The sequence below is a fragment of the Myotis myotis genome, unplaced genomic scaffold, assembly GCF_014108235.1.
Source record: "Myotis myotis isolate mMyoMyo1 unplaced genomic scaffold, mMyoMyo1.p scaffold_m19_p_15, whole genome shotgun sequence".
NCBI classification, from domain to species: Eukaryota; Metazoa; Chordata; class Mammalia; order Chiroptera; family Vespertilionidae; genus Myotis; species Myotis myotis.
This window is the reverse complement of record NW_023416319.1, coordinates 34,138,367-34,210,455: the sequence shown is the minus strand read 5'-3', so window position 1 is coordinate 34,210,455 and position 72,089 is coordinate 34,138,367. Positions and strand designations below refer to the sequence as shown.

The window sequence follows — 72,089 nt, the reverse complement described above, 5'->3', positions numbered from 1 at the left end:
TATATTTTCCTTGCTTTTACTCGTTAAACCCAGTCCATAGGATCTTTCGATTATAAACACTCACCGAGGCTGCGGTGCAGTTGGACATGGTTTGGTGGCGGCTGGGGAGTAAAGCAGGGAGAGGCAACCAGGAACACAGATCTGGGACAGCCTGGTCTCTCAACCCGAAACAGCCATTTTTCTCCAGAAGAGCTAACCCCTCCCTAGCGGCCCTGGAAACTAATACAGCAACACCGCCACCTAGAGCCTGTGTCAGAAATAGATGCTTGTGTAAATATGACTGAAAGCAGGCAGAAAGACTGCAGGTTGGTCCCGCATGCCAAAATCCAAGCCTGTGGAGACAGACACAGAGGAGCGGTAGATTGCTGGGAACAGCAACATGGTCCTGACTACCTAACAGGAAACTGAGAAGTGCCAGACAGAACAGTAGAGAAAGGTCTTAATCCAGCCCCCTGGGACACTAAAACTCAGCAGAAGCAAATAACACTTCACTACTTCACTTTTTTATTTGTTATCTTTTACTTAAGAAAGAAAAGGAAAAGAAAAACATTTTTTCTTTATTTTATTTATATTTATTATTATTATTATTATTATTATTATTATTACTAGGGGCCCGGTGCACGAAATTTGTGCACTGGGTAGGGGGAGGGGGGGGAGTGTCCCTCAGCCCAGCCTGCCCCCTCTCACATACTGGGAGCCCTCAGGCGTTGACCCCCATCACCCTCCAATCACAGGATCAGCCCCTTGCCCAGGCCTGACGCCTCTGACAGAGGCGTAGACCCCCATCACCCTCCGATCACCTGATCGGCCCCTTTCCCAGGCCTGACGCCTCCGCCAGAGGTGTCAGGCTTGGACAGGGGACCCCCATCTCCTCCCGATCACTGGCTCTGACCCCCGCCCAGGCCTGAGGCCTCTGGCCCAGGAATCATGCCTGGGCAGGGGACCCCCATCTCCCTCTGATCGCTTGTTCCACCCCCCGCCCAAGCCTGACGCCTCTGACCCAGGCTTCAGGCCTGGGCAAGGGGACCATCATATCCCCCCAATCCCCGGCTCCGCCCCCCACCCAGGCCTGATGCCTCAGCCAGAGGAGTTGACCCTCATCACCCTCCGATCACCAATCACCGGATCGGCCCCTTGACCAGGCCTGAGGCCTCCGGCAGAGGTGTCAGGCCTGGGCAGGGGACCCCCAGCTCCCCGCGGTTGCAGGCTCCACCCCTGCCCAGGCCTAACGCCTCTGGCCTAGGCGTCTGGCCCGGGCAGCGGGGACCCGCAGCTGCAGCGGCCCGCGATGGTGGGCTCCGTTTTAGGCCCAGGCAAGGGACCCCTAGCTCCTGGGACTGCCAGCTTCGACCATGCCCAGCTCCCATCGCTGGCTCCACCCCTACTTCCTGCTATCACCGGCCAGGGCGGAAAAGGCGCCTGATTCTCTTAGCTCCCCCCTGGGTTTCCGATCACTGTCAGTGGCAGGGGGCTTCTTCCAGCTTTCCCTTTCACCTCCCTGCATTGTGCCTACATATGCAAATTAACCGCCATCTTGTTGGCAGTTAACTGCCAATCTTAGTTGGCAGTTAACTGCCAATCTTAGTTGGCAGTTAACTGCCAATCTTAGTTGGCAGTTAACTGCCAATCTTAGTTGGCAGTTAATTTGCATATAGCCCTGATTAGCCAATGAAAAGGGTAGCGCCGTACGCCAATTACCATTTTTCTCTTTTATTAGTGTAGATTTTAACCTTTTATTTTTTGATCAGTACTCCACATTCTATTTTTATTTTTTATCATTATTTTGCTTTATCTCACTTTTTCCTTTTTGCCAAGCTTTTCTTCCTCACCTCTTCCTTTTTCATCCTGTTTCTCTTCTGTTCCTGCTTTAGTTTTTCTCTCTCCTCTCTATTTACTCCTTGTTAAAAATTGATCTTACTCATATATCTAATTTCCTCTCCTCTGCTCCAAGGCCATGCACCCCTCCCTTTTCTCTTTCTTCGCTAGCCAATTTATTTATTTAATTTATTTTTTATGCTTTTGTTTTTCCTCTCCTCGCTTGCTCTCTTCTTCTCCTAATTGCTTAATTAGTTTCACTCATCAAACTCAAGCCTATTTGCTCTCTATTCTCCTTATCCAAAAATAGATGAATACATAGATAAAGAAAAGGGAAGTATTTTTTGACTATTTTGTTTTTTACTTTTCTTCTTATGCACTCATTCTCTTTCTACTTCCTCTATAATAAACAGTAGCTGCTCCCCCATTCATTCAATTCCTTTACCTCACTTTCTGGAAATAAGCTCTGCCTCTTCAGATTCAGTGCCCCCCTTTTTCTCTGGGTATTTGTTGTTTGCATTTTTTCGGTTTATTTGTTTGTTTTGTAGAGTTTTCTCCCCATATATATTTATATTTTTTCCCTTCTCTTTTCTGCTTTTTCTTATCTCTCTTACCTTTTTTCCTTTTCTCAGTATCATTTTTGCACTCTTTTTGCAACCCTAATTCTCTTTTCTCTGGTGGTCACCTTAATTGGGGTTATTGGTGTCATGAGTATATTTGTGTTGTGTTCCCTCTGTGTTATGTCTTCTCGAGTTGTATTATGTGCCTTTCGGTCAATGTGGTAGAGAGTGACCACATAACCAGACACCCTGAGAGGAGCAAAAATGGGAAGACAAAGAAATAGTCCCAATATGAAACAAAAGGAGGAATTACCAGAAAATGAAGTAAACAAAATGGAGGCAAGCAATTTGTCAGAGAAAGAATTTGGACGCTGAAAAGGATGGAAGACAAATTCTACAACATGTATAGGAATCAAGAGGAAATGAAGAAGAACCAAGAAGAAATAAAGAAGGACAAAACTGCAATAAAGAACACAATAGAATGCATCAAGAGTAGACTAGAAGAAGCTGATGACCACATCAGTGAGCTAGAAGACAAGGTAGGAAAAAACACTCAAGCAGAGCAGCAAGAAAAAATGAAAAACAAACAAAAAAAAAACTTAAAAAGCAGAAGGAGATCCTAAGGGACCTTTGGGAAAACATGAAACAAAACATCTGCATGATAGGGTGCCAGAAGGAGAGGAAACCGAGCAAGGAATAGAAAATCTATTTGAAGAAATAATGACAGAAAATTTTCCTGATATTGGGAAGAAAAAACTTGCACAATTCAAGAAGCACACAGAGTCCCAAGCAAGATGAACCCCAAAAGACTGACACCAAGACTAATCATAATTAAATTGGCAAACACCAACAACAAAGTAAGAATCTTAAAGGCTGCGAGAGAGACAGAAAGTTGCCAAAAGGCAGTGGTTCTCAACCTGTGGGTAGTGACCCCTTTGGCGGTTAAACGACCCTTTCACAGGGGTCGCCTAAGACCATCCTGCAAATCAGATATTTACATTACGATTCATAACAGCAATGAAAACAATTTTATTGTTGGGTCACAACATGAGGAACTGTATTTAAAGGGCCAGAAGGTTGAGAACCACTACTATAAGGGATCTCCCATTAGACTATCAATGGATTTCTCAACAGAAACACATCAGGCCAGAAGGAAATGGAATGAAATATACAAAGTGATGCAAAGCAAGGGGCTGAATCCAAGAATACTATACCCAGCAAGGCTATCATTCAAAATTGAAGGTGAAATAAGGAGTTTCTTGACAAAAAAAAGGGCTAAGGGAGTTTATTACCACCAAGCCACCAAGCCACCAATGCAAGAAATGCTAAAGGAACTGCTGTAAAAAAAAAAGAAAGAAATGGGAAGGGAAGAAGGAACACAGGCATAAAGAATAAAAATGGCAACAAACAAGTACCTATTTATATATATATATATAAGTCTAAGTGACTGTTACAACTGAACAACTGGAACGACTGGCCGGTAGCTATGATGCACACTGACCCAGACCTTGCTGCTAGGGCCCGGACAGCCCCGAATCCGGTTCACCATCACCCTGGACCCAGATAGGAAGGAGGAGGGAATCAGATTCCTCATGAAATTGGCCACTGGTTAGCGTGCTGCTGGGGCCCTGAAAGCCCTGAATCTGTTCACCCTCATCCCAGATCCAGACAGGGCAAGACGACCCAATCAGCCCTGATCACAGGCCAGGCCTAGGGACCCTACCCATGCAAGAATTCGTGCACTGGGCCTCGAGTCAATAATAACCTTAAACGTAAATGGACTAAATGCTCCAATTAAAGACATAGGGTAGCTGAATGGATTAGAAAACATGACCCATATATCTGCTGTCTACAAGAGACCCACCTCAGAACAAAGGACTCACACAGACTGACAGTGAAGGGATGGAAAAAAATTTTTTCAGGCAAATGGAAATGAAAAAAAAGCTGGGGTAGCAATACATATATCTGACAAAATAGACCTCAAAGTGAAGGCCATAATAAGAGATAAGGAATGCCACTTCATAATACTAAAGGCAGCAATTCAAAAGAGGATATAACTCTGGTAAATATATATGTACCCAATACAGGAGCACCCAAATACATAAAAAAAACAAAAAACTTCTGGAAGATATCAAGGGTGAGATCGACAGCAGTACAATCAGAGTAGGGGACTTTAAAACCCCACTGATACCAGTGGATAAATCCTCTAAACAAAAAAATCAGCAAAGAAACATCAATCCTAATTAACTCACTAGATCAGAAGGAATTAATTGATATCTTCAGAACATATCAACCCAAAGCTACACAATATACACTCTTCTCAAGTGCACACGGGACATTTTCAAAGATAGACTACAAATTAGGACACAGGCAAAATCGCTTCAAATAAAAGAAGACAGAAATCATATCAAGCATCTTCTCAGATCACAATGGCATAAAATTAGAAATCAACTACAATAAAAACAATGAAAAAATCGAACACTTGGGAGGCTAAATAGCATGCTATTAAACAATGATTGGGTTACCAAAGAGATCAAAGAAGAAATAAAAAGCATCCTGGTAACAAACGACAATGAAAACACAACAATCCAAAATCTAGGGGACACAGTGAAAGCAGTCCTGAGAGGGAAGTTTATAGCTCTACAGGCCGACCTCAAAAAAAAAACAAGAAAAAATGGTAATAAATTATCTAACCCTACAAATCAAAGAATTAGAAAGAGAGCAACAAGAAAAGCCAAGAAGAATCAGAAGGAAGGAAATAATAAAGATCAGAGCAGAAATAAATGACATAGAGACCAAAAAACAGAATACACAAGATCAATAAAACCAAGAGCTGGTTCTTTGAAAGGATAAACAAGATTGATGAACCACCAAGAAACAAAGAGAGAGGATCCAAATAAACAAAATCAGAAATGAAAGAGGTGAAGTAACAACAGACCCCATAGAAATACAAAGGATTGTAAAAAAAATAATAATAATGAACAACTTTACTCCAACAAACTGGACAACCTGGACGAAATGGACATATTCTTAGAAATATACAAGCTTCCAATACTCATTGAGGAAGAATCAAAAAACCTGAACAGACCACTAACTACTGATAAAATTGAAGCAGTAATCAAAAATCTTCCAGCAAACGAAATCCCTGGTCTGGACGGCTTCACAGTGGAGTTTTACCAAACATTCAAAGAAGAACTAAAACTTATCTTCCTCAGACTATTCCAAAAAACTCAAGAGGAAGGCACACGTCCAAGCTCTTTCTATGAAGCCAGCATTACCCTAACCCCAAAACCAGATAAAGACACCACAAATAAAGAATTACAGGCCAATATCCCTGATGAACATGGATGCTAAAATCCTCAACAAAATTCTAGCAAATCGGATCAAGCATTACATCAGAAAGATCATACACCATGTCCAAGTGGGATTTATTCCAGGGATGCAAGGTTAGTACAATATCTGCAAATCAATAAATGTGATACATCACATAAACAAATTGAGAGACAAAAAATGAAACTAGATCACCAACTTACACTACACACAAAAATAAACTCAAAATGGTTAAAGAACTTAAATGTAAGATGGGAAACCATAAAAATCTTAGAAGAATCCATAAGCAGTAAAATATCAAACATAGGTTGTAGCAATATCTTTATTGATACAGCTCCTAGGGTAATGGAAACTAAGGATAAAATAAATAAATGGGACTACATCAAAATAAAAAGCTTCTGCACAGCAAAAGAAACCATCAACAAAACAACAAGAAAGCCCACTGCATGGGAGAACATATTTGCCAATGCTATCTCAGATAAGGGTTTAATCTCCAAAATTCACAGGGAACTCATACAACTAAACAAAAGGAAGATAAGCAATCCAATAAAAAAAAATGGGCAAAGGACCTAAATAGACACTTTTTGAAAGAGGACATATAGAAGGCTGAGAGACATATGAAAACATGCTCAAAGTCACTAATCATCTGAAAGATGCAAATCAAAACAACAAGGAGGTATCATCTCACACCTGTCAGAATGGCTATCATCAGCAAACCAACAAACGACAAGTGCTGGCAAGGATGTGGAGAAAAAGGAACCCTCTTGCACTGCTGGTGGGAATGCAGACTGGTGCAGCCACTGTGGAAAACAGTATGGAGATTCCTCAAAAAATTAAAAATGCAACTCCCATTCAACACAGTAATCCCACTTCTGGGAATATATCCCAAGAAACTAGAAATACCAATTAGAAACGACATACGTACCCCTATATTTATAGCAACACAATTTACAATAGCTAAGATTTGGAAACAGCCTAAATGCCCATCAGCAAATGAGTGGATTAAATCCTGTGGTATATCTACACAATGGAATACTACACTGCTATAAAAAGAAGGAACTTTTACCTTTTGCAATAGCATGGAGGAACCTGGAGAGCATTACGCTAAGTGAAATAAGCCAGTCAGAGAAAGATAAATATCACATGATCTCACTCATATGTGGGATATACTGAACATAAACTAATGAACAAAAATAGATCCAGAGACTAAGAAACACTGAACAGATAGTCCAACCTCAGAGAGAAGGCAGGGGAGAGGGGGAGAAACAGATCAACCAAAGGACTTGTATTAGTGCATATTAGCATAACCAATAGACACAGACACTAGGGCAGTGAGGGCTTGTCCTGGGAAGAGGGGATGGTGGGGTGGGAGGTTAATTGGGGCAAAAGGAGACATGTAATACTTTAAACAATAAAAAAATAAAATAAAAAAACTCATACAACTCAAACCCCCTTCCCCCAAAAAAAACAATGACAACAGATAACCCAATTTAAAAATGTGCAAAGGACCTGAATAAATGTTTTTTCAAAGAAGACATACAAATGGTCAACAGGTACATAAAAAGATGTTCTACATCAATAATCAAAAGGGAATTGCAAATCAAAATCACAGAGATATCACCTAACAGCTGTTAGAATAGTTATTATCAACCAGACAAAAGGTAATAAGTATTGGCAAGGGTGTAGAGAAAATGGAACCCTTGTATACTTTTTGTGGAAATGTAAATTGGTACAATAACTATGGAAAACAATATGGAGGCTCCTCCAAATATTAAAAACATAACAATCTCACTTGTAGGTATATATCCAAAGGAAATGAAAGCAGAATATCAAAGAAATATCTGCACTCCTATGTTAATTGAATCATTATTCCCAGTAGCCAAGACCTGGAAACAACTAAAGTGTCCATCTATGGATGGATGAATAAAGATGTGATAGAGTTAGAGACAGAGACAGAGACCGAGACAGAGATAGAGATAGAGATAGAGATAAAGATACCTATAGATATGTAAGTATATATGTATATATTATTCAGCCATATAAAAGGAGATCCTGCCATTTGTGAGACATGGATGCACCTGACATTATGCTAAGTAAAATAAGTCAGACACAGAAAGACAAATACTGCATGATCTCATTTATATTTAGTATCTAAAAAAACTGAACTCTGTAGAGCCAGAGGGTAGAATGGTGGTTGACAGCAACTGGGAGTGGGGAAATGAATATGATAAATAAGTTTGGAGATCTAATGTATAGCATGGTGATTATAGTTAATAATACTGTACTTTAAATTTGCTAAGAGAATAAATCTTAAATCTCACCACACACGCACACACACACACACACACACACACACACAATAACTAATATGTGAGATGATGGATGTGTTAATTAACTTGGCTGTGATGAGCTTTCACAATGTGTATGTATAGTAAGTCATCACACTGTTATATTAAAAATCTCATTGCAACACCTAAATATATATAATTTTTATTTGTCAATAATACTTCAAAAAACCTAAATCTGGAGGCACAAATATTATTTGGAGAGGTTTTCTCCATTTGAAAAATGAAAACTCCTGACTAATGCCTACCTATTATCAGCCCAGGATATTGTCAATGTATACTCACCTAGCTTCTTCCACAAACTAATGTCACTAAGAATTAAGGTTGTTCAAAGACCCCTGTAAGATTATATAATTAGTCCTCCCAGAACCAGGATCAACTTTCAAACAGGGCTTCTTCCAACACTTCTCTCTCCCTCATAAAAGTTAAGTTGAAGAAGGTTTGGGGATTATGCTAGTTCTCCCTCTACTCCCATCCTCCACATACTGTATTTCTCCTCAACACAGCATCAGAAAATAACATCTCTATGGCAACACTCAGGTTGATCATAAAACAATTTTCAAAACCAATTAGTTAGTGGGATTTTTAAAAAGTACGACATTGCCGCAAATTTATTTTACACAGTTTAAATACATTTACCAAATATTGACTGATTTCACAATTTTACCTATCCATCATCTATATATATAAAAGCCTAAGCGACCAGCCGACTGGTCAGTAGCTATCACACACACTGACCACCAGGGGGCAGATGCTCAATGCAGGAGCTGCCAAGCAACATTGACTTTGCAGAGTGCCCTCTCGCATTGTGGGACCCCTTGGGGGATGTCAGACTGTTGGTTTCAGCCTGGCCTGAGGGACCCCACCGGTGCATGAATCTGTGCACCGGGCCTCTAGTATAATATAATATCCATGTTCCTCTATATTGGTTTCTCCACTCACAATAACACATAATTTGTTCTTTTGTTCCAAATCTAACTATTTTTTGGATTGTATTCCATAATGACTTTTTTCAAATTGTTCAAAATGCTAAAGTAAAAAAGATGCTGGACAAATGGCCTCTGAACATTATGTGGATATCACAGAAGGGATGTACACAGATAAATAAGGAATGAAAAAGGAACAGGGTGTTGGTAGGGGAAGATAGTTGAGAGCCAAGCATCAAAGCTTAGATCCCAGTAATATTGTACCCACTGTAAGGGTATATCATCCAAAACATCTGGTTAAACATTGTGGATGGAACATATGCATTTACACCTAAAACTAATATAAGGTTATATATCAATTATTGCTCAAAATTTTGTAAGAATTACTTAGATTATCTATACTATAAAAGCCTAAGCAACCGTTCGACCGTTAGCTATGATGTGCACTGACCACCAAGGGGCAGACACTCAATGCACAGGCATGGAAACATGGAACAGACTGATGAATCTCAGAGGTGAAGGGGGAGGGGGGAAGCCTGGCCTGCGGGGATTGGGCCAAAACCGGCCCAGTGCACAAATTCATGCACCGGTGGGGTCCCTTGGCCTGGTCCTCAGGGATCAGGCCGAATCCGTGCACCAAGCCTCCAACATCCCCTGAGGGGGTCCCAGATTATGAGAGGGTGCAGGCCAGGCTGAGGGACGCAACCGGTGCACGAATCCATGCACCAGGCCTCTAGTAGTTACTAATACGGTATTATATACTTGAATGTTCCTAAGAGAATTGATCTTAAATGTTCTCACTACAAAAAATGGGGGTAATTGTGTGATATGATGGAAATGTTAGCTAACCTATGGTGGTAATAATTTATATCTATCCTATCTAATAAAAGAGAAACATGCAAATTGATCATAACCCCGACACCCTTCCCATTGGCTAATCAGCAGGATATGCAAATTAACTGCCAACCAAGATGGCGGCTGGCAGCCAGGCTGCTGAAGCGAACAGGAGGCTTGCTTGCTCCAGTGACGGAGGAAGCCAACATTCCCAGCCTGCTGCTGCCGGCCTCTGAGCTGCAGTCTAAGCAACTATGTTGCAATTATAGAAGCTAAACAAACTCCAGAAACCTGCTTTCAGCCAGCCGGGCTTCATCAAGCAGGACTGCAACAGTGTTTCAATTACAGAACCCAAACAAACCAGATACCTGCTTTCAGCAGCCGAGGTCTCAGAGCTGCAGCCAGGCCTCAGAGCTAAAGCCGGCTCTCAGCTTCAGTGACAGCCATAGAAGGTAAATAAATCCCAGAAAAAAAAGAAAAGAAAAAAAGGAGAGGTTGGGAGCTTCAGTCGCCCGCCAGACTGAAAACGGCCCTCAGCCCCTCACCCAGACTGGCCAGGCACCCCAGTGGGGACCCCCACCCTGAAGGGGGTGTGACCAGCTACAAACAGCCATCATCCCCTCATCCAGGCCGGCCAGGCACCCCAGTGGGGACTCCCACCCTGAAGAAACAACATGGCAGCTAATTTGCATACTGAAGGCAGGAGGCAGCAGGCAAGGCTGTCCACATTCTGGGACCCATATCTGTGACCCTGCCGGGCAGGGGGCAGTGCTTGAGGCTGTCTGCTGTCCCGGGACCTGGATCCGTGACCCTTCCCAGAGGGGCGGCAGCTCACACAGGGGCGGATCAGCCAGGGTTGGGCAGGGCAGGATGCCTGGCTTCCGCCCAGCCCCAGTCACTCTGGGCAGGTGAGCAGCGCAGAGAGCCTCTGGACAGGGGAGACAGGCCGGCGGTGACAGCTATGAGTGCACAAAGTGGAGCCTGCAGGCTGAGCTGAAGTAGCGCCTGCAGGCCATCAGCGCCCAGGAGTGGCTGCGCAAGAACTGCCTCCTGGCCCAGAAGGTGCAGGATCGCAGGGACAGCCACCGTGGCGGGCCAGACTGACATCCTCCTGGCCGCATCACGGGGGTTTGCAGATCTGCAAAGCCAGAGGTCTCTGGTGTGCACATCCCCCCCTGGCGTGAAAACATCCCCCAGCACACTGTCACACTCCCACGCCTGCAAGAGTTGCAAACCAAGGCGTATACAAGTTCCCCCCGCCTCTCCACCACACTTCCATCAACCCAGCATGCCTAACACCCCCACAGGATGTGCACACATCCCCTCTGATGCGCTCATGTCCTTTGGAGAGTGTCTGGGTGTTCTGGGTGCTGAGGGTGGGCGCCTGTGAGATGACAGTGAGAGGGAGGAGTGGTGATGCCCTGTTCCCACAGAGGCCAGTGCAGCTATGAGATCACCTCTGGGGGGTTAATGCAGGTGCTGAGGCAGGAACAGATGCAGATAGACACACCTGGTGGGCACGGGCAGCCCTCGCTGAGGTGCCTTCGGTCAGCGTTCAAGATCAAGAACCCAGAGACAGAGAGGAATTCCGTCCTCTCAGTGAAACAGTGGGACAGTCGGGGCGACTGTAGAGGAGGAATGTGCACTTTGGGTGCCAGCACTCATGAGCGAAGGCTACCCTGACTGAGCCTCGCTTGCTTGGGGCCTAGCCTAGCTCACTCCTGCCGGGCAGCAGGTGACAGGACATGCTTTTCCGAATTAATGAGAGAAAATGTTGATTCTCCTGCTGCCCACGAAGGTGGAAAGTGAAGTGGGGAGACATGTGGGAGTGAGCGAGGTTCCCTGTCTGGGGGTTCCAAGTCTGCTGTTGGTTTCTTTCACCGCTGACTAGAGATATACAGGGTGTCCCCCCAAAATGTATACACACTTTGAATACCTACTAATGCCAATGGTTTTAAGCATAAGAAAGAAACAACAACGGAGCTGTTATCTGTTAAAAGTGTGGGCACAAACAGGTAGTTGGACATTCCCTGAGGGGTCTCAGATTGGAGAGGGTGAAGGCCAGACTGAGGGGCCCCTCCCACCCCACCCCAGTGCACGAATTTCATGCACCGGGCTACTAGTATATATATAAAAGGCTAAGTGTCCGTCTGTCTGAGTGGTAGCTATGATGCCCACTGACCACCAGCAGGCAGACATTCAACACAGGAGCTTCCATGACATACACTGGCCATTTAAAAATAAACAGTATCACAGACCTGGCACCAACAAACCAACACTCGGTTTCCCCCAAGTGTGACACCGGCCCTGCCACTACCCCAGAGCAACATCCCACCAAATTGCAGCCAATGCTGCCAAGACCCCATGGCGCAAAATGCAGCCCACAGCCCAGCCCAGCCTGGAAACGGTGGCTGTGGGTGCCAAGTAATGACATCACATAGCAATGCCCGGCTTCCTCTCCCCAGCAACTAGCATCCTTGGAGTTTCTTCAGCCCAGGAACCCAGCTTGCTTTAAAGCCAGGTGCAAACATTTTACAGTTTAACCAAATGTTTGTGAAGCACTTTCCCGTGCCTCATCTCATTTGATTTTCACAGAAGTCCTGGAGTAGGTAGATAGGAGACTCAGTAGAATCCTATTTTCTTTTCATTAGTGAGATGCAAGTAGTGATATTAAAATATTTCTTCTAATTAATTTCCTTTCAATGCACAAGTCCATGCACCTCGACACTAGTATATCTATCAAATTTTACACCTTACATTTACACAAGGTTATATATCATTATGTCTCAATAACACCAGAAAAAAGTTAAGTTTTTGAAGAAAAGAAAAAATATGTTTAGATATGACAAAGTTTGGAAGTAATCTTTTCATCCATAAAATAAAGAAATGGACTAGCTGATCTCTAAGTCTTTCCCAGTTCCTACCACCTATAATCTATAACCTATAACCCGACTCCAAATTCTTTAAAGATGAAAATCCGTATTTTAGAGCCAAGGTCAAAGATGTATGGTTTATGCACTTACCTGGGAAAAGATAATGTATAGAAAAACGTTTTCTATATCAAAATTTTAAAGTTAGCTATTTAGCCAAAAATGCTGCACTTCCTCCAGTTAAACCAAAACCCACCTCCCTGTACTCCTTCATGCACATCTTTCTTTATCATCACATGCAATTGCCAGTGTTCCCAGAGAGGGGGCCATAAACAGGTGACAAAAATGCTCTTGGTAATACTGGCCCACCCTGTCTGCAAACTAAGAGAATTTAAGGATTAAGAAGCCATTTAAGCATAAGTCTCTTATTAGCCAATTTATCCTTGCATTTGCTAATGACTAAAGATAAAAATCTTAATATGTGTGAAGTGTTCTCTGCAACAGAATAAACGTGTATTTCCCAAGAAATCATTATTTTTCAATTTAGCCTTCATATGACCCTAAGACAGCCGTGGGCAAACTACGGCCCGCGGGCTGGATCCGGCCCGTATGAAATGAATAAAACTAAAAAAAAAAAAGACCGTACCCTTTTATGTAATGATGTTTACTTTGAATTTATATTAGTTCACACAAACACTCCATCCATGCTTTTGTTCCGGCCCTCCGGTCCAGTTTAAGAACCCATTGTGGCCCTCGAGTCAAAAAGTTTGCCCACCCCTGACCTAAGAACATGCTAGTCATACATTTTTTGTTCAATAGAAGTAAATTTCCAAACTAAACAATGAATATAAAACTAGGATACCAAGAAACTTATTTTTTTTCTAGTTTCTAGCCTCACTTCCACTCTACTTGTTGCGCTCAGCTGTATCTCCCCTGTGGCATCCAAGGCCCGACTCTACCTGCCACACTCACTCCAACCCCCATCACCACCATCTTTGTATCTTTATTCTCAGATAACCTCTCCTTCCAGGATTATTTCCAACCCTACTGTCCCTACCCCAAACCACTGGGGAAGCACCAAAAATAAATCTTGGGACAAGGACACTAGCCTGGGATAGCTTGTTCAGATGTTTCAGAAATCAGGACAAAAACTGAGAGTTAATTCTGGGCTTCCCCTTGTACTTTACTCAGTACCCTCTCCAAGAAATCCCATGAAACCTGAGGAATCAGGAAACCCAGGAGTAGAGCAGTCGAAATGTAAAATGTAAATAATGACCACATGTTACTTGGACTTGGGGAGATATGAATCTGAAGGTGTGTTTGCAAGATGTTGCATTCACATTAAAGCTGTAACTATAAAATCTGGCAGATCTGAGATTCTTAATGTCTTTAGGAGGCACCTTCTTCTATGGTGAACATTTGCTGTAGATTAAGTGACAGCCTGTAAGTGTTCATGCATACAGCAGAGGGAACGATTTATTACACTGGAAGAACTTAAACCTAGATCAACATATCTGTATGCAAAGCTTACATCAAGAAACAGTTAAAGTCCACAGCAGGGATTGCAAATTCACCTGCCTATAGGAGTCAGGAGGTAACATAAATGACTGGCCACATATCTGCCATGGTGTGAGGAGAACTATAGGGAATAGAGTGAGTAGAGCCTGTCTGTGGGCAGCTACTACTTAACTCCAGACAATTGTCACGCAACACTACACGCCTACTGTTGCCTTATGTTTCACTCGTGAAATGTAAAATTTCCCAGCTTTTAAAATCCTGAAAAGTACAAAGGAAATCTGTAAACTTATACCAACCTAATGGATCACATTATAGGAAGTCATGCAAAATTTTATCTTCCCCAGCCAAACGGCTTGTCAAGAAGGGGGCTTGTCAAGTAGTGGTATCCAGAGATTAAGATTAGATAACCTTCCAGGAGACAGTTCCAATTTTCACTGGAACTTCAAGTGTGAAGTCTGGTTCTTTGCATGCACTTAGCTCTCATCAACTTCAATAGATAGGAGTTAAGAATTTAATGGATCAATTATATCAAGATTTTCAAATGGAGATCCTCTTTTTCTTTGTCCTATATTGAACACATTTAATGATCTTTTGAAATATGGATTTCCTACACAAAGAATATTGAGCTGTTTCTATTTATGAAAATGTTTGTACTATCAGAGGCCAAAAAAAGACTTATGTGATTTAACAGGAGATCATTTCTCTGCGGCATGCATTAAAGCTTTTAACATCAAATTAAGTAAAAGTGTCAGGAGGTATTCTTAAGAGCTTGACTGCTTAGGAAGGGTTTAGGGATATGAGTGCGGAGCCCAGTATTAGGGCATTATTGGTGTTTTTACCTCAGCAAGTGTTTGACCGACACTGTTTCCACAGGATATGATTGTCCAGTCCCTTCATTTATCTCGAATTTTAAAATTAAACTAGCATTTTTATTGGGACACACAGATTAGAGGAGATCATGAAAAGAGAAATGGGTTGGCAAAAGATAAATTTCAAAAACCAAGTAACATCTTAAACTGAATTGTCTTGAAATAACCCAACAGGAAGGTTATAAAAGTTTAAAACATTTTAAGGGTCAAAAGCTCAGAATCCCACAGCATTTTTAATTAGCAAAATTCAGTTTGTAGAAGAAAGCTAAGCTCTCAAGATTAAATCCAGCTGACGTTCCTGACCGTTCCACTAACCAGTCCACCTGACTGAGCCATGGACTCGCTTCCTCTGTAAGACACCTGACTAACATTACAGTGGACAATTACCACTAATAGGTTGCTTTCTAGAATGTGAACACATAATTTTTATATTTCTCTGAGTTCCCTAAGTTTTTCACAAGTCACTTTATGTTAGTATTCTTGCTATTGCAATCACATCATTTAATTAAATATTACACAAACTGATGAAATATGAATGTGGTAAGTTTCAGTTTCTATGTAAACCTAGTTGAATACTTTAGAAAGAATTGATAATGGCAAGTCTGGAAAGAAAATAATTGTGGATAAGATATCTGTGAAAGAGTGGGAAATATTTGTAAAAACCCAGACAGATTCTGCTTTTGGGCTGTTTCACTCTTTAACCTCTAGCTCTGCTTTTGGCAAATTAAAACTAGTAGAAATAATAGACCATGCATTCTGGGTATGGTGTATGCAAGCAAGATTGACTGAGCACTCTAATCAGTGCAGTTACACTGAGAAAAAAAAAAAAAAAGGCCTTGACTTCCTATTGGTGAATAACATGAATATTTAAAATATGTACATATTGTTTTCATGAATCCCTTTTCAATTTACTGACATTTCTCAGCCAATGCCAGTCACATCAAATAATAGGGCTTCTTCTAGGTTCATTTCAAATAAATCTTATGTTCAATATGAACAAGGTAGTACTTCTACCAAAATTTTTGATGTCAGTCAGTAGCCTTTGGGTTTTAAATCCTTATCAAGATATCAATGATCTATTCAGACTAACATGCTAGTGAGGTGATCCACTGCAAAGTTTACATTTCAGTAAACCTAAATCAGGGTAAGACCTATGGAAAATTCTCTACCATGAAGTTGCATTTTTCTCCTTGATCTCATAAAAACTTATATTTTTGTTTCATAATTAAGATAAATAAATGTATCAAATTACTTTATAGTATCTAAAATGAATTATGCTACATTAGTCTTCTAAATTTTGAAAATTGATCATTAGTAATTTTATGTGCCAGACACTGCTAGTAAACATAGACACACTACCTACGTCTATATAGTTATCTTTCACAGCACGCATTTTATACATGAGAAAATTAAGTGCCAGAGATAAATAAGGTTTTCCAGTCATGGTCTGTGATCTGAGGGCAGAGCCAGGACTAGCTGGCTTCTTGAGCTCCAAAGCTGGTGCATGTCACCACAATGCTATCAGGAGTGTCATGGAAAATGTACTTTAATGCTACTCAACTAAAGGTGTCAAGATTCTTTGGACTATCCGGGTTTATTGTTTAAAATTGGTCCATATAATTTTTAAAATCATTGGTTATAATATGCAATTATATCATTTAAAAATACTAAATGCTCCTTCACAAAATATCTTCAGAATAGAAAGGTATACATATACATTACTAATAAGAAAGTACTATAAGGAAATATATAAAGGAAATAATTCTGGGATTTTTAACTCATTCATACAAACATCTATTGTGGGCTTGTACTCAGCACTGAAAATTCAAAGATAACATTGTTATTGCCCTCAAGGATCTTATGGTCTCGGTGAGGAAAAGATAATTAAGAAGTTGTGACATGGTATGATAGCAGTTACAATAGAGATCCATATTAAACACTGTAGAGATATGAGCAATCAACCCAGAGCACCACCTGAAGACTAGCTGAATGGGACTCCTATAACTAAGGATATAAAGAAGGGGCAGAGATGTGAAACAGGCTGGTCCCACAACCACATGTGGCGGCTGAGGACCTTTAGGGATATTTCAGTGGCTGAAGTCCCCACTGAGAAGAGGAGTCCCAGCCCCACACTAGACTCCCTAGCTCAGGGCTCCAGTGCCAGGAAGAGGGATCCCCATGGCAGCGGACTATGAAAATCTGTGGTACTACATAAACCAAAAAGCTTCTTGCACAGCAAAAGAAACAATCGACAAAATAAAAATGCAACCATAGAATGGGAGAAAATATTTGCAACCCACATATAAGGGGTTAATATCCAAAGTCAGATAAGGGGAATAAACATACATAGAAGAGATACAAATGGCCAACAGGTACATGAAAAGATGCTCAACATCACTAATTGTCAGGGAAATATATATATCAAAACCACAAGGAAATATCACCTCACACCTGTTAGAATGGCTATCATCAAATATACAAGAGATAACAAGTGTTGGTGAGGATGTGTAGAAAACGCAACCCTTGTACATTATTGGTGGGAATGTAAATTGGTGCAGCCACTATGGAAACCATTGTGGAGTTTCCTCAAAAATATTCAAAGTAGAACTACCATATGATTCAGCAATTCCACTTCTTGGTAAATAATCCAGAGGAAATTGAAACAGAATATCAAAGAGATATCTGCATTCCATGTTTATTGCAACATTATTCACAAGAAATAGAAACAACCTAAGTGTCCAGTTAAAGGAGATGTGAAATATACATACATACATACATACGTACATACACACATACATAGGAACATTATTCAGGCATGAGGAAAAAATGAAACCCTATCATTTGCAACAACTTTGTTGCAACACAATATATAGCAAACAGTTGTGGGTAGATCTGGGTAGAACTTAAAACAAGAAATGAATATGCATGAATAGCCATCATCAAAACAGGCTTTCATTCTGGGGAACTTGAGGATACTATGCTAAGTGAAATAAATGAGAAAGAGAAAAACACATATCATATGATATTAATTACATGTAGAATCTAAAAAGTCCCAATTCATAGAAATAGAGTTAGAATGGTGGTTACCAGAGACTCAGAGGAGGGGAAAATGGGGAGATGTTAGTTAAAGGGTACAAACTTTCAGTTATTGTTCTCACCACAAAAAAATGTAATTATTGATGTGAAAAAGGTGTTAACTAATCCTAAGATGATAATCATATTAAAATATATAACTATCAATATCAACACATCATACACTTTATTTTTTTCATTTTTTAAAATTTCTTTATTGATTAACTTATTACATTATGTGTCCTTATCCCCGTATTACCCCCCATTCCCCCCCTCATGCCCTCACCCCCCTGTCGTCTGTGTCCATTGGTTAGGCCTATATGCTTGCATATAAGTCCTTTGGTTGATCTCTCCCCCTTACCCCCACCCTCCCCTACCTTCCCTCTGAGGTTTGACAGTCTGATCAATGCTTCTCTGTCTCTGGATCTGTTTTTGTTTATCAGTTTATGTTGTTCATTATATTCCATAAATGAGTGAGATCATGTGATATTTATCTTCCTCTGACTGGCTTATTTCACTTGGCATAATGCTCTCCAGTTCCATCCATGTTGTTGCAAATGGTAAGAACTCCATTTTTACTGCAGCATAATATTCCACTGTGTAGATGTACACTTTAACCTTACATATTTAATGAGATACACAGTGTTTATTGAGATATTACGTCAATAAAGCTTAGAAGAAAAATAAAAAACTGATTAATATGCAAGGCAGTCCTCCCAGAAGGGAATCTTTTGCAATTGATATTACTTACAATTGTTGGCACATGATACTAATAACAAAACGGTGACTTCTGGTCAGTTTTATTTTGTGTTAAACTCTCCATAGACAAGGCATTGGCTTCTGCCTGAACTAAGGTGGCCTGTTCCAATTACCAACTCATAGGGTTTTGAAAATAATGAAGAATATTATTATCGATAATATTGCAAGTTTCATAATAGGTATGGAATTTATAAGAATTCAGTTGTCCATGTTAATATGCAATGTTATATAGGAAAGGGTAATGAGAACTCTCTATGCTATTTTTGTAACTTTCCTGTAAGTCTGAAATTATTTGACAACTAGAGGCCCAGTGCACAAAATTCATGCATGGGTAGGGTCCCTAGTGGCTGCTGGCTGCTGGCTGCTGGCCGGGGCCTTCCTTCATTTTGGTCCCCCGTGTTGGTCAACACATGTCATAGAGAGTGATCAAACTCCCAGTTGGTCGAACTCCCAAGGGGACACTTTGCATATTAGGCTATTATATAGAGAGATAAAATGTTAAAACAGTTATAAGGGTGTGACTGCACCTATAACCCATGTGTGAATCTAAACTGCTGTTACCAGCAATGTGATTTGCAGACAAATGGGACTATTCAAGCAGAGTTTAAATGATGTTCCCCCGGTGGACTGAACAACTGCCCAGTGATACACTGACCCTTGAAAGCTCCCTTTTAGCAGCATTTCTTTCTTTTCATGTAAAAGTTACAGTAGAGATCCATATTAAATACTATAGAGATATGAGCAATCAACCCAGAGCACCACCTGAAGACTAGCTGAATGGAACTCCTATAACTAAGGATATAAAGAAGGGGCAGAGATATGAAACAGGCTGGTCCCACACCCACATGTGGTGGTTGAGGATCTTTAGGGATATTTCAGTGACAGTAAACAGCCAAATCAAACAGGAACTATTTGGCTATTTCAAAGCAGCCTTTTAAAAACTTCTTTGAGTTGCCATTTGTCATCGCCACCAAATCCTGGAGATGCAGGGAGAGAAAACTGTGCTGTCCTCCCTCAGCCCATTCATTCTTTCACACCAGATTAGAAGGTCCATGTGGAATTCTTCTTAGAACTCAAATATCTCTCACAAGAAGGGTAGATGAGCATTTTTTTAACTGAAAATTATATGCTGAATACTGTTTAGCAGTTTCCATTTCCCTTTGAATAGAAGAGCTTTTAAAAAGAAAAATAAGATTTATGTGTTTATTCTACATGCCAAGGCCATCAATATCAGCAAACAAAAAAATAACCACTGAATTTCCTCATTTTCTTCTAACCAAAAAACCACCTTACTAATGAGGAAACAGAAGCTTAGGAAAATGAAGACTCTTGCTAAGAGTCTCTTCTCTTAGACTCAGCATCGTCTATTTAACCTCAGAACACTCATTTCTATCTAACACAACATATAGCCAACAGTTTGGGGTAGATCTGGGTAGAACTTAAAATAAGAAATGAATATGCACAAACAGCCATCATCAAAACAGGCTTTCATTGCTATGAACTACTCTGGGGGAATCTGACCTAAAATCACATAGCCCCACCCAACCATGGGAGAAATACTTTAAACCTCCAATACCAAAGCAGAGCCCCTCTGAGCACACATCATCACTGGATTACAATTCTCTTCACTTACACATGTGCAAAGAAGGGTCTTTCAAATGAAGCAAATACTCCATTAAATACTCAATTAAAGCCATTTCCAGAACATACAAGAATGTGATTTAGGTCACACACATGATGTCAGAACTACGAGTTGAATCTCATCAATGCAATGAGGCAGAAGAAAATAAGATTGAAACCAGTTGTTTGGTTTCAGGTAGCTAAAGCAATTGCCTGATTAACTAAATTTTTCTTTTTCTAACTGGTTGTCATGGTATTGTGCAGATGGAATCTTGGACTGAGCCTGCAGACAACAACAAATTTGTGACATTCTTCTTTGATCCTTACACTGCAATTACATTAAGGCTATCATTCTGAGAGACATGGAATCACAACACAGTCTCTTAAAAATCTCAGAAATTTGGGTATGGGAAAGCCAAGGAGTAAGTGGAAAGCCACATTTTAAATTACTTTAAAGTATGGCTTTATTATTTTCAAATATTGCACACATTCAAAACTCAATATATACAAGTACTAAAAATAAATTAAGAATATGAAAAAATGGCAAAAGGCCTGTATCACATAGCAATATATCATATACAGTTACTTCATTTGCTTTTCTCTAGAAGGAAGGCACTTTTACTCAACGAGAGAACTGCAATAACAGTGATAGTTTTAATGCTGATTGCACATTTAGGACATATCAGATGTTTCACGTGTACTTTCTCATTAAACCCCTGCACAAAATTAAGATAGGGGCCAAGATAATCCCAATTTCACAAATGAAGAAACTAAGCTTGGCCAAGATCACAGAGCTAGCAAGGGGTAGGCAAAGTCCCTCTCCACACAACACTTCACGACCTGGATGGAACCTTAGGGCATCCTGAATAACCTGGAATGGGCACTCTCTAAATGCCGGGTGTCCAAAGCTGAATTCCTCTTCAGATACATTTCTTACCCATCTTCAGCCCATATTTCCAATTGCACTGAGACCAGGGGGGTCCTTTCAAACATAGAATCAATGATGAGGAGGAGTTAATCATTTTCAAATGTAAAAGCAAAGCTTGGAATGCCCAACTCAAAATAAAGACATTTTTAGTTCAGCAACAACATCCAGGATTTTAATCCACTTCCAGGATTTTTAAGAGATATATGTTTTCCTGGTTTTTCAGAGCTATTTAAATGAATGTTTTAACAAGTGGGTACTGAAATATCTAGGGGGAGGCAAGAGGGGGGAGGGGAGGCTTTGTAAAGTATGTTATTGTCTGGCCGCTATTCTGTACACCTGAAACAAATACAAAATAATATTGCATGTAAACTGTAACTGAAAAATAAAAATAAATAAATAAAGGCTTTAAAACAAAGAATAATGATTTGTCTCTAAGCCAAGGAAATTCGCATCCCTAGAATCCCGCATTCAATCTGATCCTATTTTGTATCACATTTTGGTTAGTGCCTTGGAGATGTGCACAGAGGCTGTGAAAGTCTCTTCAGCCTCATTCCCAGACACTGCACGGGGAAGATGGCAGTGATGTCATGCTCTCTGGTGCTCTAGAGGTACAAATAGACACCAAAAATGAATTAAATCAGCAAACACACTGCAGCACTGGGACTCGGTATTATCTGCCCCTAGAGATTCAAAAGTGGAAGACTGACAAAGTATGCATCATGTCACAGTTGGCAGAAATGACAACTCATTATCTTCTAACACAATCCCTAATGTTCACGGATTAAAAATAAAAGGAAAGGGGCAATAATTTTTCAACTGTAATGGGTTGGATAGATCACAGCTCTGATTTCCTCTCCCCACTGGATTATTAAGTAAAAAGTCAATATGAATATGCAACAGAGTTGTGTCCTGCTTTCTTTTTCTGGCAAACTGGTCTTTGCTCCTAATTCCCAGCAGTATCAATTAACAATGCATAATTTTAATAGAATGCTTGAAAGTACAGGGCTGGTGCTATAAAAATTAATTGTCTTGAGCTGATTTCCTGTAGACACCATTAATCAATATCATGCCATCTCATGAGCAGCTGCTCGCCTTCTTCCCAGTGATTCAAGAGAGAAAGAATGTGAATAAGGTGGCCACATGCTCTGCAGGTGTGTGAGTGGCATTTGAATTTTTAACATCTTGGAATGTAAAATCTGGGAAAGAAAATGAATAGTTTTGTGTGCTTTTTAAAGCTAAAGCCGAAGTTCTTAAGTTTTCAGAGTGATTTAGATTAAACGATTAAATTAAACAAGGTACAAATAAAGGTGTCTCATAACAATGGTAACTAAAAAAACTGATCACTTGTTTGATGCCAAACTCTGGGATTTACATCCATTTATGTCAAGGAGTATTGTATGTAATCATTTGATATATTAAAAAATAAATGATGCAGTATATATCACAAAGAGTGCTTTTTAAAAAAATCTCTAAGTCAGCATATTTGAAATAAGAGAATATGAGTTCCAGGCCTGGCTCTGTCATTTTCTTGTAAGGTGTCTTACCTTGAGTAAGACAATGTAGAAACTAACATTTCCCCTCTAGGGGTCAAAATTTCCTATCTATGGTGTGAGGAAGTGCTAAGTGATCTCTAACAGTCTAGCTCTAAAGTCCCTTAACAAAAAGGGGGCCTTGGAGCAATTCACACAAAGATGGAAAACCACACATATTCTTCAGCAAATGTTTAACACCTGAGCATGTTAATTCTCTAGGTCTGTACTATCCAATATTACAGCCACAAGAGGGCATGAGATGTGCTGCAGGTGTTAAGTACACAGCAGATCATGAAGATTTAGAACAAAAAAAAAGGATGCAAAAAAATCTCAATTTTATATTGGTTATATGTGGATATGAGAATATTTGGGATATTGTCATTTGGGTTAAATAAAATACATTATCAAAATTATTTTTATGCATCTTTTTTTAATGTGGCTACAAGAAAACTTTAGGTTGCATATGTGGCCTGTATTCTATTGCCATTGGATAGCACTGGTCTAGGTACTGCTTATTTAGCAGTAAAGAAAACAGACAAGCCCTGACCAGTTTAGCTCAGTGGATAGAGCGTCGGCCTGTGGACCAAAGGGTCCCAGGTTTGATTCCGGTCAAGGGCATGTACCTTGGTTGCAGGCATATCCCCAGTAGGAGGTGTGCAGGAGGCAGCTGATCAATGTTTCTCTCTCATCAATATTTCTAACTCTCTATCCCTCTCCCTTCCTCTCTGTAAAAAACCAATAAAGTATTTTTTTTAAAAAAAGAAAAACAGGCAAGTCCCCACGCTTAAGGAGCTTGCACTCTAATAAAGGCAAGAAAGGATAAATAAGCAAATAAAAATTAAGTTTAGATAACAGTACTATGGAATTTATAAAATAGGACACTGTGCCTGGATATTTTTCTGTGGACAGGAAAAATCTTTAAACCAAGGTGGCATTTAAGTTGAGAACTGAATGATGAGATATGGCAACTTGACATGGATCAGAAACAATAGCCCAGGAGGAGGGAAAAGCAAGCCCCAAAATTCTGAAATGGAGCAGACTCGGATGTTTCTTTCTTTCTTTTTTTGTTGTTAATATCTTTTTATTGATTTTAGAGAGGAAGGGAGAGGGAGAGAGAGAAAGAAACATCAATGAGAGAGAATCACTGATCAGCTGCCTCCAGCACGACCCCTACTGGAAATGGAGCCTGCAACCCAGGCATGCGCCCCTGACTGGAATTGAGCCTGGAACCCTTTGGTCCACAGGCTGACGCTCTATCCATTGAGCCAAGCCAGCTAAGGTGGGATGTTTCTTTGTACTGGACATTGAAATACTTACATTTACAACACAACATTTACCAAAGTATTATTTAGGTTCCATAATGGATTTATCAGGCACCAAGCATTGCTTTATGAACTGTCAAATATATTACTCCATTTAATCTTCTCAATGACTCTCCCTCTATCTATATAATAAAGAGCCAGGATCATAACTACCTATTACCACCTAAGGCTCAACCAGACTGGAAGTCAGTGCTGGGTTGCTGTGGTGACCCAGCACTGACTGGGGCCGCTGCAGGCGCCCCAACCCAGCACTGACTGCCTAGGGGGCTGCGGATCAAGCCTGGAGAGAGGCCTGCAGAGAGGCAGGGTCTGACCCGTAGCCTCTGTAGCAGCCATTGATCAGAACTTGCCTCTCTTTCTCTCCCGGCCTGGCCAACAGCCACGCCTCCATTTCTCTCCAGGCCTCCACCAGGGCTGCTGATCAGCCCCGCCTTTCTGATCAGGCCCCATTGATAGGCCCAGAGATGCTGACTGGCACCAATCAGAACCAAATTGGCCGGCAGGGTAGGGAAGTTGGTGGCAAGATCAGACCAGCAGGGGAGGCCGTTATGGGCAATCAGACCGGCAGGGGAGAGCAGTTAGGGGCGAGATCAGGCTGGCAGGGGAGGGCCATTGGGGGCAAGGTCAGGCTGGCAGGGGAGGGCAGTTTGGGGCAACCAGGCTGGCATGGGAGGGCAGTTGGGGGCAAGATCAGGCTGGCGGGGGGGGGGGGCTGTTAAGGGTGATCAGGCAGGCAGGCAGAGGGGTTAGGGGCAATCAGGCGGCAGGCAGGTGAGTGGTTAAGAGCCAACGGTCCCAGATTGTGAGAGGGATGTCCGACCACCTGTGGGATTGGGCCTAAACCGGCAGTCGGACCTCCCCTAAGGGGTCCCTGATTGGAGTGGGTGCAGGCTGACTGAGGGAATGCGCCCCCCCACACACACACGAATTTTGTGCACCGGGCCCCTAGTGTGTATATGTGTGTGTGTGTATATATATATATAATTATGACAATATCCATGATACAGAATGAAGAAACTAAAGCGCAGAGGGTTTGAGGGATCTGCCCGAGGATGTCCAGTGTGTAAGAAAGAGTGGAGATTGAAGCTCCCATCTTCACATTTCACATCCAGAGCACTTCCACTATGGTGACCTCTGTCATCTTCACCCAAAGTAGAGAGTGCAAGCAAAAAAGATTTCCCAGCAGAGTTGTGATGTCTTTGTCACTATTTTCCATTCTGCTCTTTACTAGTATTGCTCAGTGGCTCACAAGAGGAGTGAGTTCAGAGAAACGCAATCACCACCATTAAGCATTTGACAAATTAGTAGCACAAGTCAGCCCTCAGGCAACAGTGACTAAACAACATTGTTTATTTGTAGGAAGGAAGGGAGAAACTCTTAATCCCTTTCTCTCTTCCTTTTAATTACTGAACATCCATGTTATTCATTACATTTGTTGGATGCTTAGCAAGCATTTTGTTGGTGGTTCAAATGACCTTAGAAAGACAACTGAACACTGCAGGTTTGGGAGGCAAAAAGATCTGGGTTTAAATCACCTCAGCTTCATCACTTAAAGGCTGTATGATCTTTAACTATGCTCCAGTTTCTTATTATGTAAAGAGGGCATAGAAGGACCTGCTCTTAGATGTGTTGTGAGGGTTGGAGGATCCGGAGTAGTCATTCCAGAAGCTTGAGGCAGCCTCTCAATCAATGCATGCAGTATAATTCTAGGTGTGACCACACTTCTGCACTACTTGTTGTGCAGAATCTGAGGCATGGGAAGTTTGAGGCTTCTAAGATCCTTGGGCATCCTTGAGTTAAATTAAGATTGTAACTTACCCTTTTCTCAGCAACATAACTGATACATTTCTGTAAACTAGGATATCCTCACTCTGGCTCCCAACCAAATCTATTCTCCATCAGGTATCATTGGGGCAATGGCAAAAACTGGGAACCATCTTAGGTTACTAAATTCTTTCTATGTGACTAGAGAATAACTCCTTTTATGAACTGAAGTACAACCATCAACTGAAGTGGCTTCTGAAAGTAGAAGAACTGGTTTAGTTGAGATTCCAAAGGAAATGTCTTCATACTTTCCGATAGCAGTAGTTTCACACTTTTGGACTGCAGCTCTTTTTCCAAAAACAGAGTACAGAGCTTGAAGGTCTCCAGTGACGTCCCCATCAGGGCTGTGACGCAAACTGCTAAGTCTGGCTCCTGGGAAATGGCTCACTGCTTAGCAAGAATCTCAGCCTGAACAATTAGAGGAGAGGTTTGTCAACCATGAAATTCTGAGAGTGAATGTGGGCAGGGAAGGGCATGAAGATGTAACCTCAAAAATGTTTATATCTATGTACTGATGAAACACGAACAGCATAGTCCCTAGTTAGTACTGGTAATGTTTCTAAGAATTTGGGCTGGCTATAGCAATAAACAACAAAACCCATATGGGTTCCGAGTAAGAGATGGGACGTTTCCTCTCTTATCTAATGTGAGTTGTCCCAATGAGCCGATTTTTCTCTGTTAGGGAAGTGTGTGAACTTGTTCAGGACCCTAAGAAACCCACATCATCCAAGATGCCTGACAACCCTCTGTCCAATCACCCACTGATGGCTTTTAGTAACTATTCCATACTTCTCTGCAAGCACTGAATTGGGGCTGGGGTTTGGGTATTTTATTTAATTGCAGTGGATTATGGGGAGGTGGGACTAGAAGTCCCTTAAATTTAACATCAAAAGCAATCATAGATGAGGCTGTGAAAATGGACCCCACGTTCCCACCATCACAATGCCTTTGTCTTGCATTATGGGGGCTGAATTGGGTAGACTGTATATAAGCTTCAAGGAAGCCTTGGCATCTCCTTCCTTGAGTTACTTCCCTGCCTCCTTTTACAGATGCCTCAGAATGGAGGTCAGAGATCAACTGTCCCAATTCTCCCTTTCTGGAACTCCACAAACTTTCCTTCCGAAAACACTTAAGCTTCACCTTAGTTCCTATGCACTGACATAGAAACCCATACTTAAAAGTGCACTAAAGATCTAGTACTATAACCTGTTATATACCAATATTTCTTTAATATAAACTTTCCTCATAGATTTCCAGAGATTACTATGAGCATGTTGAAAGAATTGCTTCTCAGTAGAGATCTGTTTAGCACTAAGAAGCATATACAATCCTAACACAGAATTTAGACCTTACATTATAGGTGGAATATCTAACCTAAATTTGCAGTTTCCAACTCGTGATATCAAAGGACATGGTCTTTCCATTTTGTTCTGAAGGCAGTAGCTCTTGGTTTTTATGTCCACCTTCGTTGTTTCCCTTTCTTTCTAAACCTCAACATAACTGGCCCTATGCTGAGAGGTATGACTGACAGTTCATTTAATTAAAACCTATTAGAGTTATCCCCAAAAAGGTGGAGATTTTGGACACACAGGAGGTGCTCAATAGACCTGAATTAAACCGTTAACCTTGCCAGTATGGCTGCAAGCCATCCATGGGTTTCCCATCATCCTCCAACTTTATATCCAATTAAAATACCTTCAAATGATTTTCAAGGAGATCCAAAAGGGGGCAACGAGCAGTGAAGAAGAAATAAGATGCGATTAAAAACTAGAAAAATTCTTAGAATCATCTAGTCCAACCTCAGCACTATGCTGTGAAGGAAATGAGGCACAGATTTAGGAGGACTTGTCCAATGACACAATGCTTATAAGGCTGGAGTCTGGGAATATGCCCCCAGTCTCATGACTTCCGAGCTAATGTTCTTTTCCACTATCCAATTTACCAACCCCAGAAATAGCTCTGACTCTTATCCTGAGACTCTCCTCCAGCTGTCCATGACAGCAAAATCTGTAAGAGTCAGCATTGTTAACTGAAAGGACCTGCCTTCAATGTCGGACCTGGGCTCAAGCCTAGTTGTATATAAACTCCCAGGAAGTTACCAGCAACTTCCATGAGTCCCGGTTTTCTTAATAATCAAGCAGGGCTAATGCCTGCTTTTGGTGCCTATCTGAACTGTTGTGATTTCAAAAAATTTGGGAGATGTGAAATTGCTGTGAGAAGTGTTAACTGTAATGATTCTCAAATTCCACTGACCTGATAGGCAGGGCACTAGATGGGTGAGGGGAAGAGATACAGCACCTACTAAAAGTTCCCACATCCTAAAACATATGGAACTAAGGCAAAACGACTTCCCAGAAGCTCTGAGATCAGAGAAAGACCAGGAGGGAAAATGAAGATGGAAGAAAAACGTGTGATATCAAGGTGTTATTAGGGTGACCAACTGCCTAGGTTGTCCCTGTTTTGGCACTGAAAGTTCTAGCCACGCCAGGATAGATGGTCACCCTAAAATACAATGTTTTTTAAAAACCTAAAATGTGAATCACTAGGACATTGTATTGACTTATAGAAAAATAAAAATATTTCAACTCAGCAGCTATCTGTGAACTTTACCCCTCTTCTCTGAGGTCAGCAATGTGAGGTAAAACTGGGTAAGTGCTTTAAAATACATACATTTCCCTACCTCTAATGGTCATTGGTTTATTTTCTACCTCATAGAACACGATAAGCAGCAGGAAAACAACAGCAAGATAAAATGGGTGACTAAAGAGGCAGGATAAGATTAGAAAACATCAAAGAATACTATTTTATAGTCCTTCTGCTCACTCAGCCAACCCAGTCAGTGTTGTGTATCCTGGCTGTCCATGTGCAGAGCCTAAGAAGCTTGTCAGACTCAGTATTTAACATGTTATTTAATCTTACATTTTGCTCCCATTTTTATAAAAACTACTTGAGAAGTGCAATCACTGACTCCTGACAATGTGGACTATCTCTGACATCTATTGTTTTAAACATGCAACTTCAAAATGCATGGCACTAAAAGGCATTGTTTCAACTCTATTTATTCCAATTGGCTTTTCTGGTCAAGGCTCTTAGAGTGAGTTCTCTTGGCCAGGACTGGAAAGAGTGTCATATTCAATATTCTAAACTATTCATCCCAGGTTCTGAATTAGGACCAGGCAGTCTGCCTGAATATACACCAATCCTGAAAACTATTCTAAAGAGGTAATTTTGCAGTGGGAAGAATAACGTCTTTAGGGACTGTGTGCAGAAAGCATACCAAGAAAAAAAAATGAAAGACTCTGGAAAACTTCTGGTGTGCAACCACATTTAGAGGTTTCACCAAAATATTTATTCTGGTTCCTCCATCTCTCTAGAGCAGATTTCTGAATATATGACTTGAGGACATTTTCTCAATCCTTCTGCCTCCCTCACCAAGTTGTTTTCTAGTTTTGTAAGTAGAGACATATATGAAAATTATATGTGGGTTTTTTTTCTTCAAAACATGGGGAAATTTAGAAAGTAAAATATATGCGTAAGTTGCACTCATAAAGAACTTATATAAAAGCTTGCTATTAACTCTACTGGCATACAAGCTACAGTGAGCCCGAGATTTTGTCCAGCATTATTCTTTCCATGATCCTTTTGAATCACATATAATTATGCCCAGGTGGAGCTAAAAATAGTTTTAAATTCTGATGAGATATAAAAGCAGGATAAAATGACAGGCATGGTACACTTACTGAAATAATCAATAGTACCTCATACTCCTATTCTTTCAAATCTCCTTGAGAAAAATGATCTATATATATATATATATCAGAGTGGATTATTGACTGGGAGAGGATAAAAAAAAGCCCTATTTGCCCATGACAGATTCAAAAGACCATGAGAAGACATCATTTGTCTTTAAAACTAAATCGGTAACTTGTACATTATACATTTCATTATCAGGCATAAGTTTATCATTTGCTTTGAAAAAAAAGTGTTCTGGTATGTGTGTGTGTTTTAATATCTTAGCTGCAGCTTGTTTCTCTGTATATAATCCTATACATGTTCTGTTTACCTCTCCCTATGCAACCTCATATTAATAGCACTTATGAGTACTTACTATGTTCAAAGTCCCAAGGACTTTACAAATATTTATTTAATAGTCTTAATTGATATTAAGAATAGTAGATTGTGTTTTATTTTTTAAAATATATCTTTATTGATTTGAGAGAGGAAGGAAGAGTAAAAGAGAGATAGAAACATCAATGATGAGAGAGAATCATTGATTGGCTGCCTCCTGCATGCCCCATACTGGGGATAGAGGCCACAAGCCAGGCATGTGCCCTTAACTGGTTTCGAACCCAGGACCCTTCAGCCCCCAGGCTGACGCTCTATTCACTGAGCCAAACCAGCTAGGGCCAGATAGTGTTTTTATTCCCATTATACAAAAAAAGAAAACTGAGCACAGAGATGTTAAGGGACTTTGCCAACGTCACATTAGGTTCCAGAACCAGGATTCAAACCCAGACAGATGAGCCACAGTCTGCACCTCTTCCTTTCCAGGCCATATTATTTGCTGCCTCTACTCGACTCCTATTGTTTCTCAGTTCCTCAATCCCTCAAAGGCTCTTGCTGGCTTCAATGCCTTTGCACATGTTCTCTTTGTCAGCAGAATTCTTCCCTGCTGGTACCTTCTCTTCATTTCCCTATAAGCCTGATGGCCATACACTTAGGAGGCTTCTCCTGCACACCATCTAAAGTGTATCTATTTTGTCCTCTCTCTCTTTGTTCCTTGCATATATATATATATATATATATATATATATATATATATATATATAATAACAGTCAGCACTATTTATAACTATTTTCTTTCTTGCTTGTTTCTGTCAGACTCCCCAACTAGAACATTCTCCTCACGAAAATTGTCTTCATCACTGCAGTGTCCCTTAGCACTTAGCACAGTATCTGTCGCATAGTAGCAGTCAATAAATATTTGCTGAATGAATAAATGAATATTAAAACATCTTTATAGAGTCTGGACAAAGCACCTCATTGGAACAACTTTTGGGCTAACCTGAAGCTGTGTCCAGGTGTACATTCAGAAAAAGAGATTCTGGGTCAGGATTATTTAGAAAACATGCCTCTAGCATGTTCTATGAATGTGAGTCCAATCCCAAAACCCTTTAGACACCTGTCTTCCTGCAAATAGAGAAAGTCATGTTGCAGCACTATGCTTCAACTGTCAAATGCTGCCTAGATGGGCAGCAAACAACTAGCAAATTCAAATCTAGAAGTAAGAGGCTGGACTGGAGGGGAGCCAATCGTACATCCCCTACACTCCTGTACTGCCTATAGATGCATGTTTCTGTCTTAGATTCTAACTTTTTTATAAAACCTATCTAAAAGTTTGATGCTATAGAGGCAATTAGGTTGCCAATTATTTCTGTCAACCTCAGAATGATGGTAAGACTAGAAACTCTCATTGTCAAAGCATTATCATATAATTACCTTATCTGAGCTTCCAAATTGAATAGTCACTAGTCCAGAGTTAAACTGGCCAAAAATTACCACTCCAAATTACCATTGTTTCCTGGCTTTGCCTGGGACCAGAGGTCTTTACTTGGTTTCCATTCCAGCAGTCTAATGAAGAGAAGTTTTAACTGTAGGATCTGTTTGGTTTCACAGCATCCTACAAAGCCATGTCGCCACTTTGCTCGGGCAAAACTAATCAAACTTCAAAATAGCATTGATCAACCATTGACTATACCAGTCAGGGTCATGGCAAGAAACAGGTGGGACTCAAACTGAGTCATTTAAAGAGAATTTAATAAAGGAATTGTTTATAAAATATGGACATGGACTAAGAAAACAACAAAAAAAGGGATAGTGCAGTACTCTAGAACTAGCAATAGTGGGGTGCTGTTATTACCCTGAGACATGAAAGAGCAAGTGAACCCAGTGGTTCCCAGAAGCATATTCCAGAGCAATTAGCTATGGAGAGCAGATGCATGGAGTAGGCCATCTGACAGGGAGTTATGGCCTTTAGAGGAGGTTTGTGACAGCTTGTGGCAACCATGGCAAGAAGGAAGCAGGGGAATAAATACCCCATCCTACTCCTACTCTTATCACCCAGTGATACAACCCAACTGGGATCCAAAGTTTCTGAGAAGTTGTGTGATCCAATAATGTGGCCATAAATCTTTCCCCCGCTAAGTTGCACCTACAGCATACCACAGAAATGGTGCTCCACAGAATGGGTTTTGGAAAATGCTGGAGAAGATGACTTCTGTTATCTCTCCCAGCTCTAGCATTCTGTGCCCCTGACCAGTAATGAGTGGGAAGGCATAGGATATACATCAAGTAATAGCACTGCCATCCTGTATTAACTGACATTACTTACAGAATTACAGCAAGACCCAAGATGCAGGATGAGTTTTTGGCCACTGCTTTAACAACTGTGGAGAGGAGGGAGAAAAAAATATTTTTGGATGAAGTAGCAGAAATTCATCCAAATTTCTTTTTTAAATGAGGCTGGAGGTTACTGAGAATTCACTAGAACCTATTAATTGCCTTCCCAGAATCATGATTGTGACAAGGGGTTCATACCAGATGCTCCTAAGCATAATGAGACTAATTTGTAAATGTTCCCATAATGCACTAATTCTGAAGGAGCTCGCTGTCAAGGGAGAGTTTCTCCTGACCTCAGTTAATGACCTCCTTACATCGTGAAGCAAGAAGATTGATAGATCTTGTAATTTTATCCCTGTTAATTTAACTGCAGATGCTATTCTTGGGCAACTTGGTGATCACAAGATTTGAAATATTGATAAGAGTCTATAGGATGGCAGTAAAGAAATAGTAATTTTTAGCAGACTGTGAAGGAACGTACAGCTTGTTAAAGAAAACTGGCTGCAGCTCAAAAATGCATGGGAAATTGACAGAGTGGGAAGCATTTAAGATAGAGTCAAGGAAGTAAACTGTAAAATTTATATTTATGAAGCCAGGAGTGCCAAATGAGCAACAGAAACCAATGCTCAGTATGGAAGGGGAGACATATACTGCAACAGAGAAGCCAGGAATATTAAAAATATAAAAGCACGTGCATACTGTAATACTTCACCACCTCAACGTTTGCAACTAAGAACTGCTGAGAATATTCCCAACTGGGATGCAGCTCTGCCTGGATGGTGATGGACTGGCCAACACCCATGCCATACCAGCACACGGGAGGAGTATTTACTGGTGATCCCTGCATGTCCCTTGGACCCTCCCTGCTCCCTTTTTTCTGCCACCATGCTGGCTCTTGGGACATCTGTATATCAGAACACCAAATTGACAGGTTAGAAAAATCAACTGTACAACTAGCAGGGCTGTGAAAGATAATAGCCTTTGTGAGAAGTTCTAAGAATGTAAGAAAATGCATTTTGTGCAGAATATATTTCTTTTAGACATTGTCATATGATGTTGTTTTATTTAAGCTGTAACTCACCCCTAATATACAGGGGACTTTTGACATCAGGCCAAGAAAAAAAATGTTGACAATCAGTTAATTCCTTGCCATTCTACTGAGATATACAGTATTATCTCCTTCTCAGTTATGAAGAAACCAAAACAAAAAGAGAATTTCAGCAATGGGACTAGCCAGTTAAACTGTGGGGAGTCATGTCTATAGCCAAGAGGGAAAGAATCTGAATATTTTCATTATTTCTAAAATCTTTACCCTTAGAACTAGAAAAGGAGAACAAAAGTATTAAAACTGGTACCTTCGGCTCTTCTTTCATCTCACTTTACTCATTTCTATTGACTAGTCTAGGAAGGAAAGACAAGTAAAGTGGAAGAGGACATATAAAATAAACATGGAGGAGAGAGGGGGAAGAGTTGGCATAAAAGTCAAATGGTCCAACTGGTAGTTACTGGGACCCAAATATGTGCTGTAAAAAATCCTTTGAGATCTTTGAGGATATGGATATTTTCTGCTCATAAGTGAAGAAACAGAATGACATCTCCTGGAGATAGGCACCTGTGATACTGCATATTATAAAAAATACTAGAGGCCCGATGCGCGAAATTCGTGCAAGGGTAGGCCTTTGCAGCTGCAGCAGCTGCCTGGATCCCTCCCTTGCAGCTGCGGGTGGCTTTCTCTATCCCGCGGCTGCAGCCTGGCTTCATCTGGAAGGACATCCAGAAGGACGTCTGGTCTAATTAGCATGTTACACTTTTATTATTATAGATATATTTGGTCATCAGTCCACAATTCTTGGTAAATATTGAGAGTAATAAAGGTATGTTTTTGCGAGGTGAATAAAGTGACTTTTGGAAGCAGGTAAGGATATGTTGCCAGGAGACCCAACCTCATGATTAAAGGGTTGGAACTTTCAGTCCTACCCCTTCTGCTTCTAACCCTCACCTCCAGGGAAGGGAGAGAGATTGGAATTTGAGTCAACTGTCAATGGCAAATTATTTGATCAAATATGACTATGTAATGAAGCCTCCATAAAAACCTAAAGGGACAGAGTTTGGAGAGCTTCAGGATTGGTGAACACATAGAGGTGCTGGGAGATGGTGCGTCTAGAGAGGGCATGGAAGCTCTGCACCCCTTCCCACGTAACTTGCCCTGTTATGCATCTGCTCCATCTGGCTGTTTCTGAGTTATATCCTTTTGTAACCAGACAATCAATGAGTCCATGCTGCCTATCACTACTTGAGCCAATTAAGCAGAGACAGGGCAAGTTATGAGCATTTATTCCAATACTGCCGGTAGTATGGGAGAGCAGCAGGTCATGCACATAAATCTGCTCTGCCCCCACTATAAGCCAGCTGCTTATATTGGGTAGAAGGACAAAGATTACATGGGGAAGCAGGCAAAAGGTATACCAAATGGGCAGTTTGTAGGTAAAGCAGGCTGGAGATTTGCAAAGGCTGGGGTCTTCAAAGAGCTGGTGGCTCTGGTTTCTGTAACAAGGTTGTTCATCTTTCCAGGAGTAGGCAGCTCCTGGATGGGGAGGATGGGCCGCATTTCTAGGTGAGCTCCCAGGTCCCATGGGTAACTCCTAGCCAAGTTAGAATATGCTTTCTTTAATCAGAAAAAAACAATCACAGTTAACAGAGCATGATTAATATTTCTTACACTATAATGCTGGTCCCTAATATTCTATTTCTGCCCCTATCACTTATATAGTAAACCAGTGATCTAGTTAGTCACATGTTTCTCTGAGTTCTGTAAGTTGCTCTAGCAAATTAATGGAGTGTGTAAAGGGGATTGTGAGAACCTCTGAGTTATAGACAGTCGGCCAGAAGTACAACCTGGACTTATGATTGGCATTCCTACTTGGAAGGGGCTGTCACAACTTCCAATCAGAAGCACAAAAAACCTAGGCTTGTAGCTGGCAGCTGCAGTGTGAAGGGGTGTGTGGGAGGTGGGGGAAGTCTTGTAGCACTAAACCCTTAACCTGTGGAATCTGACACTATCTCCTAGTACAGTGGTCGGCAAACTGCGGCTCGGCAAACCGTGGCTCGCGAGCCACATGCGGCTCTTTGGCCTCTTGAGTGTGGCTCTTCCACAAAATACCGACTTCTGCACATGGGCCACGAAGTTTCAATCGCACTGTACATGCGTGCCCCCACGTGGTATTTTGTGGAAGAGCCACACACAAGGAGCCAAAGAGCCGCATGTGCCTCGCGAGCTGCGGTTTGCCAACCAGGGTATAGTAGATAGTGTCTAAAGTGAGCTAAATTCTCAGGTACTCTTCTGGTGTCTGAGAACTGTTTGTTGGTATCTAGGGAACCACACCACCCCCAGTTGGAACTGGGTCTAGGAAACCTAATTTAGTACCGTATCAAAAAGGCTGGTGGGAATGCAGACTCGTGCAGCCACTGTGGAGAACAGTATGGAGCTTCCTCAAAACACTAAAAATGGAACTCCCATTTGACCCAGTGATCCCACTTCTAGGAATATATCCCAAGAAGCCAGCAACACCAATCAGAAAGGATATATGCACTCCTATGTTCATAGCAGCACAATTCACCGTAGCTAAGATCTGGAAACAGCCTAAGTGCCCATCAACAGATGAGTGGATTATAAAACTGTATTCTACACAATGGAATACTATGCTGTGGTAAAAAAGAAGGAACTCTTGCCTTTTGCAACAGCATGGATGGACCTGGAGAGCATTATGCTAAGTGAAATAAGCCAGTCAGAGAAAGATAAATACCTCATGATTTCACTCATTTGTGGAATATAGAGAACAACATAGACTGATGAACAGGGACAGATCCAAAGACAGAGAAACAGTGATCAGGCTATTAATCCCCAGAGGGAAAGTAGGGGAGGGAGGGGGCAAGGGGAAGAGATCAACCAAAGGACTTGTATGCATGCATATAAGCCAAACCAATGGACATGGACAACAAGGGGATGAGAGCATGAGTGGGAGGGGGAGGATGGGGGTTTAATGGCGGGGGGATGAGGACACATTTGTAATACCTTAACTAATAATTTTTTAAAAAAAAAAAAAGGCAACAATACAGAACTAAAATTCCTATGGTCCTGTATTCTGATCCCAATTCTGCTACTCTCAAGGTCTGTGTGTCCATGAGCAAATCATTAAAGTGCCTGCCTTCAAGGCCTGAGTTTGTTTGCCAAAGGATGGAAGTTCCCATCCACTTCTGTCTCCAATCCCTCAAGCCGTGTTCATAACTGAAAAATATTTAAGCCAAATGGCCAATCAGAATTGAGCTTTTAGAGAGAGCCTGCTTTCAGACAGCTGACAAATCAACTTTCTATGGTTTCTTTTTGCCAGAAGCTACACTCACTAGTATGATAAGGCCCCTGGATCTCAACAAATATTTTTCATTTTTCTAAGTCCTCGGAGATAACTGAGCTCCTGTCTGTCTGTCATGCCTTTGAGGTCACCAGTTGCCTGAAAGTGGCCAAAGGTGGAATGCTCACATTACCTGAAAAATCAAGACCAAGATGTTACAGCCCTAAAAAATTCTCTGAAATCCAAAACCCTCCACGGCTACAATGGCGTCCAAGTACCTACTCCATGCACCAGAACTCACAATACATACAGTTGATAGACTATTTTTGCCAACCTGTTTTCTTTAAGTTCTGAATATCTTGGATTCAATATCAGAGATTTTCTTTGTTCCCTTGTAAAAGGCATTGCCTGACAGGTATAGTGAGTGACATGTTTTCATAGAACATATCACCAAAGCTTTATTCTGAAGCTTGAAGCATTAAGTTCTTGAATATATATTTTAAATAAATAGAAAAGTAATGATGGGCTCCCAACAATTGTAAAATTAGAGGTTCTAACATTATTCTAACAGATGGCATCTAGCTTTGTGCTGTCGTGATGGAGTCAGCAACAGTCTTCATTATACAGAGGTATTCTTCATTGTATGATCTTCTTAATAGGGATTAAGGAAAGGATATAAATGCAGTAATTTAGCAGATCTTATTGTTGGAAAGTGCTCATTTACTTCTAACTTGCAGCATGACTGTTGCTTAAAAAATGTTTTCCTGCTGTTTTTTTAGCAGTAGGGAGAATACAACACATTACTGTTAAGGTTGTTGATTCTAACTAGCTTTCATTAGTTATAAAAACCCATAAAGAATCAATAAATACTTCGTTTTTTCTAAAGAGCATTCAAGGGTGGGTACTATTAATGTGTTCATTGTGTCTAAACAGTATTAGTCCAAGAGAAATAATGAGGAAAAACATGAACAGAAAATGGAAACTATTCTCTGTTAGTAATGCTTTCCATGCAATAAAGCATTCACACGAATAACTTGCTTACTACTTATAGGCCGGCACAATATTTTAAAAATTCCCTTACAGAACTGGCCATCCATGTTTAATGGAATTTTTCTGCACAAATATTATATAGTCCCTGATGGAGCCATTAGCTGTTCATGGAAACTGTCCATCCTGATCCTATTCCTCTAAGTAGCCTTACCTGTCCCCACACCACAAGGCAAGTAGCCAATTAAAAATGAAAGCAGAAGCCATGGCTGCTTTATCTTTATCTTAACATAGCTTGTCGACCCTGAAAGGCCTATTACAATGCACTGAACATGTTAGATGCTCAACAAATGCTTCATGTTTAGAAATGAATCCTGGCTAATAACCACAGTCTATGTCTCAAAATTGCTTGTTTGTATAAAAGCTAGATTCAAAAGAATACTGTCTGTGGAAACTGGACTGAGACAATAAACTCATTGCTTCTTATTCTAATCATTTTTAAGATCACAGATCCTTTTAAGAAATTGATGAAAGTAATGAACTCTCTCCCCAGAAAAATTCACATGTACACATATACATTTGATTTTATGTGATACCATAAAAATGTTTAAAGCGCATAAACATTTTAAAAACATTTTAAAGATCCCAAGTGAAGAATCCCTCACATCTCAAAACAATAAACTGATCATGGAAATGCTGGTGAATACATGATATCAATTTATTTGAGCAAACAATGACCAAATTCTTTGTAGTGTTATCTAGTTCAATTTTTAAGAACCACTATTATATGCACAGTATGAGGCATTGGATTTGGGGGCTGATCTTTTACATCTCAAAGTAAATTTTAAACCTACCAAAGAAAATAAGCATCTTGAAGCTAAGGGATCCATGTCTCTGAATCCACAGTCCCTGGCAACTAGTTGGTATTTGTTGTGTGTATTGGATGAATACATGGTTTTCTTGCAATTTCTGTAAATAGCTTTGCTTCATTTAAGTGTTTGCATTTAGGTCATTAAATGCTTGCATGGAAGTGCAAAAAGCCTCTGTCAATTCAAGATTATTCAGAAAAGGAGATAAAGTGTATTGCAAATTGTAATGTGAGTCAATGGGAAAAGTGATTTAGCCTACAAAAATGAAATTTACACAAAACTAGTGCATAAATCAGGATCTCCTCTCTCTCATGAATAATTTGAGTCACCTAGTATAATTTATAGCCTTTGTCATGAAACCAATTTAAAACCCTATTCCAATTTTAGTATATCTTCTGTTGAAGCTAGCACAAATCCTGATGCAGGAAACTCATCTGAATTGCATAAATTTTTTTTCTGGAGTAAGGGATGTGAGCTCTTCAAACACCAGTCACTTTTTGTTTTGTTTTGTTCTTTAGCTCTTTGCTGCAACAAATTTTGAAATTTTCTATATCACTGTCACAGAGAATTCTCTTTATGTAAAGGTTATACCTAGCTAGTAGCTCCAAGTAAAGAAGCAAGTAGCATACTGAGGGGAGTCACTTCACTCTTTTTCCGGAAATAGAAAATTCCACCTTCTTGATTGGGGAAAAAGATTCATGAGAAAGGATTTTCTTACTCCAAGCAGGAATACCTTATTATGGTACAATCCCATTTAACAATAGCCTCTCAGCTTAGAGGTGTCACACTGATTATCCAGGAATTAAGCTTCCTCCATCTATTAATTAGTTTGCTAGGTCTTCTAAAACAAAATACCACAGACTGTATGATTTAAACAACAGACATTTATTTTCTCACAGTTCTGAAGGCTGTAAGTCCAAGATCAAAGTGTCAGTAAATTTGATTTCTACTGAAGCTTCTCTCTTTGGCTCGCAGATAACCACCCTCTTGCTGCCTCTTCACACGGTGTCCCTATGCATACTCACCCCTCATATCTCTTCCCTTTCTTGTAAAAACATCAATCCTGTTGGATTAGGGCCCCACCCTAATAGCCTCATTTTAACTCAATCACCTCTTTAAAGACTATGTCTCCAAATATTGTTACACTCTGGGGATTGGGACTTCAACCTATAAATGTGGAAAGAACACAGTTCAGCTCATAATACTGTGGAATGCAGGAAACTGACAGCTTAACTTCTCATTATCCTGTCTTTCTTGATTCTGGGACCCATGGTGTTTCTGAACCTATTACTAGTTACTTCAGCTTACTTTTCTAGTGCTGCCAAAGTAACCAGGGGCCAGGAAGAGATTTCTCTGTAGAATTCTGAGTGATTTGTTGTTTTACTTGACTCTGTGTATCTGTGTGTGTGTGTGTGTGTGTGTGTGTGTGTATGCGCGCGTGCAGGTGTACTCTTCTTGTTATAGAAAACACACCTTCTGTCCCTTATTTGAACTTAAGTATCAATAAATCAATGTCAATAATCCCACTTACATCTGTGTAGAACTCTACACTAAGAGGAGAACTGTGGAAGAAAATCCAACAAAAGAGAATGAAAAGGGACAGCCATACAAAAGGCAAGACAACTGTGAAAAAAAATGATCTTAAAGGAAGAAAGGAGATTTGAATGTTCCATAGACACTTTTAGGCATGCTGACCAATAACAGGTCACAGAGTTTGGATTTAAGAAATCATTGATAATATTAAGAACTCTACTTCAGTGGACTGGAGTGAAGTTTTTGAAGCCAAATGAAATTGGTTGAGACTTTAATAAGAAGTAGTTAATCAGAATAGTGAATATTAGAAAGTATTTTCAAGACACAGAGAGAAACACGACAGCAAGTAGCTTGAAGCGTGGTTGGGAGAACATGGAGTGCCAACAAATGAGTTTGTAAGAATGGGTGAACATGGTCATATGCTTAGGACAAGAAGGAAGCATAAAGAAGTCAATTGATAATTAGATTAAAAGAGAATATAACAAATGAAGCAATGTTTGGAGAGAAAGAAGGGCATCCAAGGGATAAAGTATAGCCAAGAACATACTGGGAAGTTGCATGGAAGACTTAGTAAAGAAGAGAGCCCACATCCTTCCTTCATCGAAAACATCAGGAAAGAACAATTGTTAGCCTGGCTAACATGGCAGGTATCTAAGCCCCTCGTGGGTTGGTAATACCAGACACAAGTCGTTCCCATTTAATGCCCATTTGAGATGACATGTTTCATATGGAAGCTGTAAAAAGAAGACCTTTGGGAACTAGCCTCATCTTCCAAGTTCATTTTGCTAAAAAATCAATTAAGCAGTGTTAATTCACCAAATTTATCATTTAAAATTTATTTTCTCTTAATTATTTATATATTCATAGCAATTAGTACTGGATGAGATTTAACAGATTTTTGAAGATTTGAGGGAAGTTTTGGTTGACTGATTTTCATTTTGTTCTTTATACCACCATTTTAAGGTATATTTAATCTGTCAAAGCAAAGTATCGTGAAATGCTTCAATTTAATTATGAACATATATAATATTCAAAAAAGTGTTAAATACCAATAATCAAAAATTTTAGTGGTTCCTATGGGGTTTCAAGTTATATTGATTCTAATATATTTTACTCATTTTTTGCCTTGCTCAATTTTTGCCCTGTTTAAAATCCCTTTGCCAATATATCAAGTACAACATCCCACTTATATTGTTATTACAGCAATTAGTCAACAAAATTTAATGTGGTATAGTTGCTCTTCTTATTCCTTCAGTTACTTCCCTCCCAAAAAATATAGTATCCCCAATAATCAAGGAGTTAATTAAACTGTCAGCTATTAAGATTCATCACAGAAGATTTTCTAATTCCATCTCTAAAAGCTCTGTTGTGGTCTTCAAAAGGCTAGAATATATATATATACATACATATATATGCATATATATGTGTATATATATGTGTATGTGTGTGTGTGTGTGTGTATATATATATATATATATATATATATATATATATATAACCCCCACCACTTAGTGCATAGCTATATTACTTGAGCTATTTATGACTGCTGGAAGAGGCAAGTTCATGATTTTCTCCAAGGGTATTGGGGTTCCAGGGCAGCATCAGCCACAAAGTCACAGGGGACCTATGATTCCAAGGCCAGAATCAGCTCCACAGAAAACTAGGATGCTAGCACACAGGAGCTCAAAGAAGAACTGAGTAGGAGTGGCCACCTGGGGGCTCTTTTAACTAATAGATTGTTTGATCTTTCCGTCATGTTTTGTATTTAGATTTAATGTAGTTCAAACTGAAGTCCTAATCACAGAGCCTATATAATAATCCATATAAGCAGTTTCATTTCCTTGTCCATCTTTGAATGGTTCCAACCTTTCATTTTTCTGCAACTGTCAACAAGCCTATGGCTTTGGATGCTTTACATTGGAGCATAAACATTCATTTCTTAAAAGATGGATATGGAAGATATGATCCCAAGACACATTTTATGTGGTCAATAAAAATTAGATTATATAAGCATATTTATAGAGTTCTTTGTGGATGGAAGAGGGTATCTCTTGATCCATCCATTTTGGCCTGATATTTGATTGCTGGTATTTGGCCTCATAAGGAATCTGATATACAACACAGAGTCAGATTGCAGGGCCACACTCACCAAGTCAGCTGCCAAGTATGTAGGGAGAACAGCTCTCCATATGGTTAAAAGTGGAGCCAGGTTTCCCAAGTTTAAGTTCTGTTCAGTAATAAGTTCAGTTCACTTATTACTTAATATATGGCTAATTATCTAATCTCTTTATGCCTTTGCTTATAAATATCTTTACATGTAGCAAATATGTATAAACTCATCCAATTCTCACCTAGTTTCATAAAGACATATATACACACACACACACACACACACACACACACACACATACATATATACATATTTGGCACATAATGCACACTCAATAAATGTGTTGTACACATTTGTTTTGTACACATTGGAAAAGACTATAGATCAAGGCTCACACACTTTATAATTTCTTCCATTCTAGGCTTTTTGCACAGCAAACCTAAAACTTCAAAGTCAGGATGTCTCTGATATATAATCTATTCATTCATGCAAAAAAATTGTGTTTTTATTGATTTCGGAGAGGGAGAGGAAAAGAGAAATAGAAACATCAACGATGAGAGAGAATCATTGATTGTTTGCCTCCTGCATGCCCCACACTGGGGATCAAACTCGCAACCCAGGCACCAGGAATGGAACTGTGACCTCCTGGTTCATAGGTTGATGCTCAATGACTGAGCCATGCTGGCCAGGCCAAAATATTTTTATTGAATGCATACCAAATGCATACTCATGTTGTGGTGACCCCCAATCATAAAATTATTTTTGTTGCTGGACACATAATTTAAAAACAGTGAAAAATAAAACCAGGGTGGTCCCTACCCTCCAGGAGTTTGCAGTCTAGTAGGGAGGACCTCAGACTGTAAATGAAGAACAATTGGAATGTATGTGATGGATAATAGAAGGAATAGAACAGACGTAAAATAGATGTAAAATTTAAAGCTTCCATCAGTTTAAATCTGAGCTAATGATCCGTGGCAACTGGAACTGCTGCTAGGCAAGAGTAGAAGTATTTTAGCCTCATAGAAATTATTCATGTTTGGAGTAAGTCTCCCTTAATACACTTGTGTCTGTGTATGTTGAGGTAGCTGTAGCAGGATTCACCTATCTCACCAGAAAGAATCAAATACTAAGCAGTGAAATCTTTCCCTAAAATAAATCATGAAAGATGGAGAGAGGAAAATTAGGATAGAGTAGAAAATACTCCCCCTGATTTCTCTCCATGGTCAGTCTTCTCTGTCCTGGAGCCACATTTCTGTGCTGTTTACATCTTCATAGGCAGCTAGGAGAGCTGAAAAGAACACTTCAAAGAGTCCTGGGCACCTCCATGCCATTGAAGGCCTTCTGTATGAGCTTTGCAAAACTAACAAGTGGGGGGGGGGGTGCGGGGAGAGCATCGATCCCGTGGATGTAGTTGTGACAAGTCTCTCCATAACCGAAGAAATACAGATGTGCATTAGTAGTATTGGTAACCAGCTGTCTTGGTTTGCCTGAACTGAGTGGTGTCCTGGGTTATGAGACTTGCAATGTTAGCTGGGGACATTCCCAAAGTAACCAGGACAGGGGCCATCCTCACAGCAGGGAAGTCTCACAAAGGCAGGTATCTGTTTTACATTCTAGAGTATCCTCAGTGTGGGGCCCCTAGAAATGAAGTGTGGTAGTTAAATACGGGAGGTTTTGGGGTCAGTCAACATGTGTTCAAATCCAGCTTCCATTTACAAGCTGTGCAACCTCACACATTTTACCCTTCCTCTGGGAATCTCAACTTCCTCACTTTCAAAATAGTGATGTATTTCACAGGTTGTGTTAAGGATTAAATAAAATAATGGATGCAAAGCTTTCCACACACTTCCTAGCACACCATCAGCACACTGTATGTGTTATTACCTTTAGTAAGTCCTCAACAAATACTTGTTGAATGAATAAATAATTGAATGTATTTTTTACAATTCTATAATGTTTCTGACACTTACAAATGTTCTTTTTTTCCTCTGGATGTTAGGAGCTACAGAATAATGAATATGACACCATATTGCCCACCCTCCCTAGCCCAAACCACCCCACACCACAGCTCTGCTTACACTTTCCTACACTTTTCTAGATCTGTTCATATTCCTTTAGAGCAGTGGTTCTCAACCTTCCTAATGCCGCGACCCTTTAATACAGTTCCTCATGTTGTGGTGACCCCTAACCATAAAATTATTTTCGTTGCTTCTTCATAACTGTAATTTTGCTACTGTTATGAATCGTAGTGTAAATATCTGATATGCAGGATGTATTTTCATTGTTACAAATTGAACATAATTAAAGCATAGTGATTAATCACGAAAACAATATGTAATTATATATGTGTTTTCCGATGGTCTTAGGCGACCCCTGTGAAAGGGTCGTTCGACCCCCAAAGGGGTCGTGACCCACAGGTTGAGAACCGCTGCTTTAGCGTCTCTATATCCCATCAAGGCATGTCTGGAGCAAAAGGACATTTCGTTGTCCTAACACTGGATAGAGTCACGTTCTCTCCATCCTCCCTCACCTTCAGCCTACCTCCTGAGGACCACGCGGCTACCTTGTAATCATTCCTACATGGGAAAATACTTGGTTGATTAAGCTGGCATCCAAGGAGCAAGCAGAAAGGCAAGAAGACAGGATAAAACCACTTTGTGTTCTTTCAACAGTGTGGGGAAATCTACAACAGGAGCCAGGTCAAACCTAATCAGTCAGGAAAGAGAGATTGGGTTTCATCAGGCAGCAGACTGGCTTTGAACAAAACCAAAAATGATCAATATGACAAAGGGTTCACTGTATAAATGAAGCAGCCAACAAGTGTTATAGCGTCTAATAAGGAAGCATTTTAGTTTCTGAAGTATAAGACTTCTGGACTCCCAGGGAAAGATGGAAGGAAAGATTTAGAAAAATTACAGAAAATGCATTAATACTACCCATGACTTTCAAGGAGCTGGAGAATTCTTCTTGGTGCATTTAAAACTATACTCAGTAACCTCACCAGAACTCTGATATATCCTCCTTTGAAATCACACACACACACACACACACACACACACACACACACACACACACACACACCATGAAAGTCACTGGTGCTATGATCCATGAGTATAAATGGAAGTGTATCTCGTATGTCAGGAGTGATGTCAGTGGGAACGCAAGACTGGGAATCCATGGTGGTGGATAGGGCACTGGACTAGAAGACCAGAAATCTTCATTTCAACCCAGTCCCTTTGTGACTGTGACAAGTCATCCACTTCTTTGATCTTTGCCTGTTCTAACTGCAAAAGGATCACAGGCATTTTTGTGCATTTCTCCTGTCTAGCATACTTGTAGAGAGGAGTAAGATCACACACATGGAGACACTCTTCAGACGACGAGAATATATGCATACTTTATATTATCAATAGTAAATATCAGATTCAAAAATTCTGTCAAAAGGCCAGAAGAGTGTAATTCCTCTGTAGTGATAACAGTTATTTGTACTAAGTGGGCTTTGAATATTGAAGGTATTTTTAAGCAACAGGAGGTCACTATATAATCACTCACTACTAAATATTTTCAAGGTCTTGTTCAAGCTAGTTTTAACTTTATTGAAATAACAAGTCAAAGCTTTAAAATAGATATTAATTAAAAATCCCTTTCTATAGTAGATACAATGTAAGCTTATTCTTTGTTTATAAAGCATGTAGTTCACATTGAAAGAAACAAGTGGTTTCTGATTACAAAGCATATTGAAAAATACAACCATCATCAGATAGCGTGTGTTGTATAAATAACACTCAATCATGTGAGTCAGCCAACTACTGTGGATACAAATATATTTTTTTCAGTCATGCTGGCTATTAATCAATGGTAACACCAATGAACAGAATGAAAAATTTCATCCAAAACTGACTATTGAGGTGTTGCACATACTGCCCATTCATTGTCCACATAATTAGTCACATTAATAGCTTCAATAAAAGGGCTTTGTTCTTTATTTTTTTTCTGGTTTCTTGGGTACTTAACAGTGTTTTATGAAGGGACCTGAAATCTTTTGTGATTTGAAACTTGGCTAACATGAAAGTCACACCTGGAATAAATAGCTGGAGCCATACTGAGTCTTTTATGAGCATATCAATCCAGTTATATTAAGTAAACACTGTCATCAATTAAAAGGACACACTGCTTTCTGAATCACTGTGCCTAATGGCATTCAGGAAGTGTCAACAGCATAGGGTCAATATGTAGACCTTTCAGAACAAGAGCCCAATTTGCCACTTGATTGTGCTGCTTAGACTTACTACCTATTCATGTCCAGGTTCCTGAATAGTTTCCTCTTTTGAATGTTAGAAACCAGACAGAATCAGCAATCAATCAGTAATTATGGAAAGAGCACCCATTTTACAAGCTGAGCACTGAGTTAGTCTACGTGGATTTTGACTTGGCTCCTCTCTAAGACAAAATACTCTTTCTACTCTTGAGGAGATTACAGTCTAGTGGAGAAATCAAAACATATAATTGGAAAATTAAATAGCTATGCAAAATGTAATACAGTGGCTGAAGTATAAGAAACTTCAAAAAACAGTAACTTATTCAATGCTAAATGAATAATAAATACTGAGACCAGTGGTTTGCAAACTGTGCTCCAGGTAACTCCAGGTGTTCAGCTGGAGGCAGCTCACAAGTGTACAGCAGAAAAGAAGAGAAGCACCAAATAAGTACCAGCTAAATCCACCATCCAGACTTCTACCCCCAATCTTTTTTTTGGTTTTCCTTTTCTATTTTTGTTGATTTATTTTTTGTAGAGGATCTTCACATACAATTTCATATCAAGAAAGGGCCTCAAATTTATGATTTTAGAAACCACTGATACATTTTTAAATGCTATAGATTTCAAAATCACATAGTGTAATCTCTATGACCTATTGTGGTATCAGAAGGTTCCTTGGTGGAGAAAGACTGAAGACTTGACAGATGTAAATCATTTGGATAGTTAGAAAATTTCCAGCTTAATGGCTTCTATAAAAAACACTAAGATACCTGAATAAGTGGTAGCCCAGGTGCTATGCCGTGGTTAGGGTGTGGTATTTATAGTCTAGATTAGGTAAAGTTGCTGTGCAAGAGTGGCTGCATGACTCCAGTCACCCCTCTTCAAGTTCTCAGGAAAGACAGTATCATTAGCTGTTACCAAGGAGTTTTAAGCCTTGAGATAATCAACAAGGAGAAAGGGTAAGTAGAAGTAGGAGAACTCCAGAAAGCCTCTACAGGATGTGACTATTGCATATACTCTATTCACTGGTCTAGGAGTCACGGGAACAGACGTCTGAGATGTACTGAAATACGATGAACTCCATCAGTCACATATAGTGCTTGTCGATGACAAGTGATCTTGAAAAATGGAAATAAAGAAAGTTTCTCTGCTTTCTTTGACTGTTTGGTAGAGCCCAGTAATGAGATGAGTATTCCTCCAATATGTTCTTAGAACATGCTCATGCTTACCCCAGCATTATACACACTATTATAATTGCCTGGTTGTCTTTTTGTTTTGTTTTGTTTTTTGTTTTTTTTATTGTTGTTACATCTCAAGAACAGGGCCTGTTTCTTGTTCACCTCTGCATCTCTAATTCCTGTAATACAGTTAGAGGATTAACAAACATTTCTTACCTGTTTAATGAAAAATATGCCTGTCAGACTCAGGATGGACTTACCTATTGGTCAGACTCAGGAAAGGTGTGCATTCTCCATGCAAAGATTTTGAGTAAAATAACAGGAGAATAGAGGAAGATGAGACCATTGATCCAGGACTCACACCATGAAAGTGGGTGGGAGGCTAACTAGAAATAAATCACACAGTAAGGTCATGAGAAGCAGATCTCCATGACAGAGGCTGAAGTAAAGGAGCCCTGGAAGGTGGTTCTGATCTCAGCCCATCGTGGCCCCTAAGGCAAAGAAAGCCTGGCTGATCTTATTAAACGTTGGGGCTGTTATCTCTAAACAGGTTCTGCAACATCAAATGCTGAGTGCTCTTCCATCTACACTTCCTCTTCCAAATATGTGTCCGAAAAGGAGAGAAGTAAATGGGATGGAGTATAGCTGTGTGGTTCCCCTTGAGCCTCATCCCCTACCCAAAGGGAAATTGTCAATATTTAACTTTGTGTATATAACCCTTCCATAAACTTTTTATATAACACCTGATTTTCAGAAATCTGGTTATATCTGCTGTTCCCTAGGGGAATTTCTTTAATTGTAGAGGTGAGGAGTTTTCCTTCTCTAAAATAAGTCATGTTGGTCATACATCCCATGGATGAAATTCAATGATAACAAAACCACCTCCCGTCCAGCTACCATTGAGGTCCTCTAGAAAACAATGCTTCTCTGAACAGTGTTGCCAATATAGCTGAACTTGACCCAAACACTAGCAAAACACTCAGGTCTTCCATGATTATCCTTAGAGTTACTGGGCATATCTTCTTGTGGATCACACTCATCTACTCTGAAATTTTTTAAGTCAATTATTTTATTGAGGGAGATAAATTACTCAAATGTTAACTTGTTGTAGGCAAAGAAAAGAAACATATTAAAAGTTAGGTGTGTTGATAAAGGAATCAGAGTACTAAAGGTTCTGCCCAACAAGTATTCTGAATCCAGGGTTTCTGTATTTCTCCATGCCTAAATTTCTCCTGGGTCACTTGCTATTCAAAAGATTCAGGAGACCAAATGAGATAGGATTATTTTGGTTTTATCAACCAAGAGTCTTCAGATCTTCTCTCAGCCAAGGCATCCAGTGATAATATGATTTATGCTTCAGATTCTTCTGTAGGATTGGAAAGTCTCTTTCACATCGCATTACCAAGCTCCCTGGTCTTGGTCCTCTTTTCCATGTACTCATTCTTCAAGCATTTTCTCATCTCCTGATCAAGATCATTGCAATGACCAAAAAATTTCAGAATGCTGTGATTTTTGTGAAATTCCTTAAGTGTTAAGACATTGCATTCTTCAGTGTTCAAGTGTGGAGATAAGTCAGGATGCATCTTTCGGAGAAGGTGATGGAGCACAGCAGAGTAACCCGCCTGGCAGCTACACCAGAAAGGCTGAAGTGGAATTCACCAGCGAAGATGCCTCATCCCAAGGCACGCTGGCCAGGGTGCCAGAGCCAGGCCATCTCCACAAGGAGAACACTCCTATGCCCTCCACAGCTGACTCACTTTACTCTGAATTTTTAAGGTATAATTGTTATAACATAGTATAATATGACTGTTTGTTTAACTTAACATTATTGCTCATGCTAATTAATTGCCTGATCTTTAGAATCAAAACCAGAGTCCCCTAGTAGCCAGGATGAAGACCCACAGCTGATACAAACAAGGGGGCTGGAGCCCAGGAGAGGAAACTTCATTTATTCTGGCAGGAAACCCAAAAAGGGAATCTGAACTAGGAGGCAGACAGCTTCTACAGTAACATAAGTACCAAAGAAAAGGATGAGAATATTACAAAATACAGAATACATAAAAATGTAACTATTTGAAACCAAATAGCAGCTCTGTCCTTTAATAAAGCACTATATTGCCTTCTCAGAAAGCATATATCCTAAATTATAATAATTCAGATTGTTTTTGGTTCCACTCAGAAACATTTTGTTAAAAGATTGCCTTACATTGTATTTGAAAAATATAAGCAGACTTTTACCAAATATAGATACAAGGATCATAAACTGAAAATAGAAACCAGAAGACAGACTCAGTGGAAACCAAGGGAATAGTGACATTGTATTACACTTGGCAGTGAAGAAATAGAAATCTATGGTGATTTACTACCTTTACATAAGAATAAAGAATTGGGCGAAAAAATATTTAAACTATCAAAAATAGTAAGACACGTCTTGGCAGTAAGTAAGGAAGAAGATTTATTTAACTGTGGAGAAGGTTGGCAGAAAGGAACTAAAATGAGAAACAATAATATCACATATTAACTTTGTTCTTAAACATCCACATTTAATGTATCAACTTTGGCTGTTGTTATATGCCTTGGCAACTCAATAAAGTTACTGAAATGGAAAATTGAAAATTTTTATTGTGATATTTCCAATTTCTCCTCTAGTGGAATAGTTTAATAATAAGCCATTACATATGCTTTCAGCATTCTCATTAAAATGAGTGAGCTATCATTTTTCTTTCTATTCCTAGTTATCAGCAACTTTATTTACCAGTGCGTATTAGGTGGAACGCAAAGCTCAGCTAACCACTGTGGTTGTACTTTCCGAATAGGCAAGTATTATCTATTCTAAAGCAGGGAAAAAATCCTAAGTAGTTTCATATTCCATATTTCATTGTATCAATGAGGAAACTGAGGCTCAGAAAGGTTAAGTAACTTGTCTTCAATCAATAGCTAGTCGATGGCAGAGTAGATGTCATGCTTCTAGAATGTTCTACTACAGGAGACTATCCTAGAATCCAAATATTATTTCAGTAGCAGTTGTTGAACACTGGCCTACACATTCCTGTCTAGCCAAAAAAAAAAAAAAAAGTGGCTGAAAAGGATCCTTAATTTATTGAAAGCCTACTTCATCATTATCACAGGGAATACCAGATTGCAAAGGACTCAGATTCCAGTTATATTCCCCAGTACTTGGGAATGGATATTTTCCTTGTGGCTTTTATGAATCTGCCCTCACCTTTTACATGTTTTAATTGTCTATAAAATGTCTCTCTGCATTCACATCAGAGTCGTGTGGAATGTCAAAGACTCCCTAATTTGTAAGGTGATATCTTCATAAAGCTGCATTAATTCATCTATTGGTCTTTGCAGAGTAAACTTACTTCTAATCTGGTACCTGCCATTAAGATGCTCATATCACTAATTTATTTCCTTTTTAAACAGCAATCTGTGCATGCCATCTTTGGCTCAGGGTCAATATAAAGCATTTACATTAACCATTAACCCTCCTGAGGCAGTGGGCTTGATTGGACGAGAAGCCAAGTGGAGCTGAAAGAACCAGGAAAGGATCCAACTCTTAGTTCAGTAAGCCCTGTGACCTTGAGCAAATCATTTATCTCCTCTGAACCTTTCTTCATGTGCAAAAGGTAGGACATCAGGTTCCTGACCCCAAAGATCTAAAACTCTGCATTTCTAAATTGCTAATTTTTAAGCCAAACTTATTATTTTTTATGCTTGTATCCTAAATTTCCAACCTATGTATTCCATACACCTGGCACAGATTTCAGTCCTAGCATTGAGACAAGTAACTAAACTACAATAAAATGTGATGTCTCCCTTACCATATTGTGAATTCCGTAAAAGGTTCATTCATTTTTACAAGCTCAGTGCCTGGCAGAGGTGACATTCTATAAATGTTTGATAGATGGATGGATGGATGGATGGATGACTGCCACAGCACAATAGTAAGAAAAGCTTAAGTGTATGAGTTTATATTATCTCTGTAAATAGCCCAGAGATCATTATCCGCAACCTTATCAGAAGAGCTAGCACTTAAGTGTAATTTTGCCTATTTACAGCTTAATGGACTTCACAGTACATCTCTTATAGCCTAATCTCTTCCTGCCTAATGTTATACTTTTTTTTGGAGGGGCAGGGGGAGGTGCCAGATAGCGAACCTAGGCCCTCAAATATACACATAATCTTATACTCTTTAATTTCCTTCTTTTTAAAAAAAAAAATGGTTTTATTGATGAGACGGAGGGAGGGAGGGAGGGAGGGAGGGAGGGAGGGAGGGAGGGAGGGAGAGGGAGAGAGAGGGGGGAATCGGCTGCCTCCTGCGTGGCCCCCCAATGGGGACTAAGTTGGCAAATCAAGTATGTGCTCTGACCAGGAATCAAACCAGCAATTTCTGAGTGCATCTGAAAGATGCCCAACCAACTGAACCACACCAGCCAGGGCAACCTTCCTGCTTGACCGTGAACTTTCTGAGAGCAAGATCTGTGCCTGATTTATCCTGCCATTCTGTACCTATTCATCCTGCCATTCCGTACCTATTCACTGCACTTATGGGGTCTTCCATCAATTTTAACCAATTAAATTAATTTAAAACAGAGTAGTTTCAATGTAATTGTGGCCATACAAAGTAAATGATACATTTCATAACAAATTAATTTTTCAGGGAAAAGAGTTTGGAATAGGTTATCTTTGATGATAAAACTCTGACTTTTTGTCCTTTACCCTTTAAGAATTTCAAAATCTCACCCCTATAAAAATCTCTCAATTTTAGTCACTTCATTTTCCTTTATATGTGGTCAGTTCATAATTAATATAACATAGTTAGGTCTAATGGAATCTAAAAGATCTCCCAAAGGAGAAGAAACATGAAGAGTCCTTTTTACTTCAGTTTACAAATAAAAGTCGCAGTACAGTTGTAGTATTTGCATAGTTTCAGTTTATATAAAATCCAGTGGCATGGCAAAAGCATTCCTCTTGCCTTGCATGCAAATCATCTCCATGTTACTTCAATAGACTCTCTGTCAAACGTTAATAGTCCACCACTCTGAGTGATATGGAATAGCAACTGAATATTGAGTCCTGGTAGAATGTCCTACCATCTTTTGACTTATTATCATGTGATTTCAGTGTATTTACTTTAGGAAGATGTCTTTTTATTCCCAGGCATATACATTTTTCTGGTTGAGGGTTGCTTTCCCTACATTTAGTTCTTTCTCTTTTTTAGGCAATGTAAGTTTCACAACTTTCACACATTCACAATTCCATACTGTCATAAACAATCTATATTAACACATATACAATGTCAATATTTTCTAACTCAGTTTTTAAATAGTCATCACAACTTTAAGTATGCTATTAATCCATTATGATTATTGTTACAAATATGATTTCTTCATGGGGATCTTCACTATTATAAGCAGTACTTTATATTACTGTTAGAAATATTACCAATAAACCATAATTGTTAGGACACCATTATTGTATTTACTATTTGTTTTATCAGGTCCTACATTATCAACATGGACATATTTATGTCTAAACTAGAGGCCCAGCGTGCACGAAATTGTGCGCGAGCAGCTCGCTTCCGCTTGCCTCAGCTGGCCACCCCGCCCACTGCCACTAGCTCACGCCCCACCCTCCACCACTAGTAGCTTTCCACTGCTAGTAGCTTTCCACCACTAGTAGCTCATGCCCCACCCATCGCGAGAGCCACTGCTCCTTTGGTCTTGAAAGCAATATGGCGTCACAGCCATAGGCCTTTTATTAGTATAAATAGACTTCAAAGAAACCAGATTATCCCTTACTCCTCAAAACTTGCTGTCATGTTAATAAAAATAATAGCTGAGATTTATTAAGCACATGCCATGTGCCAATTACTGTGTTAGCACAAAATGCGTTAACATAGATCATGTCATTAATGTTCCCAAGGCTCTTACGGGGTAAAAGCTTTAATTAAGCCCATTTTATAGGGAAGAAAACTAAGGTTTAGACAGGTTAAATAATTACTCAAATGCTTACAGCTAGTAAATGATGGCGCTAGAACTGAAACCCAGTCAATTTCACTCCAGATTATTATATTTGGGGAAGAGGATGAATCTGTTCATTTTGGAAGATACCATAATTTTTGTATTTGCATATCAAACTCAAGTTTGCATATCATTTGAAAATTCTGTCTTCAAATCAAAAGCACATAGAGAGTGCAAACTGAAATATTTGCAATAAGAATTACAGGTTATCAAAAATATAATGAATCATTATTACTGCAAAATTATCAGAGTACATCAAAGTAGGAACATAATGTATTATATAATTATCAGCATAGTTTTCTAACTGTGAATTTGCTAGTGTTGATTGATTAATTTTATACTTAAGCTTATTAACTGTATACCTTAGCAGATTTTTAGTGTCTGAGGTTTAAAGTTTAATTTCTTTTCACAAAGATTAAACAAAGATTTTCTAGCTGCCAAGGATAATAAAGCAAAAAATGATTAAAAGTAAATTTAACCACAAAGATTTTGATAGTACCACATTACATTATATCCATCTATAAATTGATTTTTATAAAAAAGCAAATATGGAAAATCTGGCATTCATTGTTTCCTTTATTATTTTCTGCTTGCCATAGTGCAATTAAAATCACATTTATAAGGACTATTTGTCTAAAATAGCTATGAACCACATTCTCTCTGAAAGCTTAAAGAATCTATGAGCCTTTTAGAAAATATGCCTAACATGTTATCTTAATAAAGATAGCTTACAAATAAGAAATATTTCCTGGTTTTATGATCTGAAGCCAAAATTATATAAAGCTTAAAAGGCAAATACTCCTTGCTTTTAAAACTATGCCACCTAAAAAGTTTAAATATTTACACTGGAAAGCAAATAAGTACTCTGAGAATATGAGAATTCACCCAAAGAGCCTTTAGAACCAAATGATGCATTGCGATTCATTTCGAAGCCACTGCTCTATTTACACATCAAAAAGTTACTGAGGGTTTGTCATATTCAAGACCCTGAGATATACTGTATGGTATATGTCCTCAAAGAGCTTATCTTTTGGACTGTTTTGTTTATTTTCTATGTCCTTAATTATGAAAATAATAGAACAGACACTTGTTTCACAACACCTAGATTTAAGAAAGGTTAAGTATTTTAAGTACTTCTTAGCCTATTTTTATTACACAAAAATCCAGGTAGTTATATTAGAACCAATAACTCAGTTTTCCATTTAGAATTCCTTATATGCAGACCTTCTAAGTCCTATGGTAGTTTTGGTTTGCAAAATCAGTCTACTAAAATTTCACTTAAATTGAAATAGAAATGATACTTAAACACAAGGGTGATTTTACATGAGTATATTTTTTAAGAGCCATATTGCTTTTACAAAGAAACTGAAGAGAAAGGGAGCAAGGGTAACAGGGTAAGGTCATCAACTTGGTGACTATAAGAGATAAAATCGGATTCCAGTACTGATTTTGCCACCTACCAGAAACATGGACTTAAGTAATTTCAGTTCAGTTCCACTTCCTCATACATAAACAGGCATAATTATGTTGTTTCCCTATTACAGTTTTTGTGAGGATTAAGTTATATAAGTAAAGGATTTAGCATAATGTTGGGAACAACGCATGTATTCAATAAATGGTATTTATAATCATAATTAGAAAAGAGGTAAATTGGGGAGGAAAGGTTACACAGTTGGTCATTTTTCAGGGATGTTGCAATAAAAACAACAAAAAATAACAAAAAGAATTTAGATAATAGTTTATACTTCCATTATTATAAAACAATGAAATTTGAGTCGGACTAAAGAATGAATGCAAGTATCTTTCATCACTATAAGCCATGCAGTTAAGAAATGTGCAAATACTACTTGACCTAAGGAAAAACCACAGGCTCTGAGGAAATTGTGGATAATTAACTTGTTAAATAATTCACTAAAATTAACCATTTGTCATGATGTGAATCACATGATACTGGTTGAAGACACTGTAAAAAACAATGATGTTTACAATTTAAACTTCTATGTACCAAATTCCTTACTTGAGATGAACTCAAAGATTCTATTAGAGGTATTATCCCTCTATTCCCACTTTGCTGAAGGTTTTTTATCAAGGGTATTGGATCTTGTCAAGTGCTTTTTCTACATCAATTGATATGACTATGTAATTTTTATCTTTCAATTTGTTTATGTGATGTGTCACATTTATTGATTTGCAGATATTGTACCATCCTTGCATCCTGGGATAAATCCTACTTGGTCATGGTGTATGATCTTTCTGATGTAATGCTGAATCCAATTTGCTAGAGTTTTGTTGAGGATTTTGGCATCTATGTTAATGAGGGATATTGGCCGGTAATTCTCTTTCTTTGTTAGTCTTTATCTGGTTTTGGTATTAGGGCAATGCTGACTTCATAGAATGAGCTTGGAAGTGTTCCTTCCTCTTGAATTTTTTGGAATAGTCTGAGGAGGATAGGTTTTAGTGCTTCTTTGAATGTTTGGTAAAACTTCCCTGTAAAGCCATGATAATAAAATCCTTATATGTCAAACCTACAGCCAACATCATGCTCAATGGGCAAAAACTAAAATCATTTCACTTAAGAACAGGAACAAGACAGGGATGCCCACTTTCACCGCTTCTGTTCGACATAGTACTGGAAATGCTAGCCAGAGAGATTAGACAAGAAGAAGAAATAAAAGGTATCCAAATTGAAAAAGAAGTAAAACTGTCATTATTCACAGATGACATGATACTGTACATAGAAAACCCTAATGACTCCATCAAAAATTATTAGACTTAATAAATTAATTCAGCAATGTAGCAGAATACAAAATTAACGCCCAGAAATCTATGGCATTTTTATGTACTAATAGTGAACTTAAAGAAATAGAGATTAAAAAACAATCTTATTACCATTGCACCAAAAAATTAAGATACCTAGGAATAAACTTATATAAGGAGGTAAAAGACCTGTACTTAGAAAACTATAGGACTCTGAAAAAATAAATAGAGGAAGACATAAACAGATGGAAGAACATACCATATTGATGGGTTGGTAGAATCAACATCATTAAAATGTCCATACTACCCAACACACTCTATAGATTCAATGCAATCCCCATTAAAATACCAATGGCATATTTCACAGACCTAGAACGAACTCTCCAAAAATTCATCTGGAATAAAAAAAGGCCCAAATAGCTGCAGCAATCCTGAGAAAAAAGAACCAAGTAGGAGGGATCTCAATACCAGATATCTTTTTATATTACAAAGCCATATTACAAAGCCACTATTCTCAAAACTGCCTGGTACTGGCACAAGAATAGATATATAGACCAATGGAATAGAATAGAGAACCCAGTAATCAACCCAAACCACTATGCTCAATTAATATTTGACAAATGAGGCAAGAGCATACAATGGAGTCAAGACAGTTTCTTCAATAAATGGTGTTGGGAAAATTGGACAGATTCGTGAAAAAAAATGAAACTACACCACCAACTTATACCATACCCAAAAATAAACTCAAAATGGATGAACGACTTAAACATAAGACAGGAAACCATAAAAATCTTATAGGAATCCATAGGCAGGAAAATCTCAGACATATGCCGAAGCAATATCTTAACTGACACAGCTCCTAGGGCAGTAGAAACTAAAGAGAAAATAAACAAATGGGACTACATCAAAATAAAAAGCTTCTGCACAGCAAAAGAAACCATCAACAAAACAACAAGAAAGCCCACTGCATGGGAGAATATATTTGCCAATGTTATCTCCCATAAGGTTTAATCTCCAACATTTACAGGGAACTCATACAACTTAACAAAAGGAAGATAAACAATCCAATCAAAAAATGGGCAACAGACCTAAATAGATACTTTTCGAAAGAGGACATAAAGAAGGCCAAGAGACATATGAAAACATGCTCAAAGTCACTAATCATCCGAGAGATGCAAATCAAAATGACAATGAGGTACCATCTCACACCTGTCAGAATGGCTATCATCAGCAAATCAACAAACGACAAGTACTGGCAAGGATGCGGAGTAAAAGGAACCCTTGTGCACTGCTGGTGGGAATGAAGACTGGTGCAGCCACTGTGGAGAAGAGTATGGAGTTTCCTCAAAAAACTAAAAATGGAACTCCCATTTGACTCAGTGATCCCACTTCTAGGAATATATGCCAAGAAACTAGAAACACCAATCAGAAAGGATATATGCACCCCTATGTTCATAGCAGCACAATTTACCATAGCTAAGATTTGGAAACAGCCTAAGTGCCCATCAGCAGATGAGTGGATTAGAAAACTGTGGTACATCTACACAATGGAATACTATGCTGCTATAAAAATGAAGGCACTCCTACCATTTGCAACAGCATGGATGGACCTGGAGAGCATTATGCTAAGTGAAATAAGTCAGTCAAAGAAAGATAAAGATCACATGATCTCACTCATTTTTGGAATATAATGAACAACATAAACTGATGAACAAAAACAGATCCAGAGACAGAGAATCATCAATCAGACTATCAAACCTCTGAGGGAAGGCAGGGGAGGGTGGGGGGAAGAGGGAGAGATCAACTAAAGGACTTGTATGCATGCATATGAGCATAGCCAATGGACAAAAACACTAGGGGGGTGAGGGCACGAGGGGAGTGGAGGGGGGGGGCGGTGGGAGGGATAAGAACACATATGTAATACTTTAATCAATAAAGAAAAAAGATTCTATTAGAATACCTAAATTAGGGCTATACCAGAAACATAGGCAAAATAAGGGAAATGTCAATATCCTACTTATTAATTATAAGGTTGAACCATATAAAAGTAGCTACTGCTACTTTTGTAAGTTTAAAAATCATTAAATATCACTAATTTCAGAAGGTTTAATCCAATTGGGAGTTTCTTGACATACTCTATTCTGAGTTCAGGGTAGCATTTCAAGTCCACCACAGCACACTGGAATGGCCCAAATCTCATATCCTCTTCAGAGCCACTGCAAAAATGGCAGGTTAGACAAAATAGCAAACACAGAATCAATTTCCTAAAGGAAGCTAAAGAACATAAATAAAAAGGCATTATGAAAATATACTTGGCCATGTCACATCTGCCATAAGAATGGATTTTTTTAGTGTAATCCTTGAGTGATCCTTGAATCACCAATTATCCTTGAGTAGCCAATAATCCAATTTTACCAGTTATAAACCTATGCACATGTCAAGGCCCCATTTGGAATAATTTTAAGCTCTGAGACAAATCTTTCGCTTAAAAAAAAAATCCAACTTCAGGGAATAATATACATAGTAGCCCACACTAATATCAGGTGCCTCATTTTTTCCAGGGCATATGGAAAACCTTTCTTACCAATGCACTTGCAGTAAGGTGGGACCATGTGAATAATTCTTGCCAATGAAATGTAAGTGGGAAAAATGAGTATCACTTCTTAATGCTGAGAAGGGAAAGGCCCATATGGTTTCCCTTTATGCACTACAACAATCAGGGAGGTCTTGAAAGGAGATTGCAGAGCCACACAATCAAAAGAGCCTGGACTGTCAATGCACCTCATGGGGGGCAACTGCCATGAAGACCACCCAAAACCATTGGGTTTCTACATGAGGGAGAAAGGAACTTTTACTGTGAAAAGGCACTGAGAGCTTGGAGTTGTTTGTTACCACAGAATAACCTAATTTATCTTAACTACTGTTATCTCCAAAAACACCCAAAACAACTGATTATCCTTTAGATGCTTTGCTTAATAGACTACTACTAGGCTATAAAAAATGCGCACAAAAATATATATAAATAATGAATATTCTAAAATGACATCAGGAATTAAATTACCCCCTTTTTTCAATTCTCCAAATTTTCTCTACTTTAGAGATTTTTCAGAAATTTAAAACTCAAAATAACCTCCACACACATACTTTCAGAAAAGATTTGGTTGTGTGGCTTTTGTTTGGCTTTTAGTTGTTTGATTCTGTTTTAAGGAAAAGTTATTTAGGGTTTGAGGCTAAAAATTTGGACCTGGCACCTGAGATGTGAGATCTAAAATCTTCAATCCTGTTTTCTAAAACATGTCCAGAGGGGATTGAATTAAAACCTTCAGAGGCCCAAGCACTGAAGAAACCTTATTTCATCCTGACCCCTCTATCCATATGTAATTCCAACATGGCAAAACAAAGTCATAAATATTTATAAGGAATTCTAATAAAGTTTTACTCTTTTTTTTTTTTGTATGACTACTACACTGTCCCTTCATTTACTTGTTTATTTTTTAACTTAGGACCAACTATCAAGTGACCAAATTAGGTTTATTTGGCCTTCAGGTTTATAGATGAAATTGGAAGGATAATACATATTAAAGAGAGCAGTTTACAAAATAATAAAACTGGGCTCTCTTTAATTAGTTAGAATGAGATCCCTATAATATCTAAAAATATTAAATAGCCAACAAAGTAATATAAGTTTCAGCTATGAAAACAATCAGTTTCTAGCATTGCTCAGGACACTCTGATCCATTGACAGCAACTGTCTTAGTACTTCTACCTTTGTTTCTTCCTTGCTACTTGTCCTCACCTGCTCTTCCCAAATTCTGAACTTGGAATGCCTGTGCTTTTGAACTTGATCAAAGAATTTGCTTCCTAGCTTTTGACCCCTGGCATAACCCCAGGATTCAGAGTGTACTTGGCCTCCAGGCCAACCTGTTCCTTTCCAGTCTTAAAGGAAAACTATCACAACCACCAGTGAACAATTGCCATGTGCTAGGCACGCTAGGCACTCTGCACACATCACCTCAACTAACAGCCACAAAGACCTTAACTGATAGATAGTTTTATCACCATGTTGTGATTAAAGCAACCAAAGAACTTGAGAAAGGTTAAATGGCAAGAGGCCAGGATTTAATCACTGATCTCAATCCTACGCTTTTAACTCTGATTATACTATCGCTGCCTCCATTTTTTAACTTAAAAATAAATATTTACTGACCACCTACTCTGTTCTGATTTCTGTGCTAAATCATGGTTATACAGGTGTGAATAATACAGACGGGTCCCTAATTTCATAGCAAATGCATTCCAATGGAGATCATGACATAAACATGTAACTAAATAATATCATTTCTGAATGTGACAAGTGCTACGAAGGAAAAAACAGGTTAAAGTGATGGAGGACTAGAGGAGTAGGTGGCAGCATTAGATGGCTGATGAAGAAAGACATATTGGGAAGAAGCCACTCATTTGAAAATCTGGACTAGGAAAATTCCAGAGTGAGGGAATTACAAGTTCACAGGTACAAGGTCAGGAATGAGTGTGCTGTCTTCAAAACACGAAAAATCATCTAACGTCACTGAGCGTCGTGACCCAGGGGAGGATTTGTAGAAGAGATGAAAAAGGTAGGCAGAGTCAAGTCCTACAGGACCTAGTTGTCATTGCTAAGAATTACAGGTTAATTCTAGGTGCAATGAGTGCCACATTTTGAGGAGGGAAGTGACATGATGACAAAGCTTTTTTAAAATACAGAGACTGTATCATTTTAAACAATGAATACAGAGAGAGACTAGAAAGATATAAGTGCACAAGGTATCCCAAAGGTCAAGGCACAAAAACCCTAAAAGGAAATGGATATTCTGTACTTTCAGCAATCAGTTCTATTGCAAAACAACAATGGAGTTCATGGGAGATGAAGAATAAGATTTTAATTTCCTATAATTTAGTACTATTTATGGGTGCCATCTCTTCAGACTAGGAATATTCTCCCAAGGTGAAATGTCCTCTCTCGGGTTGGTAATCTGAAATCATGGTTTCAGAATTCAAGACAGCCCCTGCAATAAATCCCAGGTTGTACAGTTTCTACTCACAAAGCATGCTATCTGTGGAAAATGAGCACATTACAATCATAAAATAATTTTATTAAGCACTGCATATTGAGAAAGAGAAATGGACAGAATTCTTGTAATCAAGGACTTGTCTTCTTTTATGGAAGAAAAATAGATGGTGCCACTTGTGCAATATCCATCCGGACAGACATTACAAAGATGGCTTTTACCATGCAATGTTTTCTTTTGTAGTAAAACCCAGAAAGCATGGTACTGTAAAAATGTGAACCTCACCAATTCGGAGACTTTGTTATTAACAAATAAAACTTTGGACAGAATTTGGTTACAGAACTTACAAGTCCCATCTTTGGGGACTACAGATAAATCTCCAAATTCCTTTAGAAATATTCTACCCTGCAGCTTTCAAAGTTCAGGGCAGGTGAAACATCAAAGTTAGAAAGATAAGATTATAATCAAATTGTTGCAATTTTTCCTTAAATCCATGCCACATTAACTAGTTTAGCAGGAATATCAGGAAAAATGAAACTAACAAGTTCAAAATCTGGAATCTAGAGCCAGAAATTCAAATGTAGGGAGAAACCACAGAAACTAAGTGCGTTCCGGAAAAAAGATAATGTCTTAGAAGTAACAAAGAAAAAATATTCAGCGCATTTCAACAACTAAACTGCAGGGTAACTTCATGCCCCTGAGAAAAAGAAAATCTTTATTTTCTCATAAAAGAATAAAGAAAACACACATTTCAAGAACCATAAAAGCTGTAACTAAGGAAAGGCCATCCGGGCAACCAGATTATCTTCACAATACAGTCTTCACTATTTTATTTGGTCCTATTTTATGTACCACAGAAAATTAGATTTCCATCACTTTCCTTGAAAATGTTCTGCCAAACTATTAGATATTATTGCTAAGTAGTAACCAGTAATCCCTACCAAGTAGTTTAAAGCCCTCTGCCTGCCTCTTACTGATATCCTTTTTTTTTTTTTCAATAGGACCATATTACAAAAATAATTTTTTTGTGAAGGTTAACATTTTAATTGGGAAAATGGTAGCCAGGAGTGGCATAGTGGTAAGTTCAATTCTGAGGCACACGCACACACCCCAAGGAGAAAAATAAAATAACCTATAAGGTTTCCTTTCACCTTTTATTAATTTCAGAACAAACAAATCTCTAGAGACAATGATCCCTTTTCCTTAATGGGCACCCTTTGGGGTAGGATTCTTTGTGAAATTCAAATACTCTGGGCTGCCTGACATATTTGTATGGATACATGAGGCATAGCCAAAGGTGTCCTACTTTCTCTAGCTACAACTTTCAAAGAAAAACAACATTCTCTCCAAGCTCACTCTGAGGTAGCATATCACGGTGCAAGTAACTCAGAATGAGGAGTCAAAGATTTGGAGTCTAAGCTCAGCTCTTCCAGGATCCAGTGGTGTGAGCACAGGCAAGGCCTTTGGTATTCTGTGCCTCAGCTTCTTCATTCACACTGTGGATTGCCTTAAAGTCTCCCTTCATCCACCAAATGTTATGGTGTGGTTATATTCATCTAAGAAAATAAAACTAAACAGATAGTCCTTCTACTAAAGATATGTTGATATCAATTGTTACACAATGTTGGGGGGGAGAATAAAAAATGCATAAATTCATCGTGCAGATAAATATGCTATGTTTTAGAATATGGGGTGTTGGTGAAAGCTTGAAAAGAAATAGGGTAAACCTTCCTTATGTGTGAGCAGTGAGAAGAGTTTGATTGTGTTTTAATATTACTTCCATGTCAGGTTCTATGGATACATTTCATGGTAAGAAAAAAAGTCAACTAATTTAAAGAAGATGGTGAATATAAAGTCATTCTATCATGATCTGTAGTAATTCAAAACTAGAATAACAGGGTAACCAATACCCCTAAGTAGACACCGAACTCATTTTGGGGGGTAAGTTTAATCTCCTTGCAAAATATGGTAAACTAAAAAGGTTTCTTCTCTTCTTCTTTCCCTTGAAATTGTGGAATTATCAAAACTGAAAAGAAAAAAGTAAAAAGGTGCTGGCACCCTGAATAGGTATTCTCTGATTAAGAAGTTGGTTTTATTTGTTCTTATCTTTCAGGACCAGGGTTTGGGGTTCCAATAAATTATTTACCCCTAGTTATATAAATCAGTGTTTCCAAACTTTTCTGATAGGACCTTCCATCAGTTAAAAATGTTTGAGATATATATATATATATATATATCCCCAATATTTATTCTTTTATTAATCTATTAATCAGGTAATATATTACACATACCATTATATATTATGAAACATACATATAAAAATTGTTTAAAATAATTTAATGATGAAATGGATCATTTTATTTTCTTGATAGCCACAGTGCTTCATATTATAATCAGCCTATATCTCAAAATACAATATATACTTAAGGCAAGATTCATTATTAGTAAAAGTGGACATAAATCCATATTTCACATGTCTTATTTATTTCAATGGGAAGAAGCTGACTTCTTGTAAGACTGAATTAAATAGACCATCAGCACTGTTACCTCCCAGTATGGCTAACAATTCTTACTATAATAGCAAAAGCTTTAATTCCACCAATTTCCTGCTATTTGCTTATGCTTGTATTATTAGTATTATGTTCTTTACAAAAATTCTTTTAAACTACTTTTCCATTTTGTGACTGCTGGTTTGGTTAAAACTGGATAATAGAACCCTTAATCCCTTAATGAACAGACATAAAATCAATAAGACACAACACAATTGAAATAAAAGAAGTTTATTTTTAACCCAAGTAACCATGTTAGCCCCTCCATGTTGTGGATCACCCAATATTTCCTCAAGATACCTCTGCAAAGGAGGAAAGGAGAACAACTGACCTATGGGTAAATGAGGGTGCCAGTTACAGTCTGTTTATTATATATTTGCAAGAGCTTAGGGTTATTTTCTTATGTTTTTTAAATTTATCTTATTGTTGAAAGTATTACAGATGTCCTCTTTTTTCCCCATTGACCCTCTCCACCCCACCCTGCTGCCACCCTCCAGGCCTTCACTACACTATTGACTGTGTCCATGGGTTATGCATTTATTCATATAAATTCTCTGGTTAATCTCTTCCTGCCCCATCTGTCCCTTCCCTCTGATATCCCTCAGTTTGTTCCATGCTTCTATGTCTCTGGATCTGTTTTGTTCATCAGTTTATTTTGTTCATTAGATTCCACATAAGTGAGATCATGTGTGGTACTTGTGTTTCTCTTTCTGGCTTATTTCACTTAGCATAATACTCAATACTCTCCATAAATGCTGTTCTAATGCTTATTCCCTGCAGCCTACGTTGAAAACCTCCACAGCCTAGTTTGGAAATCAAGAGTATATAAACAGTTGTGGTAGGTAATTGAGCCTGTTATCTGAAGCATCCGATACTTTGCTGGAATATCAATGGGCCATGATTATGTTCTAGGCACACATCAGCATACTAGTCCTCCAGCTGAAAAGGGAACTTTTATAGAGTTTAGAGGCTGAGCTCTCTTGAAACAGCATTTATCACCATGGTGGCTGGAGTATTCTTTCTTCTCTAAGCTTCAATCATGAAGTCAGAACAAACAACAGTAACAAAGCTGTAAAAGACATTTGTTTGTCTTGAATACTCATTCCATTCTCAGTTCCAGATATGATTACTCTCAAGCCTCAGTTATTCTGGGAGGTGCTGCAAAGTGTGTTCATTGGTTAAAGGTCATACCATCATAGCATTCCGTGCATTAGTGATCTTGAAATGATTAGCCATACTGTATCAGCGTAGACTGCACCTACACTTTATCTTACGGTAGTCAGCTTGGGTTGCCATAAAATACCAAAGATGGGATGACTTAAACAATAGAAATTTATTTCTCACAGTTCTAGAAGTTGAGAAGTCCAAGATCAAGGTGCTGACAGACTCGGTTTCTGGATAGCTCTCTTCCTGGCTTACAGACAGCTGTGCCTTCTCAGGGAATGCTCTCATGCCTTTCTTCACTCCTGAAGTGAGCTCATGAGCTTGCTAGCGTCTCTTATTATGAGGACACTAATCCTATCAGATTAGGGCCATAAATTACAACTTCTTTTAACCTTAATTACTTCCATAAATACCCTATGTCCAAATACAGATCACATTGAGGGTTAGAGCTTCAACATATAAATTTTGGGAAAACAAACATTCAGTCCATAACATAATCTATATGCTTTCTTTCAGCAAATATTTATTGAGTTCCTTCTGTGTGCCTGGCACTATAACCAAGTTGCTGTTCTCATTCTAGAAGAGAGACTGCAGACAGCATTTTTTTTTGTGGAGTTTTTTTTTTTGTGTGTGTGTGTATGTGTGTGTACATGCACACATGTACACACACATATTAAAAGAAAAACTTAAGTAGATTAAAGAGACAGAGAATGAGAGGGTTCAGAGAGGGGGCTAATTTAGAATAGATGGTCAAAGACAGCCTCTCTGAAAAGAGGACAAAAGAGTAAATATCTGATGTAACTGAGGAGCAAGCCTCTACATATTTAAAAGAAGAAAGCCTAGGCTCAAAGAATAGGCAGTAGCATGATCCTTGGAAAAAACAACAGCAGCAGCAGAAACGCCACAAGAGCCAGAGAGGCTGTGACAGGGTATGGTGGAGAGAAGAAAATAAGAGAAGTGACATGGCAGGAAGTAAGGTCTTGGGGATTAGGTCAAGTTCATGTTGTCACAAAGGGAAGCCATTGGGTGGTTTTTGAGTAGAGGACTGACATGAGCCAACACCTATACTTTCAAAGGGTCACCCTAAGTTCTACATGGATAATAGAACATAAGGGCAAGACTGAGAACAGGACAAGTTTTTCATAAATACCAATAGGTGGTTCTGGTTTGAATGAGTGGTAGTGGAGGAGGTCAGACTTCAAACCCCTTTGGAAGGTAGAGCTATCAGGATTACCTGATGTACTGGACATGAGATTTGAAAGAAAAGATGGCGGGGGGGGGGGGAAGCTCTGTGGAATCAACATCATTCTTGGGTTCAAAACAAAAGAGGAATCTAAAAGTCACCAAACTTAGAGTGTGTCCTCCCTCTCCTAGCACTCCATACTTCCAAATAAAACTTTTCAGGTGCAATTAATCATGTTTGCACTGGTCTATTTAGCAGCTCTCCTCACCCCCTTCTCCCATTAGAATATAAGCTCCTAGAATCTAGCTTGTATCCATTTGTCTAGTCCAGCGGTTGCCAACTGGTGGTCCGCGGACCACTGGTGGTCCGTGAGATCTGAAAGGCTGGCAACCACTGGACTCGAGTCCACCCTTATATCACCTGCACCAAGCTCAATGCCAGGCACCTTTTGAGCTCTCATTGAATATTTTAAAGCAGTGATTTTCAACCTTTTTTATCACATAACACACATAAACTAATTATTAAAATTCTGTGGCACATCAAAATATTTTTGCCAATCTGACAAAAAAATAGGTATAATTTTGAGTCATTCATACCAAATGGCTATTGTGTTGGCTGTTGTCATCTTTTTATTTAGCAATCTAAGGGAAAGAGGTCAGTGCCCCTGACTAAACAGTCAGGTATTATATGTTTTAAAAATACTTGCGACACACCAGTTGAAAATCACTGCTTTAAAGAATGAACAAATGTCCAAAGCTTTGAGCAGTTTTGAAATTATATGTTACTAGAAACAACTGAAGGAAACAAGGATGCCAAAAGGTGAATATTTGCATTAGATAGTAGAGAGAACTATAAAGATTCTATATTTTTTAAGTTTACCCTTTTATATGATTAAACTCATTTTTCAAAGTTTTAAATGGTATTTTAGAAAAGAGAAGAAGGGAAAGGAAGAGAGAGAGAAAGAAAAAAATGATGTGAAAGAGAAGCATCGATCAGCTGCCTCCTGCACATCTCCTACTGGGATCAAGCCCACAACCCTGGCATGTGCCCTGACCAAAAAATCAAACCAGTGACCTTTTGGTGCATGGGATGATGCTCAATCAATTGAGTAACATGGGCCAGGGCAAGACACAACAGTTTTATTCCAAGGAAATGTGTCTCTGGACATATCAGCTGGTTAACACATTGCTCTGTAGAGTGTTACCCTGATCAGACATCATAACCACATTATATATTTAAACTATTTAGTAATTCTTAGGAAAGTATTGTTTCTGCTAAAAAATAATAGTTACCACTAGCCCTCCATTATTCAAACTTAAGCAAAATGATAAAACTGAAGAGTGGGTCTAGAGATAATTTTTTGAAACTTATTTTCAATGATTGCAGACTGCCTCTTCCATAAACTTTTATACCAGCTGTTAAAAGCTCTTCAAATTGATTTTTTTGCATTTCATTTTCACCCCTCCTTCACATCTCCAGGAAAATGAAAAAGAAAAATGAAGAAAAGGACAGGTCTAAAGATATGGAGGTGCCTAGTGACTAGCCAAGGTAATCCTGCTCACTGGATTAATCAGATGTGACCAAATTTAGACTTTGGAACAGAGCTAACTGGTTTCTAGAATTATTTTTATTAAACAATATGTAAGTTCCTTAAATTTTTTCACTGCAGTGTCACTCGGCTGTGGCTTTGAAAGGTGAACAGGCAAAAGGCTGCAGTACTTGATGAAGAGTCTTTATGTCAACTATTCAAGATGACACTGAGTGATGTGTGGTTTGTGATGTCTTGCAGATAGAAATCGCTTGAGTTTCCATCTCTTGGCTAGAGAATGTTCCTACAAGAAAAGGCTGACCCTTGATACCACCAGAAACTGTACCAGACTTTGCCTCCATTTGTAGAAAGGACCTCACCCCTCCTGATGCTCCACCAGTCCCAGAGGTGGGTGGTGGAGATACTTATAATGGGGTGCAGTCCCTCTGGCCCTGTGTGGAGAAGCATGGGGTCACTTGGGCCCACAAAGGCTGGGAGTCCCTGGAGAGAGGCCCGTATAAATGGGATGATAGCTATGTGGGTGTGGGAAGCAGCTAGGGTTCCGGGACAGGCTTTGATTCCAGTGGCCCGCCCAGATAGCTCCTGAGCAGGCTATGAGGGTGGGGAGGGACCCACAGCCTCTGCCCTCAGGGAGGCAGCAGCTGGAATTAGGTGTCCAAGAGTTTGCAGGGAATAAGGGGCATAGGGAGGACAGGGAGGCGTGGTGGGAGGGGGGTGAGTGGTAGAGGGAGGGGTTGGTGGGGCGGGGTGGGTGGCTGGGTTGGCCGCTCTCCCCTGTGGCTTTACACAGCTCTCACCACACCAGCCCTGCAGCTAGGCAGACTGCAAGCTGCTGCTGATCCGCCAGTGTCCCCAGGTAGAATCTGTGCAGCGCGTTGGGATCTGGGCTTGGGTGGGGAGAGGGAGAGCCTGGGTGGGCGGGATTATGTTGGCTCTTTCTGCGCACCTCCATCCCTACCCCCATATTCATAAACTCGGGAGATGCTAAAGCATGGAGAATCCCTTTGCACCCTGAAAGGGAGGGGACTTAGTTACCTTGCCGTGGCCTCCTGCAGCTGCCCTGCTGCTCTGAGACAGCACAGGGCCCCAGAGGGGCTTGGTTCCCAAATACTTTGGGTGTTTTCTGCACCCTCCTATCTAACTGCCCAAAACATACACATTTATCCATATTCATCATATTCATTCTCTCTGTCTCTCTCACACACAAACAGTGGCGGAGGGGGGGGGGGAAGAGAGAGAGAGAGAGAGAGAGAGAGAGAGAGAGAGAGAGAGAGAGAGAGAGAGAGAGAGAGAAGGGAAAAGAGGAGGGGCCTGAGAGATAGAGTAGCTGTCCATCAGAAGAGATTAGAATCTGGGCAGAATACATCCAGGCTGGGATCTTGAGAAAGAGCAGCAGCATTTGTGGCTCCTCAGACCCAGCCCTCAGGTGAGGTATAATGAATTTTTCTTGGCTTGTTCGCTCTGAAAACCCCAGACTGTAGAAAGGTTCGGGTCAAGAATGAGACTTTGGTCCACACAGGCTTTCTGTGCCCTGCTCTCCAATACCTTCTGGCATCTGGAAGAGGGGTAGCTTGAAGGACTGTAAAAAGCTGGAGGTGGGTGTTCAGGAAGCTTAGTCTTTAAAACTTGTGAATTTTCAAATAAAGAGGGGGGAGGGGATACAAACTCTCTTAGTTTGAATTAGGTTTTCTTTTTTGAACTATATATGCATGTATCTTCAGAGAATAACCGGTGATGGTCATTAGATATTTAATTCAGCAGGTGTGGCATCATTACAACTGAAAACTAAGTTTACTGTGTAGTTTTAGAAAAATTGACTGCTTCTTTCTGTGCTCTTTGGAGTCTATGTTCCTAGGATGTGTCTCTATTGGGAATCCCATCACGAAACCTGGGTGTCTTGTGGGATTTCCTCTGGTGTAGGCCACCTAACCTGGGGCAGAGCCCACTATATTCCCTTTTATTATCATTGTTTCAGGTGGGTGTGACCCACTCCCCAGGCCTCCCGCCTTGTTCTCCAGGGAGAGGAAAAATATTTCAGAAATGTGCTTCTAGGCAAGTATAGGAGCAAGGAGGAATGCTACAGATTTTTTCCCTACTCAAGTTTTCATGTACTGGCAATTTAAGACCCAAAGCATTGTTTAGACCCACCTGTCAAACTCACTCTGAAATGTAAGCATTAACTAATAAAAGATTTGTAAAATGTTTCCCAAATATAAAATTCCATAAATATGCTAATTAGTAATAATCCACCTATTGTTAAATTTATGTAGCTGTTTCTGCCATGCATAAAAGATGATTTAGAATGCATGTTTCCTGTCAATTAAACAATGAGTTTGGAATAAAATAATGAGTTCAATTCGTATCCTATGAAACTTTGAAATAAAATTTCTCCCATAAGGCACCATCGGCAGAGAATCATAAAATAAGCAGCATTTCAAAAAGCTATATATAGAATGGCATTTACCTTATGGTTGGGGGGAAAGGGACCCAGTGAACTTCTAAAGCTAAGAAATATTCAGCCCTGGTTGTGTGTGCCTGAACCATAAGTATTCCATTATGTTTTGGGTTAGTCAACAGGGAGGGCAAACAGGTTTTGAGGAATAGCCTAGCCTTATAGCTGTCTGCTTTATTCCATGAAATACACCTCCTGGTATTTTAAGGCTGAAGTTCAATCTGTGGTTTTGTTCATAGACAATGAAAAAAATCCTCATAGTTACTTGGATAAATTATTCAATCTTTCAATATCATGGGCTTGGTTTTTTAGCATCTTTAACACCAGCAATCATTTTAATAGCCTGCAGATAACTGAATTAGTTTGTTCCCATTGGACTGAGTGACATGTTAACAACACACTTTTTTCTTTGCATATAGTTAATAAGGTATGTCATTCTTTTGTTTATTGGTCTCCTAGAGTAAAACCTGTTTCTTATATGATAATGTAAGTGTAAACATTGCTATGACTAATCTTTTCTGTTTTATGAAAACAACCCTACATTCACCACTAGTAGACTAGGCTGTGAGTAAACTAGTGCAGTTGGAATTCTTTCCCTTGACAGCTTCCCACTTTCAGTGGCCTTCCCATTTCCTCCAATCAGATGGAGAGCTGCTAAATAAGCTCCAGCCTTGTATTCCAGAACTTCTCCTCTGCCACCCCTCCCTTTACCCAAGTAACTTAACCTCTGCCCAACTCATGTTCCAGCAGCTTGGTTTGGGTGAAAGTGCACTAGGTGAAAAATCAAAAGAGCTTACATTTATCTGGCAGCTCTGATATACCAGGCACTGTGCCACGTTATCTTATTTAATCCCTGTAACAGTCAGATGCAGTCGATGTCATCTGTGTTTCACACAGAGGAAATGGACTCTTAAAGAAGATTTGCTGCCCAGGAACAAGCAGTTTATGAATCTAAGAGTCAGGATTTGAACCAAGGCATTCTGGCACATCCTGTTACATTGTGATCCCTAAAGATTCACATTCTGGACTGAAGTGTGGAAGAGTTCTATCATTAACTAACTGGCCATTTGACCTTCGATAAGTCCCTTAAGCCCTCTGGGCCTCTTATTTCCTTTCTTTAGTTTTGGTTTAAACTCCCAGAGACGGAAGGAACTCAGGATTTTGGTTGCCAAGCAGATGAACTGCTCCTCCCAGAGGGTTTCAGAATATACTCTCTTCTGCACTTTCCTCCAATGCCCTGCCTAATTTATCTTTCATATAACTTTACATCCAAGGAAATATCACCTCCTCCAAGAGGCTTTTCCAAAACACTTTTCAGGTTTCTGTTATTCGATACCCTAACCATTAGTGAACCCTTAGAACACTGATTACAAGCTTCAGTTAATTTATTTATAACTACCCCATCAGAGTGTAAGTAGAATGAGGCCAGAACTCCTTTTGTCTGGCTTTTTTTCATTATTGTATTCCTAGGGCCCACCATGGTGATAAATATCACATAGTAAGTGATCAATAAGTATATGTTGAATGAATAATTAAAGCTTATAAGGGCATGTG

The 72,089-nt window shown here is 39.3% G+C and overlaps 1 protein-coding gene across 1 annotated transcript; it reads right to left on the bottom strand.

Annotated features, from left to right (window-relative positions):
* Positions 1 to 49,195: 49,195 nt before the first annotated feature.
* LOC118670074 (COX assembly mitochondrial protein 2 homolog) lies at positions 49,196 to 49,390 on the bottom strand. Its single transcript, XM_036336914.1, has one exon. It carries the CDS (start codon positions 49,388 to 49,390, stop codon positions 49,196 to 49,198), a length of 195 nt encoding a protein of 64 aa, XP_036192807.1.
* Between the last annotated feature and the right edge of the window lie 22,699 nt (positions 49,391 to 72,089).

What these genes read in the sequence shown, in the direction of transcription:
- LOC118670074 (XM_036336914.1), bottom strand. Translation starts at nt 49,390, where the DNA reads ATGCATCCTGACTTATCTCCACACTTGAACACTGAAGAATGCAATGTC.